At 46.1% G+C, this 60,948-nt stretch overlaps 3 protein-coding genes across 6 annotated transcripts; 1 reads left to right on the top strand and 2 right to left on the bottom strand.

Moving 5' to 3' along the window:
* Positions 1-1,496: 1,496 nt before the first annotated feature.
* TUBGCP2 (tubulin gamma complex component 2) lies at positions 1,497-35,616 on the bottom strand. Of its 3 annotated transcripts, XM_025186282.3 has the most exons (19): positions 35,415-35,616; positions 34,485-34,642; positions 33,056-33,184; positions 30,806-30,982; positions 28,596-28,755; positions 26,009-26,216; positions 24,005-24,204; positions 23,123-23,312; positions 20,034-20,179; positions 18,311-18,491; positions 17,435-17,615; positions 16,601-16,773; positions 14,640-14,768; positions 12,411-12,531; positions 11,037-11,180; positions 7,623-7,751; positions 4,745-4,908; positions 2,930-2,993; positions 1,497-1,635 (listed from the first exon to the last, which is right to left on the bottom strand). In XM_025186282.3, the coding sequence occupies exons 2-19, from the start codon at positions 34,632-34,634 to the stop codon at positions 1,633-1,635; spliced, it is 2,649 nt and encodes an 882-aa protein (XP_025042067.1). In that variant the 5' UTR covers positions 34,635-34,642; positions 35,415-35,616; the 3' UTR covers positions 1,497-1,632. The 3 variants fall into 3 exon arrangements, with proteins under 3 accessions (XP_025042067.1, XP_006126422.1, XP_025042065.1); XM_006126360.5 differs by lacking the exon at positions 1,497-1,635 and having other exon boundaries at positions 2,626-2,993; XM_025186280.3 differs by lacking the exons at positions 1,497-1,635; positions 35,415-35,616 and adding an exon at positions 34,955-35,087 and having other exon boundaries at positions 2,626-2,993.
* Positions 35,617-35,720: 104 nt separating this feature from the next.
* ZNF511 (zinc finger protein 511) lies at positions 35,721-44,195 on the top strand. Of its 2 annotated transcripts, none has more exons than XM_025186284.3 (6): positions 35,721-36,006; positions 36,873-36,946; positions 38,454-38,655; positions 40,582-40,706; positions 42,015-42,200; positions 44,022-44,195. In XM_025186284.3, exons 1-6 carry the CDS (start codon positions 35,866-35,868, stop codon positions 44,089-44,091), a joined length of 798 nt encoding a protein of 265 aa, XP_025042069.3. In that variant the 5' UTR covers positions 35,721-35,865; the 3' UTR covers positions 44,092-44,195. The 2 variants fall into 2 exon arrangements, with proteins under 2 accessions (XP_025042069.3, XP_025042068.3); XM_025186283.3 differs by having other exon boundaries at positions 35,726-36,006; positions 42,012-42,200.
* Positions 44,196-50,219: 6,024 nt separating this feature from the next.
* On the bottom strand, positions 50,220-53,956 carry LOC102457131 (homeobox protein MSX-3). The gene is made up of 2 exons (XM_025186273.3): positions 53,539-53,956; positions 50,220-52,447 (listed from the first exon to the last, which is right to left on the bottom strand). Exons 1-2 carry the CDS (start codon positions 53,954-53,956, stop codon positions 52,026-52,028), a joined length of 840 nt encoding a protein of 279 aa, XP_025042058.3. The 3' UTR covers positions 50,220-52,025.
* Positions 53,957-60,948: the final 6,992 nt, after the last annotated feature.

Below are 60,948 nucleotides of genomic sequence, written 5' to 3'. Positions count from 1 at the left end.
AGCTCAGAGAACAGTCGCCATAGTGAGCTGAGGGACGGACCCCAGGCAGCTGCAGCAGGTCAGATGAGAGGAAGTGGCAGGTGCTGGTACCTCCCACTCTGCTCCTGCTTCTGGGCCAGTCACTCCGTTGTTGTGGGCACCCCTGGGATCTGATCTCAGGCCACTAGGTCAGGGGTGGGCAAAAAGGCCTCCACAGGCTGGATGCGGCCCGCCAAGTGGATGGATCCGGTCTGCAGAGGCCCTGCTGCTCCCCCATCCCCAAGCCAATTAGGGCCTAGACGCAGGGGAGCACCCACAGCCTTCTCCGCTCTGCCCCCGCCCTGCCAGCAGTATGTGGCACTTCCAAGGGTGGGGGCAGAGCGGAGGCGGCTCATGCACTCCCCCGCACCCAGGCCTTAGTTGGCTGGGGGCTGGGGAGCACGCGAAACCTCCTCCTGCCCTGCCAGGAGCATGTGGCGCTTTTAAGCACCACGCACGCTCGCAGGGCGGGAGGGAGAGTGGAAGAGGCTTGGCATGCTCCCCCTGCCCCCAGGCTAATCACAGCCTGGGGGCAGGGTGCTGCATGAAGCTTCCTTTGTCCTGCCCCAGCCCTGCACTTCCAAGTGCCATGTGTTCCTTGCAGGGCAAGAGAAGGCTTCCTGTGCTCCTGTGGGCGTGGGGGTGGGAGAGCATGTCAAGCCTCTTCCAGGGCATGGGTGCCTAGTGGGAAGGGGGGGCAAAGGGGCTCCCTCGCCCACCCCGGGCCAGGTGCTACCGTAATACATCTACTAGGAGTGGTGTTGGAGCGGCAGCAAGACATCTCTGGGTTGAGCGAAATCCTGTAACTCTGGTGTTGATCACCGCACAATAGAGTCCAGATCTGTGTCCAGTCATCCCTTATCGCTGTGGAGAAAACCGTGAGTGGACCATGGTGCATCTGCGAACCAACAGTATAATCCTGAGTGGAATATAGCAGGGGCCACCACTTGAAGACTGGTACTTAACAGCGCTCCAGTGCTGGACATGGACTCACTAGAGGGAGCAGCCCCAATCCTGGTACCGGCCAAGACTCCTGAATTGCGTGAGAAGCCAGCACCAACTGGATAAGCAACTCCCTGGCTGCCTAATGGCGTGTAGATGGCACTGGGAAGGCCCTTGAGCTTGTGGTACCAAAAGGTGCATGACCCTTCAGGGGTTGGTCTCAATGGTCCCTTTCTGGACTCTGAAGTCAGTGATTTCTCTTGGCTTACAGACTGCATCTGAGGGCCACATCAATTGTGGCACTTACGAGTCCTTGCCTCTGCTCGGTGCCCTCACAGCAGATGTCCAAGGCCTTGGCACCGAGTCTTTGGGAGATTTGCACTCTTAGGCACTGGCGCGTGAATATCACTATGAGAGAGGCCAGATATGTCTGACTGTACTGCACTCTTAACTCTCCATCGGCTTGGATTTTATTATTCTCCCCTTCCCACTAGCATGCTCCAAAGAACATCCGTGCCAGAAACGATACGATCAAAGGTGGTTAAAAGTTTAATGAATATGGTGAGAGGGGAAGGGGAAAGAAATGACACTCCTTTCCTGAGCTGGTGATGGAAGTGATGGTTCCTGTAAGCCTCAGGCTTCAGTCTGTCATCAATCATCTAACGAATTAACCTACTGTGAGGAAAAACAGTCTCCACTTGTTAGGCCATTCCAGAAAAACAGAATGCTCTGAAGGTTCTGCAGAAACAGGCATATATGTAGCCAGAACTGAAACCACATAGGGTTCTACAGGTCAAATCCAACACCATGAACTACCCCTGGAAAGCAACTAGAGTACAGCCCCAGAGCACAGGACCCTACACAAAGCACCACCGTTTGCCATGTGTAGTAGCTGCCTGTACATGGCATACACAAGGCAGTCCCGAGGACAGCCCTCTGTGGAGTGCAGGCCCACAGTCTCTTGCAGAGCTTACAAAGACTTAGCTAACTGGAGGCCCTCCACGTGCAAGCCTGAATTGAAAGGAATGGAGATAATGGCCTTTGCCAAGTCTCTGGGTCACTTCTTCCAACCTAGCAACATTATTTTCTTGAATGAACTGATTGATCCTCATATAGATGTTCTGTATCCATTAGACCTTGGGAAAAATATTTCAGATGACCCTCCCCTGCCAATGAGAAATGTGGATTCATGTCAGCCAAAACATTTGCAGACTTCTATGGAATTCACTGAACTCTTTTGTCCAAACATTCAAGATAACCTTTTGTTTTTGATATTACTTCAATTTCATTTAAAAAGTTTCAACTAAAAATGGAACAAAAAAAGTTTAGTTTAATCAAAAACTGTTTTTTTTCAGATTGCTAAAACCCAAACATTTGTTTCAGATCATCTGAAATTGAATTTCTCTTTCAATTTTTTAGTTTGGCCAATGAACTGAAACATCTGCCACTATCAGAGTCAGAGAGAGACACTGAAAAAGGGCCTGGATCCAAACTTAAGTCAATAAAAGGACTTCACTGGGCTTAAGTGAGCTTCAAGCCTTAAATTGCAAAATGGAACCACCTGATATCTATATCTGTGAATTAGCTGAACTTCATAAGCTGACACAGCTTTAGACACCCAGAATGAATAAAGTGAGTTGTAAGTTCAGGGCAACAGAAACCAAATAATTCTGACAATTTATTTCTTTATATATTATACAACACACAGGTTTAATATTTGTTAAAAAAAGTTAACAGAAGTATCTCAAAATCCTTTCCATGTTTAGATCTCAGAAGCTCAAACACTATCATCCTAGATGACTACTGCTTTATAGCTTTCATGGAGTTTAAAGTGCAAACTACTCACAGATACAACTGGGCAAGAGTAATGTATTCAGATGCAAAAGGTGCAGCATCTAAAACATATATCACAAATGTTTCATTGGGTGGGTACAACCACCCTGGGAAGAAGAGGAGCTTGGGAAACTACCTTCTGACTCCTCTGTGCAGAAATATGCTCCAGCCGCTCTGTGTAGAATCCATTGAAGTCCAGCCTAGGGGAAAGCAAACACATGTTCAATAGTGTTCCCACAAATGGCTCACAAGTGTGAAAACGGAAAGAAGTGGTAACAGGCAGTGATTTCAAAATTCCAAGGTAAAAATGAGAGTTTCCTGGGCATACCCCTAAAATTTACCAGTTGCCACAATTAATGTTATTTATAATTTATGGTGTATTTACGGGAGATCTCACACAGCTAAATTCCAGTTCCTACATGGCTCAGGGTGGGAGCATATTGAAATTTCAGAAAAATCAAAGTTTGCCAAAATTGGAATTTTTGTAAATAAAAATGTCCATTTTGGAAGACTTTTCTGACAATCAAGCTTCTCCAGGGCTGGTGCTGTGGCCAGGGTGGGAGCAGCCAGACATCTACCACACAGCCCGCTCTGGCCATGTGCCAGAGCTGGGGCTGTGTTGTGGCTGCTCCCTTGGCAGCATGGACAACAAGGCCCCAGTCAGGTAGCATTCTGTCTCCAGCCCCAGTCCTGGGCAGGCCCCACGGTCCAGCTTCCATCTGGCCGCAGATAGAGCTGGCAGAGGCCTCCCCCTCCTGTTGCATCATTCAAAGTAGAATGATCATAAATATGCTGTAAAAGTAAGTTGTAAGGGTTCTCATCTGGAGCTCTTCATTGTGCTTTACAAAGGAAGGTAGGCAGCATTAGCCCCATTTTACAGAGGGAAAACTGAGGCACAGAAGGCTGGCATGACTTGCACTAGGTCAAATAGTAAGACTGTTGCAGAACTGGGAATAGATCCCAGAATTCCCAACCTCCAGACCAGACTATGCTGTAAAACTGAATGTTACTAATCCAAGAATCAGCTATTTTTTAAAGGAAACAGGATTCTAAAACATCAAGCAAAATAATGTGGAAGAGTCTTGAGGTAACAAACAGGTATTATAGATACTTTACTACTAGCTATTTAAAATTACTTCTATGAACATTAAACACCCTGTCCCCTCAAGGGAAAAAACAAGACTATACTTTGTGAACCAAAGCTACAGCCTATGGTCCACTGGGCTGTGCATCTCACATCTGCCCATTAGTTCTGTAACTACAGTTATGTCCACTTAGAAAGGTTAATACAAGACACATTTCTAGGTCCAAGATGGTAAGTATCCCAGGCTGTAACCCCACTGGTTTTTCTTCTGTGGCACACCGGATTTGGAATGCCAGTCTCTTCACCCTCCTCCATCCTCAAGCATCTCCTACAATTATTTGGTGCCTTAGCGAGGCGTTTCCAAATATTATATTTGGATTTCATTTAATTTTAACTCTCTCATAAAAATAATCCCAGTCCAGGACTGTAAATGGCTTGTCACCAGTGGACAGCAACAGCAAACAGTTTCAGTTCTTCTGGGGCAGGGGAAAAAACCACCGGCAGGGGGTGCATAAAGTGAGAGGCACTACTGTTTGATGCACATCAGTCAAGCTCAACTGAGAAGGATCTTCCCAGTGCATAGCATGTAGGAATGAGAAGCCAGCAGCACCTCAGCAGGCCCTACACATTTTGCCCCATGTTGCAAGGTAGCTGCAGAGAGCTCTTAAAGACCCAGTGTTACTAATAATCCCTTTATGCCTACCAGGTAACTGGTTACCCCTTTACTTCTCTATTGCATGTTACACTGAGAGCAGCTGGCTGGCACAACACGACAAAAAAAATAGGAATAAGGAACAATCTTCAGCCTGATCTGGAGTTGTACTCTTTCCTGCATGTATTACTCGGAGATAGTCCCACCCTACTCACCTATAAATGATGTTGATCATGCTGTGTTCACAGTCATTGGTGCTGTAAACGCTCAGTTTGTCCAAGAGATCCAGGAGATGAGTTGAGAAATTGCTGTCAAACTTGTTGATAGTTGCCTCAAAACCAGATGTTAGTTGGAAGGCATCTGCATGCTCTGCTAAAAGCTATCAAGAGGAGGCCACAGTGAGAGTGTCTGTGAGTCAATCATATGCATACTGTACTTGGCATAAAAGAATGCCTTTTCTTTTTTCAAACTATTGTTTCTATGCAACAATACTGCCATATTTCAAAACTGTTCCATCCCAGACACACCTTTCCTCATGTAGCACACAAGAGGATGAACAGTTATGAAATTAATTCTATATGCTTCCCTCAGGTAAGCTGCATGACCCAAGCCTAGAGCATGTCCCCGAGCAAGGTACTGGCACTTAGCAGACACGCCTTTGTGGAGTTTAAAAATATTGTCCTGCTGGTCTGGGGGACAATCCAAGGCCCTGAAATGAACCCTGATGACGTTGTACTATTTTGCCTCAAGAACATGCCTGATCAAAACCTGCCACTGATGACTTATCTCCCTTCTCAATAATAAATGTTAAGAGCATTTCTTATCTTTAACAGCAGTGTGGCTTTAACTGATCTCTACAGTATTTCAACACAGGTACTATGCTCAGAAGCATCCTGTGGGTGGCTTGTTTTCAAAAGCTACTCCCTGCTGTACAAAAGACAGGTTCAGCAGGCAAACAGCAAAGACCACCAACAGACCACCTTCACGCATTTACACTGCACTAGTCTATGCTGGCCCCCTAGTGGCTGTTTTCAAGAATCAGCAGAAGACAGACTGAGCTGCAGGGTGAGAAAAGTTACTTATACATTATATATATGAAAATAAAGGAAGAAAACAAAACCAGGTGTCCTAGCTCTAAAAGGGATGGGCTGGAAAGAGTCTCACCATCTATATTCTAACTGGCTCACTCACCATGAGACACTACTTTCACATCTCCAAAGGAGCCAAGCCACACAGAGGCCATGTATTGTTGCATGCTGCCCTTGCTAAAAACTGTTCAGAACTATGTAATTAGACTAATGTTTGCTGTGAGCAATACTATTCGGCTGAAGTTAGGTAATGTACATTTTTAGCAGGATCAGCATTCTCGTTAAATCACAAAGGAAAAAGAAAATGCTATGAAAAAAGTTACTAACTTTTTGCAACAGATCTTGGACAACAACAGTTACATTTGTTCATTGCACTCTTAGGCTATGTCTACACTGGCGCAATCTTGCGCCAGAGATATGCAAATGAGGCTAAGCGTGGAATATTGCCGAGCTTCATTTGCATATCTAATGAGACGCCTTTTGCAGAAGAGGCTCTTGTGCTAGAAGGAGCTGTCTACACTGCCCCTTCTTGCACAAGAAAAACCCACTTGCGCAACGTGGCTACACTGATTATTTTCAGGAATAACGGCATTGCGCAAGAGGGTTTTTCTTGCGCAAGAAGGGGCAGTGTAGACAGCTCCTTCTGGCGCAAGAGCCTCTTCTGCAAAAATGGCGGCTCATTAGATATGCAAATGAGGCTCAGCGATGTTCCACGCTTAGCCTCATTTGCATATCTCTGGCACAAGATGGCGCCAGTGTAGACATAGCCTTAGTGCATGTACCCCATAGCCTGTTGCTGGAATCTTTTCTCATTGGTACCTTCTGGGACATCACCTTCTGCTGCCACACACTGCTATAAAACACCTAGCTTACCTGTGCTCCCCTCAGTTCCTTCTTTTCAGAAACTGACCCAAAGGGTAGGATGATAGATCTCTGGGAGCTGCCAGGCTGCTAAATGTAGGGAACACAGATTCAGGTGAAGCAGCTGACTGCAGTCTTGAGAGATCAAATCCAGGTGCAATGGAAATAAGATTGGAGTCACCACTAAAAGATCCAGAAAATGGAGAACCAATATTGGTGCAGCCATGCTGGGACTATTAGTATAACCCACATGTTGTTCTGCTGGATCTTTAGAAGCATTCTGTGAAGGTGTAGAATTGGGGGAAAGCATAATAAAGCTTGACCACACAGGGTAGCAGGAAGGCATCAGTGATGGAACCCAGACTGCAACCTTGAAAGGAGCAGAACTGGTGACATCTTCTGCTGTATTTGCGACAAGGAGTCCTGTGGCACCTTATAGACTAACAAGATGTATTGGAGCACAAGCTTTCGTGGGCAAAGACCAACTTGATCAAATGCATGTAGTGAATATTTCCAGAGGCAGGTATAAATATGCAGGCCAGAATAAGGCTAGAGATAACGAGGTTCATTCAGTCAGGGAAGGTGAGGCCCGCTTCTAGCAGCTGATATGGAGGTGTGAACACCAAAGGTGTATCTAGACTACATGGCTCTGTTGATGGAGCCATATAAATTAGTTTATTCGGCATAGTCAAAGAAGTGGGGATTTAAATAATCCCCGCTTCATTAAAATAAACATGGCCGCCGCGCTGTGCCGACACAGCACGGAAGTCTAGATGCAGATCTGTCAGCTGGGGAAGCCTCTGCCGACCGATTCCTTATGCCTCGTGAAACGAGGTTTACAGGATCGGTCGGCAGAGGCTTCCCCAGCCAACAGATCCGCGTCTAGACTGCCGCGCTGTGTCGGATCAGCTGATTGTCGGCACAGCGCGGCGGCCATGTTTATTTTAATGAAGCGGGGATTATTTAAATCCCCACTTCTTTGACTATGCCGAATAAACTAATACTGTGAAGTATCTCTATGGCTTTTTCAGTGCAATGGAAGAGAGAGAAATCAGAGAAACCAGGCTTCCAAGGCGCAGTCTGGAAGGAAGAATTAGCCAGTTAAGAACAAGTACATTAATATTCTGAAAAGCGAGTGCCTTACTTTATTAGTTAGCTGCTTCTTCAAAGCTTCCTCGGCACGCTCCTGCTCTGTTGGTGGGCCCAGCATTGTGCCGTGCTCTAACGTCAGCCGGCCCATCTCATTATTCAGCTTCATGCTCTGGGTAAATCTCTGTGGGAAGAGTAGATGATAAAACATTATAAAGATTAAAGCACATTTCTATAGTTAAAATGAAGCATAAGAACTTGTTTAGATTCAGGCAGGACTTTAGAACTTCAGTAGTTCACAACAACATTTATCCACAGTGGTGGGGTACAGGGATTCAAATCCTGGGTAAGGTAGCAATGAAGCTGGCGTTTCCTGTCACTGCCCATTCAGTTCATCACTAGCACAGAGCATCATTTTGCATAACACACCCATGCTGGCTCATGACACACCAACACAGCTGTGTTACAGGTTAGGATTGAGGTGCATGGGCAGACCTGTGTAGGGTGCCTATGACTGGAACAGATAAGGACAGAGATGCACTGGCAGAGTTTGGGGAAGAGGGCAGAAAGGAAGAGCCTAGGGTACTGAGGGTTAGAGCTAAAATACAATGACAGAGATACACAGGGAACCTGCACAATATACAGCTGAATACTGACTTATGTTCTAACCATGAGGTTAGAAGGCTGGGTATAAGGAGGACCAGGCTAGAACTAGGCTAGGAACAAGCATGTGCAAGAATCACCACAGTTGTGGGCGAATGCTTGGAGAAGTCAATGAATGCTGCTGCTGCTGGGCTTAACAGCCAGTCTGCTGACTCTTCTAATCAATCAAGCATTTATGACAAATCTGAGGAATTGTCCCTGATTGTGGCGCCAATAGAGGAAATTGTGGAACGAATAGATAAATTAAACAGTAATAAGCCACAAGGACCAGATGGTATTCACCCAAGAGTTTTAAAGGAATTCAATTATGAAATGACAGAAGTACTAACTGTTGTATGTAACCTATCATTTAAATCAGCTTCTATACCAGATGACTGGAGAATATCTAATGTAATGCCTATTTAAAAAAAGGCTCCAGATGTGATCCGGGCAATTAAGCTGAACAATTAAGCTGAAGGTCAGTAAGCTGAACTGCAGTACCAGGCAAATTGGTTGAAACTATAGAAAGGAATGCCATCATCAAGCAAACACATCAACTCAGTGTGCTGGGGAAAAGCCAACACAACCTTTGTTAAGGCAAAATATACCTCACCAGTATATTAGAATTCTATTAGGACACTAACAAATGTAGACATGGATGGTCCAGTGGATATAGCATACTTGGATTTTCAAAAAAATCTTTGACAAGGTCTCTCAGAGGATCTTACACAAAGTAAGCAATCATAGGATAAGAGGGAAGGTCTCATTGATCAATAACTGGTTAAAAGACAGGAAACAAAGGATGGGTATAAATGGTCAGTTTTTAGAAGGGAAAGAGGTAAACAGCAAGTTCCCCAATGCTATTCAATATATTCATAAAATGACCTGAGAAAAAGGGTAAACACTGAGGTGGCAAATTTTATATAGAATCATAGAATACTAGAACTGAAAGGGACCTTCAGAGGTCAAGTCCAGTACCCTGTCCTCACAGTAGGACCAAGCACTGTCTAGACCATCCCTAATAGATATCTATATAACCTGTTCTTATATATCTCCAGAGATGGAGATTCCATGACCTCTCTAGGCATTTTATTCAAGTGCTTCACCACCTTGACAGTTAGCAAATTTTTCCTAATGTCCAACCTAAACCTCCCTTGCTGCAGTTTAGGCCCATTGCTTCTTGTCCTATCAGCAGAGTCCAAGGACTACCATTTTTCCTCCCTCCTCGTGACACCCTTTTAGATTCTTGAAAACTGCTTTATCATGTCCCCACTCAGTCTTCTCCTTTCCAAACTAAACAAGCCCAATTCTTTCAATCGTCCCTCATAGCTCATGTTCTCTAGACCTTTAATCATTCTTGTTGCTCTTCTCTGGATCCTCTTCAATTTCTCCACATCTAAATTAGTCAACAGTTAAGTCCAAAGCAGACTGTGAGGAGTTACAAAGGGATCTCACACAACAGGGTGACTAGACAACAAAATGGCAGATGGAATTCAATGTTGGATAAATGCACACTGGAAACTATAACCCCAACTATACATACCAATCAATGAGGTCTAAATCACCTATTACCACTCCGGAGAGAGATTCTGGAGTCACTGCAGTTAGTTCTCTGAAAAGAACCGCTCAACACCCAGTGGTAGTCAAAAAAAGCTAATCTTATGCACCATTCGGAAAGGAGCAGAAACAAAACATGTATGCAGTTCTGGTCACCCCATCTCAAAAACAGTTGCCGTTATCTGCACAAAAATGGTTGGACTAGCTTCCTTATTAAAAGACTGTTCAACTTTAAAAAGAAAACTGAGGCGGGTGAGACACAGTTGATAAAATCATGAATGATGCGAAGAAAGTGAATAAGGAAGTGTTACCTACCTCTTCTCATAACACGCAAACAAGGGGGTCAAACAAAGAAATTAATAGGCAGCAGGTTTCAAACACACAGAAAGAAGTACTTCTTCACACAATGTATAGTCAACCAGTGGAACTCATTGCCCAGGGATGATGTGAAGCTCAAAAGTAGAAGTGGGTTAAAAAAAGAATTAGGCAAGTTCATAGAGGGTAGGTCTATCAGTGGCTAGTAGCCAAGATGGTCAGTGATGCAACTTCATACTCTGGATATCCATAAGGATTGACTACCAGATGGTAGGACTAGATGACGGGGTGGTTCACTCAGTAATTGTAATTTTGTTCACTCCCTTTAAAGGATCTGGCAGTAGCCAATGTTGGAAGATAAGTATTGGGCTAAATAGAGCATTGATCAGAGTCAGAACGACCATTTTTATATTCTTAAACACCACAAGTCAGCTCTCATCGGTGCTAAACTCTGAGCATGCTTGGGGAAAAAATCTAACTTTCCCTGAAGTAGGATATTTTCTCTTCTTGCCAAAGGAGCTGTCAGAATAGTAAAAAGAAAGCTAAAGAGGCTGTTCAGAAGAACAGGGGAGGCCAGTGTTAAACCTAAGCCTGTGCAGCTCACAAAAGGGATGGGTAAAGTTGGACTCCATTCAAGTGACTCTGTGCCCCCAAAGTGGCAGTGTTGGCTGGCTCTGCAGCAAAATCCCAGCCTGGTGTGTGCTGTGGAATGGTTCATGTAGTTGCTCCCAACAATGGTTCCCAGTTCCACAGGCTGTAGGAATGATGACTGTTACCCAAGACCTCAATGTGTGGAAGGGACTGTTGGATAACAATGAGGATCCCCCCTTTCTGCAGCGAAAGAGGTGAAATATTCCAAAGGAAGGGCAAGTCAAAAGAAATGGCACTGTGAGAAGAGGGAATTGACACTTTAAACAGCAGTGAACACCCTGGTGAGCATGGGGAGGCCCCATACCTGCATACAGTTTGTGAACATTACACAAACGGACATCAGCTTGGAAAAAATCTTCAGCAGCTCGGGATTTGTTAGCATGCAGTCCTTTAGACAGTTATCCAGAAAGCTTGTATGGTGGCTCAGGACATCATCAATATTGGAAGCCTGTTGGAGGATAACACAACAATAACCACCACATCAATCAATTCTTTACACTATTTGCTATCAGATATTGAGACAATTATAGTGCTTGAAATGTAAGGTTAGACTCAGTCAGGAAGTATGTTATGGGAACAAAATGAGATTGGAAAATGCTAACCTTCTGTAGGCTTTTACAAGTTTTTAGCCATCTCAATGGATATGGTTTAAGTTTTAACAAGTTTACATTCAGATAAAACTCTACTGACTCAAAATGTGCCGAGATTAAGAACACAAATCAAATCTCGAGAAGGTTATTACAGCAAACACAATGAAGACATCTGCTCAGATTTTTCAGGGCCAACGGGGTCACAAAAGCACAATCTTTCCCAGGACTAGAATGGAATAGAGCTAAACCCCATTTCCTGACTAGTCAGAGATGTTGCTTCTTTCTTAATGCCAAGGGGATCCTTTTCAACAAGTGCATTCTGACAAGAAAGAGCTAGCTCTGATTTGGAAAACGGGGAGAGGGGGGAAGACTGGCACAAAGCTGAGAGGGACTGCCCTTTCCTTTCCTTATCTCAGTGATCCTAATTCATGGAATACCAAGTAGGGAAAAAGTGGCGAGGAGTCCTGTGGCACCTTATAGACTAACCGAAGTGTTGGAGCATAAGCTTTTGTGGGCAAAGACCCACTTTGTCAGATGCATGTGACATGCATCTGACGAAGTGGGTCTTTGCCCATGAAAGCTTAAGCTCCAACACTCCTCGCCAATTTTGCAGATTCAGACTAACACAGCTACCCCTCTGATACAAGTAGGGAAACTGGCCCAGACAATCCCAAAGTGTAATTAAAAGCTAGTTTTGTGCTCCAAATCTGTACTGCAAAGCATGCCTTATTAAAATAAAAGGAAGTTTTGCCCAGCTGCTTGGGAAAGTCTAAATTCTTGCTGACAATTCCCTTACAAGAATGCATACTTTCCTTTAATTAGCAAATTGATGATTAGGATGATTCTATTTCATAACCAATGGTAATAATGAACAAAAGCAATGCATGTGTCACCCAACTTTCCTAACAGTCCAGTCCTCTAGACTGTTGGAGAGATTGAAGTGAATATTCAAAACAAATATTTACAGTTAAATATAGGGTGTAAGTAATTAAAATCTGACTTTTTTCTTAAACAAAAGAGATAGAAATGACAGTACAGAGACTTGTAACTCTCATCCAGATGGCCACAGGTCCAACCACTAAACTCACCGATTTCAGGTTTTTCTCAAGGACATGCCATGTTGGTTCCATCACTTCAAACATCATGTAATACTGGATATTCTGTACAAAATTCAGCATTCGCTGTCGTAGCGTGAAAGCACCAGCAAACCTGAAAGAGGCAACAAACAGCAAGCTCAGAAAAGTGGCTGTTGACTTTGAAGAAGCACAAATGAAGACAACCACCCCGAATGCAGAAAAGTGTGTCTTTCTGAAATCATGGGAAAGGGAGGACAGACACGAATTGAACAGTATATTCCAATTCCACTGTGCTTCAGACCCACTGGTCTATGGTAATGCAAGAAGAAGCACTCAGGTAGTGTGATGGTTGGTTGATAAACAGGAGAAGAGGCTGGCACAATGGAAGCTGGCTGGCTTTTACAGACACAAAGTGTTTGCTTTGTACTCCCTGATTGCCTACAAGAACTAACAGCTGCTGAAGAAAGGGGAGCTCCACTTCCTTTCCCTACATCCTCTGCTCTCTTTCTAGCTAGGTCCTAGTGACAAGGTGAGAAAGCAAGATAGCAGTGTGGCTGCAGAAACAAAACTGCTTTTTCTTTTGAACAGGTATACACGTGCCAAAAACCCGATTGTTGACCTGAAGTACTTCAGGCTATGGGGCTTGTCATATAATTTGCTTAGAGAAAAGGGGCAACCCTTCAAGGGGTAAGTCTGTTGGAGCCCTTGAAGGAGACCTGACGACTGGAGCCACAACCATGCACAATGAAATGGCCGATGCCATGCCCTAGGGTGTGTCTAGACTACATGCCTCCTTCGACGGAGGCATGTAGATTAGCCAGATCGGAAGAGGGAAATGAAGCCGCGATTAAAATAATCGCGGCTTCATTTAAATTTAAATAGCTGCCCCGATCTGCCGATCAGCTGTTTGTCGGCAGATCGGGGGAGTCTGGACGCGATGCCCCGACAAAGAAGCCTTTCTTCATCGACACAGGTAAGCCTCGTGAAACCAGGCTTACCTGTGTCGATGAAGAAAGGCTTCTTTGTCGGGGCATCGCGTCCAGACTCCCCCGATCTGCCGACAAACAGCTGATCGGCAGATCGGGGCAGCCATTTAAATTTAAATGAAGCCGCGATTATTTTAATCGCGGCTTCATTTCCCTCTTCCGATCTGGCTAATCTACATGCCTCCGTCGAAGGAGGCATGTAGTCTAGACACATCCCTAGTAGCAGAGTCAGCAGCATCCAACCCCATCTGAACTGAAATTCTATATACTAGTTTTTCCTCCTCCAGCAACTGAGAAAGTATTGCCATGCCTCCTCTGGCAACCTGTCCACACTCGGTCTATACATTTTAATCTATTGTCCCAGAAGTTAAAGTTATAGGCTGTGTCTAGACTTCATGCCTCTGTCGTCAGAGGCATGTAGATTAGACACATAGGCAAAGTCAAATGAAGCCGCGATTTAAATGATCACAGCTTCATTTACATTTACATGGCTGCCGCGCTGAGCCGACAAACAGCTGATCAGCTGTTTGTCCGCTCAGCGCGCTAGTCTGGACGCTCCCCTGCCGACATCAAAGCCCTTTGTTGGCAGCCCCGTTATTCCTCTTGGGACGAGGTTTACCGGGGCTGCCGACAAAGGGCTTTGATGTCGGCAGGGGAACGTCCAGACTAGCGCGCTGAGCGGACAAACAGCCGATCAGCTGTTTGTCGGCTCAGCGCGGCAGCCATGTAAATTTAAATGAAGCCGCGATCATTTAAATCGCGGCTTCATTTGACTTTGCCAAAACAACAAATCTACATGGCTCCGTTGACGGAGCCATGTAGTTTAGACATACCCATAGTTCCCCCTCAACGCCAGCTAATTAATGATCCTGAACTGCAGGCCAGGTTGAGTGTTTTAACATACTTTGATTTCAGGGTAGATGCCTGTTGCTCTGTCCTCTTTCTTATTGGCGATTAAAACCACAAGAGATCTCAGCGGGGGAGGGTGTGTGCGCGCGCACACTTTACTAATATTTTTCTAGTACTAAATTCTCCTTAAAGAAGAACCATAAAGTTCAAGGTTTGACTTAATCAGCAAGTTTTCTATTAGATGCTGAAATGGTGCTTCAAACAATTGTAGTTTGCTCTCCGCCTGACAGAAACATGTATAACGATTCAGTGAAGGGACCAAAATGAGGAATGTTTAAAAATGTAACCACTAACATGGAGGAAAAAAAGCCTTCACAATGCTTTAGTAGGAAAAAACAAGCCATACCACTTAGCTGAATGTAGTGAATACTCCTTAGCAGCTTTATTGCTGATCCAAACATTGCACAACTGTCTCTCCACATGCTTGCAATAGAACATGTGTCTGAAAAGCATCTGGTATCTGGTTAAAGCTTTCCTGGAAACAGAAGACAGGAAAAAAGCAAAAATAAAGATTAAACACCATTCCAATCAGCAAGCAAGATAAGGTTGCTCAGTATACCCTACACAAAACCAAACCACAAAGCAACTTAATAAAAACGAAGGCATCTCACATAACATACCTTTTACTTCTTCATCCAGAGATGCACAACTCATTATTATTGCGGTTGTTTTAGTATCTTCCCCATTAAGAAGGCCAGCTTTCTAGTATTCCCTCCTCAAATTCCCAACACCATGAATTGCTAACCCGCCCCTACCACGCCCTATCTGACTGTTCTGCACAGTTCTGGAAAAAAAATCCCTCATGCCTGTTTGGAGAAAGAGTACCAAAACACTGACAGATACCAAAACATGCAACAGTTCACCAACTACACTAAAAAACAGTATTAATTCTTCAACTTTTTATTAAGATTTTTAAGAGAAAGAAACAGACATTCGGCCAAGGACCCAGCTCTGGACACACTGACAGCTGTTTTATGTGTTTTCAATGCACTAACAGGGGAACAGAGGTGAGTGGGGACTGGCACTTCTGTTAATATCTTTGGGTACCAAATGTTCAGAGAAGCTTATGCTCCACTCAATAGATACAGCTTTTTGCAGAGTTCCAAAGCTCTGCAGCAGAGACCTGCATCTCAAAAACAGAAACATGAACAGACCACCCCCCAGAAGGTTTGCTTTTTAAGCACAGCCCTCTGTACAGAGCAGACTCTAGTCCAGAAAATCTGCTATCATGGAAGAAAAGGGCCTGACATCTAGAGGCTATGATAGGAGAAATACTGTCAGGGAGACTAAGTACTCGGCTCAATGAATTTTTTAGACAGCACAGAGCAATCTCTAACTTAAGCCTAAACCACAGAGTATGGATCAAGTTTACACTACTCACCTGTAGAGAGCAAAAATATTTTCTTATAAGCATGATTAAAAAATAAAGTCCCACAAGCCTGTTGATTTTTAAAAAGTGAGGCCCAGATTAAGGGATATCCAATTTTGGTCATTTATCAATGGTGAGTTCACTGGAACTCATTTTGTTCCTCGCTGTTGCAAGAGCAACCTCTAAACTATTAGGATATCATGGGCAGGACTGTTGATACTTGCTGATGAAGGCAGAAGACTATCACAGCTTAAGGGAAATTTTCAAACCCTCATAACTTGGTCAAATAAAAATCAGTTTTTACCGGAACACTCAAGGCATTTCTCAATGACAATGGTTAACCCGTACTACCCCTTGTTTGATGCTATAACTACTACAGACGTGCTGTTTAAAAAATAATGGGGGAAATGTATTTTCCCAACTCTTCTATCATTCAAAGAATGACTGATCCAGTTGCTCAAACTTTAAAACAAGAATTCACTCTAAAGCAGAGACCTGATCTGGAATATTTCTGCCTGAAAGGTTAATCATTTCAGAAAATCATGAGTATCTGACAACAGAGGGCCATGAGAGTTAGATTGGAAATACTTAGCAACATCTTTTATAACTTACGATTGCCTATCTTATTTAATCAATTTTATGTTTTTATACATTGCAAAACAGAAGGCTGAAGTTTTAAAGATTCCTCAGATATTTTGGGCATTTAGCCAACAATTTAGAGGTTTTAATGCAGAAAAGGTCATGGTCTAAGGTTCTAACAGGCAGAGCAAATGGAAGTAAATGACCACAGTGCTACCCGTTTACCCATCACTAATGTAGGTAGTTTGCATCTTTGAAGAAAAAGAGGCACTCTCTTATTTTGTCTTGCTTTTTTAAAATACAGTACGAGTGCTCTGCAGAAACAGGTTTGTCTTTTTCCTTCATGGACTAATACTTACCTATTTATAATGAGTGACAGAGGCCATTTGACAATGTAATCAAAAGAAAATGCTTCCAGGCCACTGAGAGTGAGCTCTGTGGGATCAGCATTGATAATGGCCTTTTCCTGTTTAGTTTCAATGGCCAGAACTCTCAAAAGCTGTGTAATGAGATCATGGGGCATCAGGTCAATCTGTAAAGAAACAAAGAGCAGAAAAAAGATGCTGCTGGATATTTTCTATTGATGCTTGGCTGTAGACATGTGCGGCAATAGGACTGGCCAGAATGCATTCTATGGAGTGTTGTTAAACTCATTCTCTAATCTTCAAATCAACACCCAAGTAAATAGGGCTGTTAATCAATTGCAGTTAACTCATGTGATTAACTAAAAAGTAAATAAATAAAAAATAAAATTGCAATTCAATGCACTGTTAAACAATAGAACATCTACACAGCTCCTTTTTGCGCAAAAGTGGCTGCTAATTAACTATGCAAATGAAGTGCAGTGATATTCCATGCTGCGCTTCATTTGCTTAAGCTTTTCCGGAAGAAGGCTACAGTGTAGCTCTAGCCTAGGAATAAAATGCTAGAAACAAAAGCTGAAGTACTCACTCAACAATACTGCTTCCACCTCTTTCTACCACCACCGGTCAGAAGAGAGGTAAAAAACGAAGCAGAAATGGAAGTGGAAAGATTATCTTGAGACAGCTGAAAGGGTTCTTTCTTCCATCTATATTTTCTAGTACTATTTGCTTTGCTTTTGCTTTTCTCTTTAAAGCATATGGATTTTTCTAGGACATGGACAGGCCTCGCTTCTCTATTTCAGATTATTTTCTGTTTAAATAGACTCTTACCTTTAAATCATCTTTAAATGGGTCTGTGTTGGCAGTGCTCATTCTCAAGGCTAATTCAAGCAAAGCTTCTAATCTAGTAGGTATAATATCATCTACAGGCTTTTTCAGTTCCTCTTCTGTTAGATCCATGAAGTGAACAAAGAAATCCCCTTGGTCCATTAGGAAGTAGTGCTTTATAGACCTGCTCAACGAAATAAATACAAAAAAGAAGTTGCACCATAGGTGCTCTAGCCTTCTGCTTTCATGCTTTATTTCATGTGATCTTTTGGAGAACTAAAGTGATCTGTGTGGGCAATATAGGGGAAGCTATTTTAAGGCTTGCTTGTTGAGGTTTCTAATTCTAATTGCTAATCGCAATTTTCTACTAGGTTGTTTTCACACTGGTTCTTTGGCTGGGTGCTTTCTCCCATTTAGTGTCTTCTGAAGGTTTTGAGGGACCAAAAGCTTGGTGACATGGAGATCTACAAATATGTTTGGCAACTGAAAACTTCAAATAGAATACACTTGCTGTTGGCTGAATGGATTACATACAACACAAAAAATATACAATCATTAAAACCAGAATGGACGAATCACTACAAAGCATACTATTAAGAATGACTCTGCACTGGCCCTGAAGAACGCACTGGATGATTTAAAACGTCTCTGATTCTGTGAACTCCAAGTGATATAAACTTTTGACCTAATCCTTGACAGAACCATTAGTTTTTCACATTAAACTCATAAAATTAGTTTGCTTTATTTTTGCAGATCAGAATTTTTATTGGAACTGCAATGATGCAATGGTAACATGGCACAGCAAAAACCCAAAGGTGAAAAGATCATTACTTCACTATTGAAACAAGCACTAACATACATTTAGGAAATAAATCAAACCTCAAATGAGCCACAAGTTCTTTTTCCTCCATTAAGAAATCCAACAGAACCCTGCTAGCATAGTTATAAGCTTTTTCTATTTGCTCTACATATGCTCGCTCCTTCAGTGTGTAGATGATCTCTTTAGCTTCAGGGCAGGTAACATCACAACCGCATTCTCGGACAACATTTAAATATTTCCCTAAAAGCAAAAAGTGGCAGGAGTTGCTTAGTCTGACTAATATTAATGTAATTAATTTACACTTTCTCAAACAGGGAGACATTTAGATCAAAACTTTCAAATAGATATTTTGGAAAACTGTACCCAATATGGCTTAAACACTTTTAAAAAAATGTATCCTAGATATCTAAACTTAGACTCCTAAATCCACATTTAGGCACTCAGAACTGACCTGATACCCAAAAATGGTAAGCAATCTTAACTCTTAATGAAGTCATTGGGAGCTGCAGATACTTAAAACCTTTGAAAAGTCAGGGATTGTATCTCAGAAGTGCCCAGCACCTAGCACTGCTCACTGAGAACTTGTGAAAAACTTGATTACTTCATTTATACACCTAAATCAGAACAAAGTCCATTTTGAAACTCAGATTTACTGTGGGTGCTGAGCCCTGCTGAGAGTCAGGCCCCAGGCTACATGTGAGTATTTCAAAGCAGTCTACATCATCTCACAACTCACTTGTGTGACGTAAGTACAAATTATCACAGTTTTACAGGTAAGGAAACTGAGGCACGGTGAAGGGAAATGACATACCCAAGTTCATATACAATGCTATTGTCAGAGCCAGGAATAGAACTCAGCACTCCGAGGTTCCAATCCTGTGGCTTAACCATTAGTTGATCCTTCTTCTCTGGAAGGAGTATGCCAAGGCATACTGTAGTCTTCACATAATAAAAAACGCTGATTAATTTTCACAGAGCCTTAAACCCACAAACTATAGCCCCCAAATCGTACACCAACAATGTGAAAACAGAAAAGTTGACATGATTACTGACTTTCATTAGGCGTGTCTGCAATCTCCATTGCAATTTAAATGGTTAACGTAGTTTAGTTCAACTATGAGATGAATAGTAGAAGAATTTATAGTAACCACTTTCTTCCTGTGTTTTCACTAAGGATGTTAAATAACGATTAATTTACCAGTCGAGTAGTGGATGGCATTTCCATCCACTACTCGACTAGTCAATAGGCACTTCTGCATTCCTCCTTTGAAATGTACAAGAGCCCCCAGACTCCGGGCTCCGCGGGGGGCTCTTGTGCATTTCAAAGCAGAAGCGCCCGCATGGAGCCTGAGGTCAGCGGGGGATTCAGAGTCCCCTGTTGACCCCGGGCTCCATGCAGCACTGCTGCTTTGAAATGCCAAGCAGAGCTGGGATCAGCTGGAGACTCCCCAGCTGATCCCAGGCTCCATGCAGCATTTCTGTGGAACCTGGGATCAGCTGCAGACTCCCCAGCTGACCCCAGGCTCTGTGTGCTTTGAAATGCCACGCTGGAGCCTGGGATCAGCTGGAAATGCGTGGCGTTCCATGGAAATGTGTGGCGCTGCCCCCTTTGAAATGGCGGCGCCAGGGTACGGGCTCTGTGCAGCGCTGCCGCTTTGAAGTGCCCCTTCTTTGCCGCCTCTATCTCATAGAGGCAGCAAGTGGGGGGATTGACTAGTCTTTAACATCCTTAGTTATCACTATAAATTTTAGATGCTTTCATTCAGTCAGTCACTTACTTACCTGTGCTAAGTATCTTGTCAGCCATTTTCTGTAGGAAAGATGGAATTTGTTGCTGAACAACAGTGTATCTTTGATCCCAATATTTGTCATTATAATCTTCTTGTATTTTCTCCTTCTGCAACTCATGTTCTTCCACCATGAACTCGCTGTGCAATTAAAGCAGGTTTTTTAGATACAAGTACAAATAAGATTATCATTTAGCTTGACCTCAAACTGATAATGTGTATTTTTGCGGATATCTGCTTTATATCCATAGGTATCCGCATGCACATCTGCGGATATCAGTGGCTCATTTTTGCAGATATGGATGCAGATACGAATTTTGTATTCGCACAGGACACTAATAATGTGATACATCAGAAATGGGAATCCAATGGGGAATGTGAATAAGTGTCAGAAAGCACTATTTGTAATTACAGAATTTTAGAAGTCCTCTACCAGGGCTAAGCACAATTAAACTACAATGGAATAGGTTAATAAATTAGCATTAATTTTAGTGAAACATGTACATTACCACTGCAAGAAAACATGCGTCTTTTGAAAACATCTAAATATGCTGGAAAACTGTAGTTCATTCTAAAAATGTCATCCAACCATTAAACATACATAATAAAAATATTGCATAATCATTTACATTACAAAAAATACTTTTACAAAAACATACTTCCACAAAAGCCAGGATATTTCAGATTTCAGTTCCCAGAGGGTCTGTAACCCAAACTGTTTATAACATCTTAAAGACTAACAAAATATGTAGGTGATGATATGAACTTTTGTGGGCACAACCCATTTCTTCAAATGAATTCATGGGAATGTGAATGAATGAATTTTTAGATATAACAAGTACAAACAAGATTACCATTTAGCTTGAGTTCAAACAGATAATCTACATGTTTTGTTAGTCTTTAAGGTGCTGCAAGACTATTTGTTGTTTTTTTAAGTTTTTTCCAGTTAGGGTATGTCTACACTACCCTCCTATTTCGAAATAGGAGGGTAATGTAGGCATACCGCAATTGCAAATGAAGCCCGGGATTTGAATTTCCCGGGCTTCATTTGCATAAGCCGGGCGCCGCCATTTTTAAATCCCGGCTGGTTCGAACCCCGTGCCGCGCGGCTACACGCGGCACGAACTAGGTAGTTCGAACTAGGCTTCCTAGTTCGAACTACCGTTACTCCTCGTGGAAGGAGTAACGGTAGTTCGAACTAGGAAGCCTAGTTCGAACTACCTAGTTCGTGCCGCGTGTAGCCGCGCGGCACGGGGTTCGAATCAGCCGGGATTTAAAAATGGCGGCGCCCGGCTTATGCAAATGAAGCCCGGGAAATTCAAATCCCGGGCTTCATTTGCAATTGCGGTATGCCTACTTTACCCCGCTAGTTCGAACTAGCGGGGTAGTGTAGACATACCCTTACAGACTAAGCTACCCCTCTGAAGTATTTAACATGTCCTGTTAAATAATCCTATTAATGGATGTAGTGAGGTGGAGTGGCCTCCCTTCAAATTGGAGAGCAAGGGACCACTACACTCCCCCTGGTGGGCAGAGCCAAACCTGCCCTCCCCCCTCCCCGACAGAAGTACCCAGAGAGGGTAGGACATAAAAAGGGAGGGCTCTACAGCTCAGCTGAGCAGGAGATATGGAAGGAGGGAGATGTCTCCAGCTCACTTCAGAACTTTGAAGCTGAAACTGCACTGTGTAGTGCCCTGGTCCTAGAGGAGACTGACCCTGGACTGGATTTGGCATGACCCCTAGACTGGGGTAGGAAGTAACCCAGTGAAACCAGACTTTAAGAGGCTTAGGCAAAAACCTATTCCACATTCTGCTCTACCCAGAAGGCCAGAGACCCAGACTCTATGTTTGCTGGCTGCCCTAACCAGGAGGGTTAGGCTAAAATCTAACCCTTTCTCTGCCCCAACAGTTCTAGATCTCTGAGTGCTGTTTACCTTCACCTGGAGGCTTAGGCCTTGTCTATACTACCTTGGGCCATCAACCTAAGTTACACAACTTCAGCTTATGAATAACATAGTTGAAGTCAATGTATTTAGGTCTTCTTACCACAGTGTAGGCAGCTAATGTTTTCCTGTCGATTCTGCTTACACTTCTTGTTTTGGTGGAGTACCAGAATCGACAGGAGAGTGCTTGGCGGTTGATTTATCATGTCACATAAAGATGCGATAAATCCATTGCCATTGGATCAACTGCTGCCTGTTGAGCCAGCCTGTAGTGAAGACATGCCCTTAGACTAAAGATTGCTCCCTGCTCTGACCTGCCCAGAGGGCAAGAGTTTCCCTTAGAGACTGTTAATGTTGTCTGCCTCAGGCGAGGTGGGGGCAAGAAGAAGGAGGCATAAGATTGCTTGTGCTCTGCACACCTAGCGGCCCAGAGCTCTAGACTCATGATTGGTGTCAGCCCTAACTTTAACACTCTGGACTTAAGACTACAGGCAGTCCCCGGGTTACGTACAAGATAGGGACTGTAGGTTTGTTCTTAAGTTGAATTTGTATGTAAGTCGGAACTGGTACATATTGTAGGGGAAACTCTACCAAACATTTCTCCAGAACTCAGTTTTATTCTCCCACACCTCACTTCCCTCAGTCCTTTATTCTCAAGCTGAGGTGTCTGCTGAGAAAAGCCGCTCCGCGTCTCCCTGGTCTGCTGGGGGGGGAGGGGGGGCGCTAGCTTCGCGTCTCCCTGGTCTGCTGGGGGGAAGCAGCTAGTGCGGGGTTGCCTCACCCCATTTGTAAGTAGGGATCCGATGCAAGTTGGATCCATGTAACCCGGGGACTGCCTGTACTTACTGCTCTGCTCCACCAACAGGGCTAGAAATCCAGACAGTTAACAGCGGTCTCCCCTGTTAGGAGGCTATGTGCTATGCAGAAGAAGCAAGTATTTTATGCAATGGATTTTGGGATGTTTTCTGTACAGACACTTGGGATGCAGGACGACTGGCTAGCTGGTACAAACGTGTTTTTAATATAATGTAAAAAAAGTACTTTATTTTGTTGATACTATCATTTATTCAAAAGCAAATCAATATGCACTAGAAAATGAAAAATTAAGAAGCAGGATTTAACTTTGTTTCAATGTTGTTACCTGTATGGATCATTGATGATTCCTCTATAGATCCACTTCTCCAGAATTTCAAAATAAGGCACACTGGCTGCCTTGGTTAAGTACAGACATAGCTCTTGTGCTTGGCTGTCTCCTGTATAATTGAAGGTCCTGTCGTGAAGTAAGCTAAGGGTTGACCCTCCCATACACTCACCTTTATCCACTGAAGTGGCTGTAAGATTAAAACAAGAAAAACCCCTTAGCGAAAGGTATTTTATTTAAGTCTACACATTTACAGAATGAGTCATTTTGTTAAAGGCTTTAAAAGCTCAAAAGAAAAGACTTAAGATTCTGAAACACTGGCTCAATTATTGGCAGTTCACACAAACATCTTGTTATGAAAAGAGTTATCAGTTAATTAGTTGGCTAGATTTCACCATAAGAATTGTGGCTTATTAACTCAGCTGCTACATGGAATGCAACACACTTCTCATTTTTAAAGTGCACACATGCTATTATTTACCTGGTTCTTAGCAGTCATTCCATTTAAAAGTGACCTGAAAACATTTTTAATTAAATTACGGGGCTGTGCCCGCTGCTCGCTACGCTTGCCAACCCCCCTCTCTCTGGCCACACTTTCACAGATATATGCTGATAACATGATGACATCATTCTGTTGCGCTGCAGGAAAAACTTTATGTATATAAAGAGACAAGAAGTGATGTAAAAAATCCCTCAAATCCTCCAAGTCACTGGAGTTAAAATCAAGCACATGCAAAAGTGAATGATTATAGAGTTGTGAACACTGTATAGATGTAGATTGCTGTATGTAATGTGGGCACCATTTATAATTCTATGCAGCTTTTGGAACTTCGTCACAAAGGCATGAGAAATTTATCATCATTACAAAGTACAGACACTTACCAAGTGAAGCAAGAATCTCCATGGTCCTCATTGTGGGCTGGATATAAAACCACAGTTTCTGTAGAGACAAAAGCCCTTGTCTCTGAAGATGCTCCAGCTGGGTGATAAGAATCATATATTCTTTGATAAGAGTCCTCATAGCTGCTGCCAAAGCATGATTTACTTGTCCGTACTCAAATGAAGATTTTTCCTCAATGAATCTGCAAAAAGCCAAACAAAAATTGTTTGGGAAATGGCGGTGTTTATATTTTCAGAAGCTCTATTTGCACTACATTGTAGAAACATGAAGGGCAAAGTGCAACTTACAGTACTTAGAAGCTGCACTGTCATCTTCAAATATATGCAGTTTAAAAATATATATATAAGTAGTTTTAGTGACAACACCTGCCTTAACTCCCTCCAGTCAATTTCTGTGGTTCAACAATCACAGTTCTGCTTTTTAAAAAGCATTCCCTCACCCTAGCGCTGTGTGAAAGGTAGGGTAATAAGTAAGGCTCCATGTTTGTTACAGAACTCGCGGATTCAGTGACCTTTCATGACTTCTGCAGTGGCTGCTGCACGTGGCCCGGGAGCTGCCCGAGCATCTCCTGCACTGGGCGTCATTGTTTCAGGCCTCCCCACTGCCCAGTGGAGGGGAGCCTCAAGACTGGGTGCTTGTTGCACCACGTGCTGCCTCCACCTGCAGGCACAGCCTCTGCAGCTCCCATTCACTGTAGTTCACAGACAAAGCAAGTTGCAGAACTGAGGCTTTGGGGTGGAGTAGAGACAATAGATGGAGCTAGAAGCAGGAGGTTGCTGCTTCTCCACAGCTGGGTAACATCAAGCCTGCCCCAGTACACCAACCCTCCCCCTCCAGCACCCACGGTGCCCCCCCAAGAACCCACATCATCCTCTTGGGCCACAGTGCCCCTCAGGCCATGCACCACTAGTACTCACAATGCCTCATGACTCTCCCCTTGCCCAACACCCATGATGCATCACGGTTACCTCGCCTCTCCTTCTCCCAAGTTTTAGTCAGGGGTATAAGTCACGGACAGGTCACAGCCTATGAATTTTTGTTTACTGCCTGTGATCTGTTCATGACTTTTATTAAAAATACTTGCAACTAAAACGTAGCCTCGGGAATAAGGTATAGCTGACTTCACATTAGGGATGTTAAGAAGCTAATCGAGTAGTCAATGGAATTTTCATTGACTACTCAATTAGTCAATAAAGGGAGGTGCTCACTACCGCTGTTGTGGCACTGCATTTAAAATGTAGTAAGAGCCACTAGACTCTTACTACATCTAAAGTGCAGAGCTGCAGTGAGTTTAGCTCATGAGGGTGGCGCGAGTTGGGAATGAGCAGTCCTGGCTTACGCTGGCTCCGGGACCACCACAGCTCTGCCTCCCCTGCCCCTTGCCCCACACACCATGGATATGGTGCTGGGTGGAACCAGCTTTTAAGACAGCTCCCCATCGCCACCAGCACTGGCTCCTGCTTCCCCCCACACCCACTGCCTCTGAGGAGCAAATAGTTAAATAGTCACTTGACTAGTCGCTTACATCCCTACTTCACATATGCTTGATTCCTCTGCTTTTGAAATGCGATATGAAGACTACATTTAGAGGAAGTGTAGTAATTAATCTACATCAGCAGTATGTGCAAAGTGCTCCCAACAACCCCACTAGCCAAGGTTCAGAGGAACATTCAGCATGCAACACACCACAAACTGCAGTTTCTGCTCCCACTTAAGACTTCAAAATCCCTGAACCACATTAAAAGTGGTGATGGTGATGCTAGGACATCACAGCTCCTCTCCACTCTGTTACTAAGATGATTCAGTAGAGACTCAGGTAAGGGCTGCACAACTTTGAGGAACTCCAATTTTTATTGTCCCAAACTAAACTAAAGCATACTTGCAAATAAAACATCTGCATAAAACATCACAAACTGAGATTCTGTATTTCAGCTGTGGGAGTCAGACCCAAGCAGACATGGGAAAAACAAGGTCACATTGGCTACCTGGTCACAGTGGAGTAACTCGCAGCTACAGGAAGAATCCTGGTCACTAGCTCTTTGACTGACATGTCCAAATTGGGATCCACTAAGAAAGCTCGATTCTGTCTGCCTATGAGAGGTTGTGCTGTGATGTATCTTCCATCCACGCCAATCAAGACATACAATAAGTCTTCCACAACTGTGGACTCTTGAGACGCTAAGGGTAAGGTACCTATTTGAAAATAGAGGACAAAAAGTACAAAATCTGAACACACAACAGAAGTATCTCAGCACCTTTTCATTCCTCTGTGGCATATTCAAGATGGATTAAAAAACAGTGAAACATGGCAATGAGATACTTTTAAAGGGACAGTATGCACCATTTTCCTTAATGGCAGTGCTGTTTTCCCACCTTTTAGTATAAGTGGAATGAAATTAGGCTTTGAAGGATGGGCAAACCAAAGCAATCTTCAGTTAAGATTGACCCCAGTGTACTGAGTTGGATACTTTTAAAACTAAAATCACATAGTTCTGATCTAGTACAGTTTGAAATTTTCTAGTCTGGCACCGTTGGGACCTGACCTGTACCGAACTAGAGAATTTGCCATACCACTGGAGGTCAATATTATTTAGCAGCATTACCAATTTTTTCACTGCTTACTGGGTTCCTAGAAGACATTTAGGGGCAAGCTGAAATCAGGGATTTATTCAAAAAAGTATTATCCAGGGTATGTCATAGGGGCATCACAGAGTCAGGCCAACCTCCTACACCTATAACAATAATTAATGTTGGTAATGATTATCCTGTGACACTGAAAGATCCCAAAGTGCCTTCCAAATCAAAGAAAGATTAAATCATGTTCAGTATAGTTTTAGTGTTAAGCGTATTTTTAGAGATCTGGGTGTACACAATGTGCGGCCAATAGGGATATTAGTGTCATAAGATAACTATGACAAACTTTACCTGTATTAAGGATGTAAAAATTCATTTAAAAATGTAATAGTGTAGCTGCTTCAGCTCGAACAGAATGAGAGTGCAATACAGGCAGCTCAGGAATTTCTGTAACTCATCACACTGAACAATGCATTGTTTATCCTATCTGGAAGTAGTTTGAGCAGACATACCATGACTCATGATACTTAGCACAATAAACTGTCTAGATGACTTCCTAAAACTATGATTTCAGTCTGAGTAGTATGCAAGAACCTGCCTAGCACCAAGTTAAAGTTAATGGATATTGCTTATCTCCTAGAACTGGAAGGGACCTTGAAAGATCATCAAGTCCCATCCCCTGCCTTCACAGCAGGACCAAGTACCAAACACTCCTTTATTAGCATGAGATTGTGGAAAGAAAACTGCTAAATTAACTATCTTTTTTAAATGAAACTCGGACTCTATTTTTTATAAAAAACTGGGATCAGGTGGAAGAACCACCTCATCTTTATCAAAATTCGTAAGCGGCAGAATAGCCAACTGGGCATGCAAAGCGCTCACTCTTCTGACTGACATAAAGTAGTCTTTGTTACTGATATTAACAGATGAATAAAATAACGAACAATACGCAAAGTATTCAAGTAATGGCCAAAATACAATAAGCTGAAATAACAACCAGATGCACTTTTAAAGATGAATGAAACAACCTTTCAGATGTTAAGTATGTTAAATATTGTGGAAAAACAGGGTATGGAAGCTGTCACTGGAAAGTCAAATTTATTCCTCAACTAACCAACAAATCCGGTCCATTTTTAACATGTAACACTTACTTATAGATAGCGTTTTAAAACTAACAGAACATATTGTACCAACGAAGAACATGATGGCTCAAAACTAGTCAAAAACCTGTAGCCTAACCTGTCAGAGATGAAAAAACTGTAGACCCAAATGAAAAAACCTGTCTTATTGCTCTGACAAGAGATTTGGAGACAGAGGAAGATGCATGTATCATCTGACAGCTGATACCATGTATCCAGGTATCACTGCTGTCTTGGCCAGGATGGGGCAGTATCTTATTTGCTGTCCTGACAAATCTTCTTTGCCACTTTGTGAATTAATGGAAAGGAATGAAAGAATACAGAAGGCCTGTGGATCCAGGAGGCCTGGGTGCCAGCTGGCATAGGGAATAAGAAGTGCATAGGGGTTTACATAGAACCCCTAGAGATCTGATGATTACAGAACAGCATGTCAAAGGGTGGCATGTGAGGTCTCTACCAATAGGTAGTAGTGCACTGGTGATCCTAATCACTGAAAGACATATGTACAGATGGTATTTAGGGAGTTGTTTTCAGAATAGATACATTATGCTCTTAAGGTCTGTGTGTTAAGACAGGTCACTTGAAGATAAGTTCTGTTCAGACGGGGTAGCGAATACTTCTCTCTCTGTTCTCAGATCATATGCAATGACCAGCCAATCTGAGAATGAAACCAATGGCCGAGTCTATGATTAATATGCAAAGCTCTTTCCCTGAAAAGCCCAGTGACTTTGGATTGTAAATAGAGCTAAACAGGATGCCCCATCTAGTGTTGGAAGTATCTGACAATATCTAGTGAAATCTGAATAAGACCAGGGAGCAAATATGTAACTGTTGTCATTTTTGTCAGTGTGATACATACCGATAGGCACTGTTGTGTCAGTGCTTAAACTGGAGCCAGTTAAGAAATCCCCATTAAGTGCAGATCTCTCATACACCCAGGCTGGAAATACTGGAATAGGTTGGCCAGAATTCTTCTTGTTTTGCTTGTCTCGGAGCATCTTTCGTATAAGCTCAAGAGGCTGTCAAGAAAGGACAGAGGAGCTTTTTTAAAAACATCAACCTGAAAAAGCATAATTTCAAACCAGACATCCAATTACAAACTGCTGAACTAGTCAATCCAAGGACAACGGTGGAGAGAAAAGTATGCAGAACCAGGCAATTGGTTACAGCATTGCAGGACTTTTTTCTCTGTATGCTCCTAAGCATTTTTAGAACATCTGTTTACTTGACTAACTAAAGAAAAACAGCTGACTTTTCCATTGCCAATTTTAGGACACAGTCACTATAATAAAACTGAAAAGCAGACGAGTTAACTTGCTGACAAGGGAGTGGCCAGGTACCATGGACGACATCGTTGTTGCATTTTGCCACTCACAGGTAAGGTCTACCAGTGTCCTCAGAATAAGCTAGTTTTGAGAGTTTTATTTCTCAGCAGTGACAGTTTGGATTTCTCCTGTGCATATACACTGCAGACTAATATTAATGATCAGTATGTGATCAATAGGAAACTAATTACTTACATGACATTTTTATATATAGGTTATGATATTAAGGAGTAGAGGAACACTGAACTGGACAGGCAAGATGAAATTAACTACCAGGTTAGGGATGTAAAATCCTGTATAATTGGTTAACCGGTTAACTTCACGTTTAACTAGTTAAGTCTCCCCGCCTCCCCCTGCATCCAGGTTGGAGTGGCCTATGAAGCAGCCCCTGCCTGCAACATACCAGGGCTCACCACAGCCAGGGGCTGTTCCAGATGCCCGGAGCAGTCTCTGTCCACAGTGGACTCTGCCGGGCTGGAGCAGCCTCCTGCCCATGGCAGCCAGGGAGCTGCTCTATCTCCCACCATTAAGGGTGATGCTTACTGGTTAACTTTTCACATCACTACACTAGGTACCTGTCAGTTCCTTGCCCTTCTGCACTGGGATTCTGTTAGGATCCAGATCCACAGAATCTGTGCCGTGCCTCAGCTTTTAAACAGTCTCTTGGAGGATTCTAATCAGTATGCCAGAACATAGAAGTGTCTTTCTCTTCCTTCATGTTGCCTCATTGCCTCCCAGACTTAACCTCTGGGCTCCAGAATGTCTGTGTTATATTGTGAGCTCTGCACAATGAGTCCAACTGCAATAGATTGCTCGTTAGAGAAATAGACTGCTCTTCAGGAAAGGCCACATGACAGCAAGTAATTACAGTAACACCAAAAACATTTTCAAAACTGAGCATGATTCACAAGTTGGAATACAGCAGTCCTTGAGTTAGCATAGATAAACAAACGTTAAAATATAGTCCATATTGGCCTAGCTATAGCAATTCACCAGCCAAGCTGTAATGCATTCCCTTTCAGGCTCTCCTGATCTCTTTTTTGGTCCCAGGTAAGAGTAGCTTAGCTTCTTTTAGAAGCCCACTCTTTTCCCCTCCCAGTCCTTTGTCCCAGGCAAGGTGCAACAGGGCTGTGAAAGGTTAAGCAGTAATCACCACCCTGGGGCCTGGAACAGGTCCCCACTTGCCAAAGGGCAGGGGACTGCTCCAGATCCGTGCATAGCCTGCTGCAGACCAGGGCTGCTTTGGACAACCACAGGTAGGGGGATGGTCACTTCACCGCCCCAACAGTGCCCCCTTTAATCAGTTATCAAGTTAAACATAATGTTTAATTGGTTAACCAATTAAATGGCATTTTACATCCCTACTTTGCAACTCCAGTTGTCCAGTACACAAGTGTCAATTGTTCAGTCATTGGGATTTCCATTGTCCCTTTGAACCTTCTATTGATCTGGTTCAGTTTTGACTAGTTCCTTAACTATCCTATTTACTGCAGGCCAGATAGAAAGACGACACCCACATCATGTCCTGCATGTGGCCCCCTTCCCCAGAGAAGACTTATTTTTTTCTTCTAGTGAGAAGCAATGCAAAGTACATAGGGAAAGCATGGCACACATACGATTCATAAAAATATAACAGAAAATTCCCACTTTGCCACAATTACACCACAAGATAATAAAAGGTAATGATTAAAGCCATACATACTCAACGTAGGCTTGGATTTCCAGACTGTGGAAGAGACCGTACCTGCTGTACACTGGAGCTGGTCGTTACACTGCCAAGTTGCTTGCGTAACTCCTCAAGCTCCTGCATGGATATTTTGGAAGTGGTTGAGGGAATGGTAAAACTGGAACTACCACTTGTTGTGGCATTCGCTGCAAGTTCTGCTCTTTCTTTAGCATTTTGCTGTAAATACTGGAGTGTCTACAAATACACAACAACAAAAGAACTTACTCAAAGGATTTAGACAATATGTTTTAAAAAATATCAAAACATTCTAGACCAAAGACCATAATCCAAATTAAAATAGTTGCTGCACATCTCATTCCTCTTTCAACAACTCCTTTATTCAAAAGTATTTTATAATCCATCTTTGTGCAAGATTCTCTTTTTAATGTTGCCAGAGCAAGCAAAAATATATAGTTGTGTGACATTAAAGTAATTAAGTTAAACATTCAAAAAAGTTTCTTCTCTTTTAAATATATGCAATAAAAATAACAAGCAGTCATATATTAAGCAATATATTTTAGAAATTGGGACTATAACAAACTGTACATACAACAACTTCAGAGGGGTAGCTGAGTTAGTTTGGAAAAACTTAAAAAAAAAAAAAAAGAGTAGTCTAGCAGCACCTTGAAGATTAACAAAACATATTGATGGTATCATGAGCTTTCGTGGATACAACCCACTTTTTCAAACGAAGAAGATGTACATACAATGTGATTGAGTTAAATTTAGTGAGACATTTGTTCTTTTCTTGACTTTCAGGCATTAAATGTGCAACATGAATGCTACATTAACTAAAGTTTTTCTATTTAAAATATTTCCCCCACCCGCTTTCAAAGAAGAAATCACAAAGGAAAAAGGGAGAAAAAAGTTCCAAAGAACTGCACTTTACAAGCTCTGTTGATGTGGCTTACAAGGCCACACCAATTTAAAAATCACAATTCTGTTTGCATTTTTTCATCTTCTACTCTATTCCCTTGGCTTGAAACAGCAAACCAGAGCCAATGGGAGCCACAAGGCTCTGTGGCTACAGACCCTTTTAGGAAAACAAAGAGATGCGGGCCTATTAGCAGCTTTCCCAAAGGTGGCGTGCAGCCCTTTTTGAGAAACCCTGCCCTATTCCTTTGTGTGAAATCCAGTTTCATGCACTATTTTTAACAGGCTACATCAGGGAAAGAGTAAAGATGAACATAGAAAGAGCTGTCAAATGCACAGAGTAGACATACAGAAAGACTTTCCCCCCCTCTCTGTTCTTCATTACATTGTCTGGGAACTTATTTCTAACATGAGAAGGTGACTTCGGACTGAAACAATGGTACTTGCAGATGCAGTCATGGATGCTTAAAGCTTCTGTAAATCAGGGCCAACATGGGTCAAACTAGCTATCTAAAAACGGAGACATCCAAAATAAGAAATCACCTTTAAAAATTTTCACCCATCAAGTTTACTTTGTTGAAGGCTTCCAAATAAGATCTAAGAAGAAAATCTGAACGGAAAAGTTATAGATCAAGTTTGTACACTGAGTACTTTTCCCACAGAGATTAGCTCAGACTAACTAAGACCCCCATATCCTGCACTATGACCTATATTCTTACATCCATATGGAACTGAAATCAATGGGGCTCTGCAAGGACACAGGAGTGAACAGGTGCAGAACAGATTGCAGGATCAGGGCCTTAGCAAGTATAGTGATGAGCACCAGAAAAGACCCGTTCTGGTGAAATGTCCAATTTTTAAATGTTTAGAACTGATATTTTTCCAATTGTATACTTAGTATGCAAAAAAAAAAAACCCTTAATACGAATGGTTAAAAAAATGCGCTTACCATTACATAATTCAAAATGGCTTGATTTTTCTCTAAGTCAAAATTAAAATTCCTGTTTAGGTACAAAACTTGCTGGAAAAATTCATGAGTAACTGAAAACAGAGGGCTAGAATGAATGCTCTCACATACTCGGGATGTTAGCTTGCTTATTGGTTATTCCTAATGGTTACATACATCCCCCCTTTGCTGCCTCTGTATCTTTTAAGCTGGCTCCCTGCGAGCACCAGTCCCTCATGTGTGTAAACATGTCATCGCTAAAAATTTCAGTGGTTACACATTTACACAAATAAACGTTTGTTAATATCCCTATCACATACTCCACTGTAATCATAACTAGTTGGTTCAGATAGGTTTGTCTGAACAGCTTCTTAAAAGGATGCACTATAATCATTGTTGTTACTCCCCAATATGCATCAGACTGACAAATGCAGAAACAAACATGCTACCTCTTTGTCTTCTGTGAGTTTTGACAGCAAATATACTAACGGATCCAGATTCCTTGTATTTTTAGATTTCAGCTCATCATACTTCTTTAAAAAATCTTCTGGAGTTCGAGAAAATTCTGCTATTTTAACCTGTAAAACATCATAAATAATACAAGTATTTAAACATAAATGTTAGCATTTTAGGAGAAAGTTTCAAATGCACTACTTAGAAGAACAAAGAAAACATCAGATCTGTTATGGTGTTTGTAAAATGGGGCTACTTTTGCATATGCAAAGAGCCATAAAGATGCTGTGCAAAAACCAGTCTATGATCATATAACTAAAGAAACAACGAGTAATCCTGTAGCACCTTAGAGAATAACAAAAATACACTGTATCATGAGCTTTTGAGGGTAAGACCCACTTCATCAGATGAGTTGGAGTGGAAATAAGAGAATCCAAGATGTACACAATAACAAAAAAAAAAATCTGTCAATTGTAGGACCTGTGTTAATGAAGCTAATTAAGTGAGCTGGATGTGTCCCATTCATAGTGTTTGATGTGAAAATGTGAATGTTAAAGGCAGAGGAAATTGGCTTTGTAATGTGTTGACCACATTAAGTCTTTATTCAAAGCCAGGTTATGTCAAATTTGTAGGTGAATTCCAACCACCTAGCCCCATCCACAGTGTGATGAGCCCACGAAAGCGGGGATCCAGCAGCCCTCCCCTCCACTGCCCTATCCACTCCCCTTTGTGCAAGGCTGCCCACTCACAGCCCGCCTCTGTTTAATCAGTTAATCGGTTAAATTTAACATTTAATTGGTCAACTAATTAAATAGGATTTTATATTACTAGTTCAATGTCTGCATTTCTTTTCAGGACCTCAACTCTGTGCCTTGGGAGACCAGAAGACCCGGTATGACAAAGCCCTGGCTGGGTTGATTTAGTTGGGATTGGTCTTGCCTAGAGCAGGGGGCTGGACTTGATGACTTTCTGAGGTCCCTTCCAGCTCTATGGGTCTATGATTCTAGTCATGCTGCCAGTCTCTTGGTCTCTCAAGCAAGTATCAAGCTGTCAGTCCTGATGCGTCCTCTCCACTCTACCCCTTCAGAAATGTAGATGAGTGGCTCTGAGTTACTTAGACAGCAAACCTAACATCTCAGCACTTATTAGGGACATAAGGAAGGATAACTCAGAGTCCTGTTCGGGAACTCCTGAGGAGTAGGCATGGTGAGTTTAGGTGTAGGGCAGAAGTAAGGATGTTCTTTGTCCTTCCAAAAACTCAAGTGGTCCCTTTTCTCTTAGTTTCTCTCTTTAACCTTGATGTTGGTATCACTAGAGTCAAAGAATTTGTAAATAATTCCAGAAGATTATCACATACTAATTACGAAAAAAGTGAATTTCAACCATCACGGCAGCTTGGCAGCGAGTAAACTGAAACTAGCTCACCTTAGCACTGTGTGCAGAGACAGTCGTGGTAACATAAGGAGTTCGGTTCTTTTGCAGGAGATCTATGTACACTTCAGCTCCTTCCCCTCCATGAACACGCAGCAGGCTTAACAGCTCGTTGACATCGTGGTGAATGCGGAATTCACTCATGCTTCCACCTAGGGTTACAGATTTCACAGTACATTGAATGCAAAGCGCAACCGAGGAAACTCAAAGCTAATCAACAAGGGTAAAAAAATTCAAAGTTGCCGAAGTGGCCTCAGAGTCCAAGTCTCGTTTTCAAAAGTGACTTTGGCACGTCACAGCGTAAACCTCACTAAAAGTCAATGTCATTTAGACTCATCAGTACCGAAATCGTTTTTTGTAATCGGGACTCGGGGCTTGTTTAGACTAAGGATGCAAAACCCTCCAGTGAGGCGAGTGCTCCGGCCCCGCGGCTAGTGAACGGTAACCGGTAAGGTGTTGCTTACCGTTTGGCCACGCCGATCCCTAGTTTACACATGGGTACCGCTCCATGGCAGCGCTTAAGCAGCCCGAGGTTGGCAGGAGAAGCTCTCCCACCAACACAGCGCTGCCCGCACCGGTCACTCCGGGGGGGGGGGGGCTTATTGACACGCCGCGGGGGCATCGCTCGAGGGGCAAGGTGGCGATGGAGCCGCGCAGGAGACCCTGCATTCATCAACCAAAGGCCACCCCAGAGCCGGCTCCCCCACTCCCCGCCCCCCTAGGCGCAGGCAGACACAGCCCCATGGGGCACCGCTGTGTGTGCCTGGCGCTGGCCCCCGCCCCATCGATCCCGGGGGCCCTGCTCCGCCTCCCTGACCTGTTCCAGCCCCTCGCCCCGCAGTTCGTGAGGACGGGCCTACGGGGCGATAGCGGGTCCGCAGCCCCGGCGAGGGAGAGGGCCCCGCCCGGTCGGGAAGCGGGTACCTTGTGCCGGGGCAGCTCCCGCCGGGTCTGGGGGGACGGGGCGGCGCGCGCGGAGCGGGCCCCCTCAGTGGCAGCGCGCGCCCAGCGCGGGAGGATCGGGGGGGCGGGGCTACTGAGGGAATCACGCCGCAGCCGTTAGCCGTTAACCGTTAGCCGGGGCCTCGCAAGCGGCGCGCGGGAGTGGGGGGGGGGGGGGTGGAAGAAGCGCGCAGACTCCGATTGGCTGCCGCAGAGACGGCGGCCTCCCTGGAACCAATCAGAAACCCGCGTGGGGACCTGCCCTGCTAAGGCACCGCCCCCTTGTCGCTGCCCGTCTCACAGGAGAGCCCCCGCGTCGCCGCTACTAGACCCGAAGCGCTCCGAGGGGACCCGGAAGTGCCAGCTGACCCGGAAGTGATCTGATCCCCCGGAAAGATGGCGTCCCGCTGAGCGCGCCCGGCGCTTGGGCAGGATGCTGCTGCCGCCCGGGCTCAGCCTCTCGCTGCAGGCGGAGCGGCCCCTGCTGCCCGTCCGGCCCCGCTCGCCGCCGCGGGCCCCCTTCTGCTTCTCGGCCCGCCGCCTCCGCTTCCATCGCCAGCACGAGTTCTTCGAGGTGAGGGACCCGGCTGCCCTCGCGCGGCCTCCCGGGCAGCCGGAGCGGGCTTGTGCCCCGTGGCCGCAGCCCCTCGGGGGGGCCCTGCCCCAAAGCTACAGCCCCCTTCCGCTGGCGCCGAGTCTCCTGGGGCGCCGTGGTCTCGCCGGCCCCCAGCGAGGCTGAGAGTCCCTGGAGCAGGGCTACTCAACTTTGCAAGCCCGGGGGCCACAGTGATACTCACAGCACGTGCCTCGGGCCGCAGCTAAAGTGTGGTTGCTTATCATGCAAATCTATGCAAATAGCTGCTTTCACACTGGCGGGCATGAGTACAGAGATTAAGGCAAGACAACACAACACGCAGGCCCCATTTAAGTCAGTTTCGTTGCTATGAATAAAATGCAATATTTGCCTGGTTTCCACCCATATAGCAGCACTTTTAATGAGCAATGACAGTCCAGGAATTGAACTACTAAAACTCAGATCAACAGAAGACCATTATATTGAGCACTTTTTTGTTTTGGCTCGTGCCTGCAGGCCACATGTTGAGCCCCATGTAAATCCAAACTGCACCATGGCTCATGGGCCATGTGTTGAGTAGCCCTGCTCTAGAATTATGTCCCTAGGAGTTAGCAACAAAGGGCTTATGATAAGCAATGGATAGCAATAGTCAAGGACACCCAGTTGCGCTTTTATTCATGCTCTATAAACTGGGCTCAGCAAAGTTAGATCAACATGCCATTCTTGATACAAAGTTGAGTTGGTAGTAACATGTATTCTGTATCTTAACTCTGTTTTAACAGTTTGTTGGACAATAAAGATAATTTCCCATTTACTTTTTGAACATGCGGTGCTGTAACATGCCTACAATCACTACTCTTTTTCAGGATGGAGACATTCATAGACACTTGTATCTCCAGGATATCCTAACAAATGTTACAGAAGTGACCGAAAGATCCAAGTAAGTGGTGCTGTTCTTCTAAATTCTATTGTGGGTCCGGTTAACAAAAATGCATGTGATTTTTTTTTTTATATTATAAAATATATACACACACACACACACTACCCATAGCTACCAGTTTGTGGTCCATGCTGTTGGTGGTGTATACATCTGGCTCAAATTGTATTAAGACTGAGCAAATATTGAATAACAACTGTGGAGTGCTTTGAATTATTTCTGCTACCAGATCAAATTCAGCTGTTTTCCTTTTGTTGTTTCTTGACAAAAAGAGGTGTTTTGATGGATGGTACAGTTTTGTTGGTTGGTTGCATCTCCATGTGAGCTTTCACTCGTGTTTCCTTCAGAGGACTATTGCTCTTTACACCTGTCCAAAAGCATCAGTATAAGTCATTGGAGCTGAGTCTGATCTGTCTGAGATCAAGTCTATGCTACGGGGTTAAATCAAACTAAGTTACACAATTCCAGCTACAAGAATAATGGAGACAAAGGTTAGGCTAACTTGTTGCAGTACTGGAATTTTCAAAGTAGCATCATGCTGAGTTGATGGGGGCAACTCTCGCATCGACTTTCCTTATGCTTCTCATTCCTATGGAGTACTGGAGTCAATAGGTGAGAGATCTATGGCTGATTTACTGGGTCATCCCTAAATCTGCTAAATAGACCCCCAGTGGATCAGTTGCTGCAGTGGTGAGCTCCTGAAAGTTGAGATAAGACCTAAATTATAGAGAAACTGGACAGAGATATCTGCAATCTCCTTTATTTTATTTTTTGCTTTAATCATGGAGATGGAGAAGAAATAGAATAATTAGGAAGACATCATAAAGTGCCTTATAAGTGGATAATGTGATAGTTATTGAAAGAGATTCAGGTTTTGAGGGACCGTCTGGTTTAAAATGAAATGTTGGTTATCTCTTTGCCAGATCTGGAGAAATCATCCCTTCAGAAAATATGGGTATAAATGGGATTTGCATTCCTGAAGGTACCTGAGCATTTAAGTTTGTCAGAAGATCTGAGCAAATTATATGATGGCTTTTTACTTCAGTCTGTTAAAAAAGAATTTGAGTTTAGGGGAAAATATGCAGTTGTTCAGTTAGGGAGAATAACCTGGTCAAAATGAACACATTGGCCAAGATCTCCACCTAGTTTCAAAATGTTCAGTAATCATCCCAGAAAAAACTTGACGGTAGCTAGAGAACTAATTGAAAATGAAGATAGCTCTTTCATAGGGATCTGCTGGAATTTTGAAATATAGCAGCTCATCACCTTTTATTGCTGCTTAGTTTTGATTCCACTGATTCTAGAGGCTGAGAGTTATGTAAAAGGAGTTTGAGCCACAAATACGAGTTCCTAATTACCTCACAAGTTAATGCTATTGTCTCCAGTTTAATAATGAAAACTACCAGAATGTAAAGATTTTATTTCGATTTGTGCAGAGGCATTGATCCATATGCTCTGTGTGGTGTTGACATAACCTAAACATACACATATTTTCATCACTTCTTTCTAGGGTGTCTGAATTCAGTTGTCATATTGTTGGGTGCTGTCAAGTGTTTGATACCTTAGAGGGTTATGAACATCACTACAACACACTACACAGAAACATGTGTTCTTTCTGCAAACGTTCTTTCCCCTCTGGGCATCTGTTGGATACTCACATCCTGGAGTGGCATGACTCTCTTTTCCAGATAATGGCAGAGAAACAAAATATGGTGAGTTGCAAAGATTACATTGTGTATCCAGCATGTAAAAACTTTGTATAAAAAATCCTCCAAAACTGTGTTTGGCTTTCCAAAATGTCTTTTTTTTCTAAGTAGTGTCATTTTGGTAACAGCAGCATATTTGTATTCAGAAGCTTATATCTTTCTAGGAGAACTATTCTTCTGTGCCTTGACATCTCTGTTTTGTTTCAGAAGTTCTAACTTGGCATGTGTGGCACACCTTTGGCAATGGGGAATGACTGCTTTTGCAACAAATCTTAATAAAAAGTAAAGTGATTTTGCACTCAGAGATACCCTTTTCAGCGTCTGTTTATCCAGATGCAATCATGGATGTGATCAAATTCTTCCCTTAAAAGAAATAACTTCAAATACCTCCTAATGGAACATTAGGGCTGACAGTTTCTCTGCACATATTCAGAGGTGTGTCACTGCATATACTCAGAGGCATGATTTCTTACAGACATAAATCATCCCAGCTGATAGGTGGGGTAAAAAGAGATGTTCTAGATGGTAGTCAGTCTTCTGCCAATCCTGTGCCTGTTAAAGTCAGTAGGCATTTTGACGGTGATTTCACTGAGACAGGAGCAGGCCCATACAGTTCAACAGAATATACCATCTAATGTCCTGATTTTTGCAAAGACTCGAGCACATGTTTAACTTTTCTTCACACAGTGAATTCTGTGGGACAACTCAGTGCATAAAGTTAAGGACGTGCACAAGTGTTACAGGATTGGGGCCTCTCTTCCTTCTCGGCTCTTGAGATGAAACATTTCTCACTTAACTGAATAATCTTAACTGAGTCATCATCATGTACCCAAGCTTAACTAAATCATTGTGTCCTTTCTATCATGACCATCATTCTGTCTTGGAGCATCTCGTGCAGAATTAGACAGTCAGTTCTATGGGGCAGTGATCGTGCTCTTCTATTTATTCTCTAAAATACTTTGAAAGCTTTAGGATGCTATAAAAACAAGAATCACTAGGACATGGCCTACTTTTGGATGATGGAGGTGCTGAAGTAACTTTATGGCATTTCTACGTTGGCAAATAGAGCCTTTATTTATAGACTGAGTACAGGACACATGTTGATTCATGACAAAAGGAAATCAGTATCATTTTTTGCAGTCTCTAATGCCTTCTATCCAACTATCTCTAAGTACTTCATGTGCTTTATGGCTCATAATGTCCAGTGATGTAACAATGTATTATTCTTGTTTTGCTAATAGGGCAACTGTGGCTCAGGGAGAAGAAGAGACTTTCCCATAGTCACACACAAAGCCAGGAGTAGAACCCCAATTTCCTGCCCATAGGACTAGCCCTCCTTTCTGCTTTGCTTATTGTAAAAACAAGAATAAGTGGATAGACAACAGTGTGTAAGTCTGACTTGAGCTAACATCTCCCTAGGATGATAGTAGAGACAGGGAAAAAACCTGGGAAATGGGTAAGGAGATGACTTTTCCATCCCGCAGAAACAAAATCTGTAGAACTCAATAGCTTGTGATTGGACCAAATCACCTTTCAGAAGGACTCAGATGATGATGATGATGATGATACATCTTTAGACCTGTGTATCAATATGGAAATGCCAGGTAAACACCTTGCCTTGTGTGGGAGAAATTCTGTGAGGATAGTGGATGTAAAGGGGTAACTGGTTACCCGGTAATCATTGCCTTACTAGCATGCTTTCCAGGGTAACTGGAGCAGCCCTGCTGGAGCAGTCCCCTGCCTGTGGCGTGGCACAGTGGGGGACCGCTGTAGCTCAGCTGAGATTACCATGCTGTGGTGGGCTGGTTAACCAGTTAAGCATATAGTTTAACCGGTTAACATTTTAAATGGGCTTTTACATCTCTAGTAACTCCCATTTTACTTTTACTGCATGACTTCTAGAACTAACTTCTCCCTCTTCTCACTTTTTAGTATCAGTGTTTGGTAGAAGGCTGTGCAGAGAAGTTCAAGAGCAGCAAAGACAGAAAAGATCATTTAGTCAAAGTTCATCTTTATCCTTCTGATTTTCGATTTGATAGACCAAAGAAAGCTAAAGGGTAAGTGCCGAATACTCTGAAAACGTAACCATTATCCTTCTGTGTGCTGGGGACTGGTCCTTCGAAGCAGAGAACACAGTCTCCATCGTGGCAGCAGAGGCCTGGCGAATTGTCAGGTCTAGGAATCCATCCTTAGAGTGGGTGTGGAAAGCCCAATGCATACTCAGGAATTTCATCCCTGCTGGAGAGGCTGGTGAGTCTACCAGAGGGGATCGGCAACACTGCACAAGCAAGAGCCAGAGCCATTCTTCCCAGTTCCTGATATCCGTGAGTTAGGGTGCTGCCCACAGCCAGCTGACTCCAGGCCTTCGCCTCTGCTGCTGCACACACTATTCTGGTTGAAAACCATGGCCAGAGCAGAGGCAAGTTCCTTTGCTTGTTGCTTGGCCTTCTGACCTGGCCATGGAACAGTGGAAGCATGGAGCCAGCTGTGAGTGTGCTGCTGCGTCTGGAAGAAAAGGAGAGAGAAACTAGTGTAAGCACTTAACATAAGGTCCCTGTTGGTGCTGCCTGAACAGCTGAGGAGGCAGTGCCCTGATTGCCCTCGTGTGTGGGCATGCCTATTTCTCGGGTGGCTATAAGAGGTTACGTAATAGCACTCTGGATACAGACACCCTTAAGCGAAGCAGTGATGTCACTAATCAACTTCTCCATCGCTCCGCTAATGTTGCTGTTCCCATTCCAAGGTAGGGGAGCCAGGGAGGCTTATTTAGCACTGAAGGGTGATTTCTATGCTTAACCGTTTAGTAAGCAGGCAGTGGGGCTGAACCATTGGCTCTTACAGACTGACTGAGCAATGACATGGGCAATCAGACCCACTCTGTTGTCATTAGTTTTCAGCTTAGCACCTAGAAAGGAAATGAACAGCTGACTTAGAAAGTGTCATTCTTAGCCAGGGGTCAGGCACCAACATTCATCTCTCTGAAGCAGGATGCCCTGAGCTAGGGAAGGAAGGAATCATTGGCCCTGCTCTACCAGAGGAACCCAGTTGTGCTTTATGGGCATAAGACAGAATCTGGTGGTGTAATAGTCGTTCTGACTCCTCCACTCTGCAGACCCCCTGTAATAGCACTCGACCCACAAGCCTGTCTTCCCTTCAGCAGTGCCATGCTCTCCTTTGAACATTTTACAGGCTACCCAGAGCAACCAAGGAGACTCATTACTTTCCACTATACGCTCCCCTCTCCTCAGCCTGTTGTACTTAACTTGTGTTGTAGCCTCCTAATCCAGCGACTTGGGGCCTTTGAATTTGGGCTGAGTAGTAGACACTTGGCAGCTCCTAACAGGCGGGTTTTGTTTCTGCAGCAGCATCAAGCACAGTAAACCTCACTCTAAGCGGGATGTGAGCATGCCAATGGATGTGAATGTGGAGACTTGTGAGCAGTCGCAAGCGGATTCCATGGAAATCTGTCCCAGTGAGAGCACAGAGAATCCTACCCAGCTTGCGAGTGGCCCAATCCCATCAGTACAGGAGAAACAGCTCTATAAATCCAGGTCTGTTTTCCTTTATGTAATCTCCTTGGGGCAGAGACTGTTTGTCTTCATTTGCTGGTGCAGCACCTAGAGCAATAGGGTCTTGATCTTAACTGTGGCCCCGGATGCTCCTGTGATATAAATATTGTGAAATAATACTTTTAAGTACTCACCTCAAAGGAGGGAGGGGAGGAACGCCTTATAAATACATATTTATACACATAGCTGAGCACTTGTGAAGAGTTACCAGGACTTTGAATTGAAGTTTGCAAAGAGTGTTGAAGAAGAAAAGCAAATGCTAAACATTTATTTGCAGTTTTCTAGGCTTAAACTGCTGTTTCTGTACCTAACAGGTGGCAGCAGCCCATGGATGCGTTGTCCATGGATAGTGATTCATTTCTTTGCTTCTTGCTGTTATAACTGAGAATCTGTGCGGTAATTCACCTTTTTTAAATAATTGGCCAACCTAGAGGACCTGAAAGGGGTGCAGTCTTCTCTTGACTTGTACTTACACTCAAACCCAGGTGGATCCTATGCTGCACCTCCCACAAGTGACGTGAGGTTGTATAAGGGTGTCTCAAATTCTGGGTTGCTCTGTAGATTGAAATTGCCATCAGTATTGTTAGAGCAACCACTGGGACTTACTAGGGGCAGTGTAGAGCCGGCTGTGGTTCCTGTACAGCTTTGTATGCTGCAGTAGCAGTGGATAGGGGCCCACATGTGGGTCAGGATCTGTTCCTATATATGTGGGGTTTTTGGTTACACATCTGAAATTCATTATGTGTGTATTTAGTATCACCTGAGGCTTTTCATTCCAAAGTCATTCTTGGGATTAGGGTTGTAAAATCCCATTTAATTAGTGAGGGTGGGGCTGGGCTGGGGTGCCCCCCGCACCACTCCCTGGCTGCAGGCAGGGGCTGCTGCAGCCTGATCAGAGCAGCTCCTGACTGTGGCTGGAGCGGCCACTCCAGCTGGTAAAGTGGGGAGGGCGGGGGTGAGGGGCAGCTCTCGTTACCAGTTCACAGCCCTACTAGGGATCTGTTTCACTCCTCAGCATTCCTGCTGATTTATTATTAATTTAGGTCTGAGAGAAAATGCAAGTCACTCTCACTTAAAAATTTCCCGCCAGTTCTATTGAGCTGGCATTCGCACTGGTGGGAGCCCATCTACTGATACAATGAGCTGTTACTCACAGTAGCTTGTGTAGATCTTCATCTTGTAACTTTTTTTCCCCCCTCCCTTCTCCTTTGGGCAGTGAAATAGTTGAATGTTGACATGTCAGTTCTGACTTTCCAACTTGATGATCTGAACAGGGCAATTAAAACCTTAGAGACTGCTGGGCCCAGACTCCCGGTCCTGTGTTTGGCCGCCAGCCCTGCACCTACCACCAGCTGTGGGCCAGGCTCCTTACCCTGTTCCATGTATCCCTCCTGGAGCCCTAGCCCCTGCTCCAGTGGGTGCGGGAGCAGACGGAGGTAAGGGGAACGTGAGGTAAAATGTTTAGAGACCACTGGACTAGAAGGATTTTGAAGAGCTGAGGGTGTGGAGACCAAAAGGCTGCCGAGGAGAGGTGGAATTCTGCTGTATCTTCACAGACTCATCCTTCCCACTTCAGACCCTGCCTTTATATTGCTGACTGCATCCCTGTGAAGCAGAACTTGTGCTAATGCCCTCTCTGCTAAACAGCATTGTCACTCCGTCAGACTACATTGGTTTTTTGTGATGCATTTCAGCAAAGTGACTGTTCCAGTTGTGTGACACCTCAGTGACACACACAAGTCCAAAGAAACACAACCTCGAGATTTTTTTTTTTAATTAAAAACTGGTATGTTTTTGTTGCAGAATCCCATCAACTGTTTGCTTCGGGCAAGGCGCCAGCCGAGGATTTAAAAGCTTGAAGAAGAAAGCATGAAAAGTGTGAAAGTCACTACAGAAGATTCCCAGAGAATGACAAGTAAAGACAAGCAGAAAAGGCCTTGCTCTGTGAGGTTAATAAAAGATACAACTGTTCATTGATTGTTTGCTCGCTCCTCCTGCTTGAGCGCAACAATGGATATATTGAATCTGCTTTCTACGGAGAACAGGGCAGGCTTGGGACTGTCCATTGTACCCATAGATCACCCAATACCAGCAATCTCTGCAGCAAAGGAAGAGAGAAGGAAGGAAAGAGGGACTCTGGTGTTTGTAGGCGTTTGGGTTCCATAAATGCACGGAGGAGGCACACTTAACTAAAGGGCTGTATTTGTGTTTTTCCCTTACCCACTCCAGGGGCTGCCTTACCCCCTCCACTCCTTCTGCCAGGGACAAGGTGGACAATGTGGTACAGGTGGTGCTTTGCCGGTGCTCTATCATCGTCAGAGTAGAGGCAAGCACTCCCCTGCCCAACAGGCTGTGTGGACGTTGATGGAGGATAACTGGGAGTCCATGGGTTTGATCCATCAGGGAGCCTCTCAGCCCCTGCCATGTTGCAGGACAAGCTGCACTGATTTCTGGAATACTTGCGAGTCCCTAAGAGGAAGGTGCTCTCCAGATGTTGGGGGGTTGTAAGTACCATGGGAGGGGAGGGTCAAAGGATCAAGAGGTGGCACGCCACAGTTTGCCAGTGGCTCGCAGAGGCAGTTCCCACAAGCACAGGTTGCATGTGATGCCACTGCCAGCAACCTCAACATCCTCAATTAACCAACTACTATTGCATCACGGAATACAGTGGGCTGTAGGATGAGTCTCTGCAGATGCTAAGGACTCTCCTCTCCTGATCTTCCTGCAGGAGACCCGCATGGATCCAGCCACCAAAGGAACTGATGGCTGGAGTGGGGCTGACGGGTGCACTTCAGCCACCCCAGCTTGCTCTTGAGTAGAGTGGCCACACTGTTCTCCCCAGACCTATGGCCCAAGGTGCTGGGGTTACTACAGTCATGCCAGGGTGCCAGCTGCACCTGTGGGTCTGCATGGAGGGGCTGATCCTCAGTCTGGTCAATATCTGTGCCCCGATACCAAGCCCATAGTGGATGCAGGGTTATCAGTGGGCATCTGTCACCCTTGGCATTTTGGAGTCTCATAAGTACCTAGTCCAGAGCAGGAATTTTAACAGCATCCTAGATATGTGTAGGGGAAGTGCCAGGCCATGATGGATGTCCTCAAGAAATTATCACCCGCTGGTGGATGTCTGGAGCAAGCAGCACCTGGACTAGTCTGCCACCTTTTCCGTGTGTGCGTGTGCGTGGAGGATACTCAGTCATCCTGGACTGCATTTACATTTCATGTTTTTTAACTTCTGGTGGGTCCACTTTTTCAGCATCAGTTTGGGCCCCTTCTTGGACCATCATGATGGTTTACTTGTTGCTTGAGCAGCTGGGACTGGCCAACTAGCATTTTAACAACAGTTTCCTGGAAGATGTGGATTCTGTGGCATCCTTTTCCCAGGGTTCTGGCTGCCCTAGTGGGGGGAGAGGCAGGGGGATGTGGGGAAAGTACATGGATAGTTCTTCTGCCACGACTATCCGGGGCCAGTCAGAGGAGGGGTGTGGCAATTGAGCAGTTGAAGTGGAAGGTTTTGGAGTTGGAGAGGTTCCTGGACACTCACCATGGGGATCCATCCTGCGGCAGGTAGTGTGGGATGAAGAGGGGATCCTGGCTGACCATTGGACTCAGGATGCTTTTGTCTGGTCTTATATCCAGCTTCTTCAGTAGGTAGACTGCGACACCTGTTTCTATGCCATGGCAAAGAAGAATACCAAAAAGCAGGTCTCCTGCCACTTGGAGGAAGACTGCACCCCTTTTAGAGATACAGTGGAGAAGCAGAAAAGGGTGGGAACTTACCACTCCAACCTCTTTTCCATGGTCCAGCTAATACCCAGGCTGATGGGGTCCTGTGAGATGTACTTCCTACAGACACAGTGAGTGACCAGGACTGGCTAGAGCTGCTTCTTTCTCTGGCTGAGTTCTTGGAAACCCTCCATCTGATGCCCACCAACAAATTTCTGGGCCTCAGTGGACTGAACGTGGAGTTCAGCTGTGCATACTGCAATGTTCTTGCTCCAGACCTTGCCATTGTGTGGACCAAGTCCCTGTGGAGTGGGGAGTGCCTCATGCCGTACCATGCTTGCCTGCTGTCTTAAAAAAATGGGACCTCCATGACATGAAGCATTGTTGCCCAGTATGACTACTTAGCTTAAAAAAATGGGACCTCCATGACATGAAGCATTGTTGCCCAGTATGACTACTTAGCTTAAAAAAATGGGACCTCCATGACATGAAGCATTGTTGCCCAGTATGACTACTTAGCTTAAAAAAATGGGACCTCCATGACATGAAGCATTGTTGCCCAGTATGACTACTTAGCTTAAAAAAATGGGACCTCCATGACATGAAGCATTGTTGCCCAGTATGACTACTTAGCTTACACTGTAAGGTCATAGCTGTGAAGAATTAGGAGGTTTTTGTTGTATTATTTAATGAACCCTCTGTGCCTCAGTTTCCCCTATACCTTCTCTTGCTGCCAAATGGGGGCTAAGGGACATAGGGGTGTGTGTTCCCTAGCTGAGCCTGCTGGATATGCTGTTACAAAGGACCGAACAAGATTGGCCCGTATCAATGGAAAATCCAAGACCCTAAAAAGCCCAGTCACCATGACTTTGACACCCAACCACCAATGAGCCCCCGAGGGAGGAGGATTTCTCTGCCTCTCAGCCAATAAGAATGGACTGGGCTTTAACTTTCATGTCTCTTTGTCAACCTAAGAATTTCTGCTGCTATGTTCTTGGTGACATAAACTTCCCCCTTTTGAAGACACTGTTGGCATGTCACTGTACAACCTGTGAGATGCATTAATCCCTGAAGCGTGTGTAAGTGTCAAATCCGGACTCCCTTTGTCTGGTCTGAGATGTTTCCAGTCACTCTGCCCTGCCGTCCCTTGCCCGGGAGAATACCGTTGCTAGGGTGGGTCCTAGGTATCTCCGTAGGAACTGGGCTTTGGTCTCCCATTCGAGGAGTTTCTCCATGTGCTGTACACCTCTGCAGGAAGCCCCACGGCACCCTGACCAAGCCCATCACCATTGGTCCCAGGAGGCACTAAAGCTGCCTGCTCTGTGGGCCATTGTGTGCTATTGCCGTTGTGTCTCCTGCGAGAGACTGACGGGCATCAAAAAGTATTGGCCACCCATGATGTAATGGGCCTGCCTCTTCTTCCCACGTGGGCCTGTGAACACGAGGCCCAGGACTGTCCTAGCTTGTGATAGAGTCCAGAGCTGTGAGGGGTAACCCAGACGAGCGGCCCTCCTCCATCTCTGCAAGCTTGTCCTAGCCAAGAGGCTCTCCTGGGATTGGATAGCTTTGCTCACCTTTAAACAGAAGCATGGAAAAGGGCGCGCAGCTCCCTGCGCCTCCAGCACGTTGCCAGGGAGCCAGAGACGGGAGCCCTTTCAACTGTTTCTGTTTAAAGGGCTCGCGCCCCTCTCCCGCTCTGAGGCAACGTGCTAGGGGGTGGGGCCGAGACCTGCCTCGTGGGCTGGATCGGGCCCACTGAGAGGCTTTTGCCTACCCCTGGGTTACACACAGCCCCAGCATGGCGTGGCATCTGGCTCCCTCCTGCAACTCCGCTCCCAGGGAGCTGGTTGCCACTCCCGTGCTGCTGACTCCGATAGAAGCAGCAGGGCAGGGCGGCAGTCGGCTCCCCAGGAGCAGGGTAGGAGCCTGCATGTAACCGTTCATGGTAACCACTAAGCCTAGGTTAATCGTTTTTAGGCTTATACTTTTACATCCTTAGTGTGCATCCACTTCACGTGGCCTTGCTTTGGGGGGGGTGTCACCTTAGTTGGAAAAAACCGACATGGACAGAAACCAGAATCTGGCAGCCCTGCACGTGGGCGATGGTGAACAAACTGTCTCGCAGGCTACACATAAAAGCCCTATGAGCTGCATGTGGCCCATGGGTTACAATTCGCTCACCGCTGGTCTAGGCACTAAAAGGCTGTGCAAGGAGATGGGGAGAAGTTCACATGAAAATGTGCATAACCTTTTATGGTTGGGATGGTTTCCTTGTTGAATACAAGCTTAATAAAAGTGCTACCAGGATTTGAAAGGTGGTTCTTCACAAGGGGAGTACCCCAAGGTCCCGTATCAGTGTTTAACGTTGTAACAATGCACAAGGGCTTTAAACGACAGCCCTAGAGTCCCACTCTTATCTATGCAACAGGCTGCACCTATGGACATGCGCGCAGTCTCCTCCTGGCTCCTATAGCAGACACCTCACTTGGGCAGGGATGAATTGGGCCACCTAGCCAACCACACATTTAGCACAGATGTTCCAGTATGGCAGGTCTGCCACCTCAGAGACCCGGGTGCTCTTCCTAGCTCTGCTAGGACCTTGTGCTACTTTACTGATCCTATTATCTGTGAAGAAGAGGATACTTACATCTGTCTTAAAGCAGGTATTGTAGGCCCGACTTGATATCAAGTGTTAACGATTTGAGATCACAGGTTCAGGTCTCCCAGCTTAGCTACTTTTCCGCAGCTAAAGAACAGCTGTAGGGCTGTCAGTGCTACTGCCAACACCACCTTGCTGGGGCTGTTAGTCTAGTCCATTGTTTGGAAACAATGAAGAAGGCTCAGTGGCGTTTGGAAGCAAATTCAGTGCAGTAAGCCTGTTCAACAAATAAGCGTGTGCAAAGAGAAATGGCCGATGGCTTCCAACTCTGAAGAGATTTTTATGGAGACAGTGAAAGGCGTTGCTCTGACTCCATGGCTATGTCTACACTGTCCCTGTTTTGTGCAAAAAATACACCAATGAGGCAAAGCGTGGCATATTGCCACACCTCATTTGCATCATTAATGAGGCTCTGTTCTGAAAAAAATGCAGAAGAATGGCTCTTGTGCAAGAGGGGGGTTTTGCACAAAAACCTCTTGCTCAAAAATGGAGCCTCATTAATTATGCAAACGAGGCACAGTGATATTCCCTCCCCTTGGCTAAGTGGCCTAAAAGCCTGCCCCACGGCCATTCAAACCAGCACTGGAAATGGGTTTAGCATTGGTGAAAATACCTATTTTTTATTGATTTGCATCTAAAAATGTCTCACCTGGTTTGCTGAAGCTTTCACAAGAAAAGTTTGTCCACGTTAGAAGCAGGGAATTAATTCTCCAAGGGAATTACAATGGAAAGGATCAGGCAACTTGAAATAGGCACCTCCCTACCACTGCACAGCATTGTAATGGGAAGACTTCATCAAAGGAGTGAGTCTCATGTTTTGTCCTGAATAAATCTGAAAGCTTACACTCCAATAAGTCAAGGGTTCCTCTTGTTTTGTCCTGAAGACAGTGAGAGCTGGTTGTCTCAGACCTTTCCTTTGCACGGTAGAAAATGTCATTGTTCCTGAGGTTACAGATCTGCTGCTGGAGGTTATGGCTCCAGAGCCTCAAAGGCAACCCATGCAGATGTGCCTCCACAACTCCCAGAGAGGCAGCAGTAAAGTGGGGGTAGTTTGGAGCCGACCTTCGCTCCCTGATGGACATGAACGTGTCTGCAAGAAAAACTTGGTCAGGCAGTGTGTGGGCAGAGCAGGCAGCCAGGCTATGAGAGGGCAGGTATGAGAAGAAGCGGTAGAAGGACTGGGCATTGGATGGCTGTTGCTAGAGTCATTCCCGCAGAGACTTGAACTAACTTCGACGGCTGGAGTCTGATAGAATAACTGGTGTCGGTGCACAGCGTCTGGCACCCAGCAGGTGGCGATAGTGCCTAATGGAAGAGCATAGGCGGGGCTCAGCACAGCCAGGCAGAGTTTGAAATTTGACAGGTCTCCAAGAAATACCAGTCACTTCCTGTGCCGAGGGCTGACGCTGCCCAGTGCAGACACATTTCAAATCACCAGTCACTTCCAGTTCCGAATGGCTGCTAGGCACCAAGCCTTCCCTGAATGGGAGCAGGGCAAGTGCCTGGGGGCTTAGGGCAGTGAGCTGTAGGATCCGCCTCCTCACAGGGAACAGTGAGGGACCCTCGGCTTTCCAAAGCCCCTGCTAAGGGGAGAGGCAGTGTGAGTGGGCAGCAGGAGAGGAGCATTCCCCTAACAGGGCTGGGGCCTTCTCTGGCTGCACTTGGGGAGCTTAAGAGACCCTTTAAAGCCCTAACCAGTACCTGGGTTTGCCCCACTTCCAGCCAATGGCAAGCAGCACCAGGCTGCCCCCGGCCTGGCTTGAACCAGGGCATAAGAGCAGTAACCCCGCTACTGTGGTGCAGGGGGACCAGGGCTGCAGAGAGCTCGGGAACAGACTGGAGTCACTGCCTGAGCACAAGTCTTGGAGCCAGACCGTTGGCAGAGAGAGACCTGGAACAGGTCCTGAGGGTGCCCCAATACCTGGAGAAGTGGCCCTGTTCTCCAGCAGCACCCCCACCTCAATCCCATTTGCTCCTCTGAGATTGGGGGGGGGTCACCTCTAACAGTAGCCGGCAGAGGTGGCTAACCTGTGTGGTGTTTTACTGGAACCCCTACTGGCTATCCCCAGCAGCCAGGCCTCGGGGTACAGGCGGATCACACTGGCTCTGCTGAGATGTTTTGTTACCTTTCAGGGAAAGCGACCGTTCTTTACAAAGGACAAAGCTGCGAGCAGCACCACCGCCTTGATTAACTTAGAGGCTTTATTGACTGCTTTGTACAAAACAGGGAGCTTTGTGCTCCAGCCCATTCCGGGCTCTGTACAAAACCCAAAGTATGTACATGGAACTAGCCCGGGGGCTTCCACCTGGGCTGAGACGCACACAGCACAGACACACCTGGAAGGACCGCTGAGAGGCCTATGAACAGATTAGCACCCTCCAATACAGCCCCTTAGGGATCCATACGGATCAGACTGTCTCCTATCTACAGCAAGAGTGCACCTGGCCTAGAGTCACTGCCAGCCCCAGGGAAGGTGGCATGGGCCTGGTAGAGCCCCATTCCTCCGTGAGGTGACTGCGAAGGACCAGCTGCTTGGGAATAATACCCAGAGTCAGGCCCACAGGTCCCCTACCTTGAAGTCAGGCCTCATTCATGGGGTCATTAAGGCATGCTGGGGATGGCGGATTAACCACACCCAGTCTGGTCCTGGAAGAACATGTGCGTTGGGGGGAAGAGGTGAGCGGTCTCTGCTTTGTGCTGTTTTACTCTCACTGCCCTTCAACGCTTTGTGCTTTTCATGCAGCATCCGGAGCAGGGGAAGCGCTTCTCCGTGTTGCACTGTCAAACAGATTCACAGCTGCAGGTGTTCAGGCCAGACGGTACCATCATTCTGAGGGCACCAGGCCAGCACCAGCCAGGGACCTGCTCCCTGCAACACCAGCAGCGAGCCCAGTGACTTGTGGTTGTAAACACTCACGGACACGCTCCCCTGACCTAGCATACGCTTCGGGGAAGGAGATACTCACAGGAAAGGCTATTGAATTAGAGACGGATACCATGGGACCTACCGTGATCAGGTCTCCTCTGTTCACAGGCTGGGAGACAAGATCAAGTTCATACCAGGAGACCCCAGACGCAGTTCAGAGCTAAAGGCTGCCCTGGGCCCGCTGGGCTGGGCAGCAAGTGCACCGCACGAGGTGCGGCCGTGAGGGAGCCCATGGGGGAGGAACTCTTCCTTGCCTCGAATCTGGGAGGCAGCGATCCTTCCGCGTCGCAGCCCAAACGCCGTTCCCCGGGGACTGTCGGCTGCTGGTCCGCGCGGCAGCTGTGAGCTGCTCATCCGTGCGTGCTGGTCAGAAGGGGGCTAGTCCACGACCGGCAGGCCCACATACAGTGCTGCTGGCCCCCTGTGCAGCAGAGCAGGCCAGGGGGCACTGGGGTCCAGGCACTGCACACTGCCCTGGCGCAGGGGCCATGCTCTTTAGGACAGGTAGTACATGCCGTAGGTGACTGGTGCTGTGAAGAGACCTGGGACGGGCTGCAGGGCTGTGCGGCTGGGGAAAGTGCTGGTGGCTCCGTAGAGGGTGGGGGAGCCAAGGTGGGCCCCCAGCGGGAAGGGCAGGGCAAAAGAGGGCAGCAAGGGCTTGGTGGCCAGTTTGAGCTTCTCCAGCTCTGCTTCCTGCAACCTCTTGGCCTTAGCCCTGCGGTTCTGGAACCAGATCTTGACCTGGGTCTCTGTGAGGTTGAGGGAGCTGGAGAACTCGGCCCGTTCGGCGATGGACAGATACTGCTTCTGCCGGAACTTCCTCTCCAGCGCCAGCAGCTGCGAGGTGGTGAAGGGCGTGCGGGGCTTGCGATTGTTCTTGTGCTTCCTCAGCGTGCAGGGTGGGGGGCTGGACTGCCCTGCAAGAAGACACACACACAGCCCAGCTGCTTAGCGCGGTGTCGGCCTGACCCTGCTGCCAAGCCTCAGCCGTGGTCCTCGGGACCCTCCAGCCCTGTATCCCTCCCTTCCCACCTCGGACACAGACTCCCCCCTGGGCTCCAGCCCTGCTATGCTCATTTTCCCAGCGGGGTTAGCTTTGGTGCTGGGCCTGTCTCTTGGGGCTGTGAAGCCAGCACGGCAGGGAGCCGGCTTTCCCCTCGGTGACTGCAAAACATCAACTCACAAAGTCTCTATTTGGGCCTGGAGACTCCCTCTGGTGTGGGGCCGGGCCTGCTGCACAGGGGCGCCGGTGGGACACTGGCGGTCAGGGAGCAGGGCACCGTGGCACGGAGGCTCCATACATCAAGCCCAAGGAGCAACTCTTTCTCAGTGCCCAGCTGCGCAGCGTCCAGGGTGCCACTCGGCTCCAAGGGCAGAGCTGCCTCAGGTTAGAGCCATGGGGTTCCCTGTGTGCCCGGCCGAGCTCACAGGCACGCAGTAGTGTGAGCCGTGGCCTGGTGCGACCCAGGGAGCAGCGCTGGAGGCCTGCGTGCGTTAGCAACGTACCACACTATCTGCGGGGAGAGTAGCGGGCCTTTGGCTCAGAGGCAAGTGGCTGGCGAGGGCTGCTGGGAGCACGGAGGGCTGGCCAGGCCAGTGGCCGGCCGCACTTGACCGAGAGGCTGTCCGTCCCAGCAGGAGCCAGGGGCGGGATGCACTGCTTACACGGGGCTCGCAGGCAGAGAGCGTGGGACGCTGCGTCGGCTCGAGGGTGAGGCTGGAGCGTCTCGGCACTAGCGAGGGGCTGGGGTGAGTTGGGGCCCCCTGAACGACTGCTGTCCCCCCGGGCAACGTGCCTTTCCCAGTGGTGAGGCTGGCGCTGACCTTTCTGCTGCTCAGAGGGAGCGACCGGTCGGCCTGACCCAGGCTGTGCTGGGGAGATGGTTGCACACCAGTGAGGGAAGGTGCTGGGCAGGGGAGGAATCCCTATGCCCCTCTAACTGGACGGCCAGCTCCCAGGCTGGCCCCGTGCTCAGACACGCGGCGGTGCGGGGTCACTTGTACTTACTTGGTGGGGAACTGGCAGACTTTGCAAACCAGGCATCGGGCTCCTTGTCCCCCGGACTCTCCTCCACCGGAGGCTGCTTCGCCTGTTGCTCCCGGGCGTCTTGGCCTGAATCCACCGCATACAAGCTGGCCGGGGCCTGGCCGGGTGGCACGTCAGCCGTGGCAGCAGGGAGTGGCGGGTGCGGGCGGCCGCTCCAGGGGCCCAGCTTGCGCTCCGTGATCAGCAGGGACTCCACGCTGAAGGGCAGCAGCAGGCTGGAGGTGGCTGGGCCCCTGCATCCTGGTGCCTTGGAGCCCATGCTGGGCGGCTGCTCCTCACGGAGGGGGCTCTCCTTGGCGAGGGTGGGCGCTCCCTGGCTGGCCTCTCCCGGGCTCAGCGACCTCTGGCCAGGATTCATCCTCAGAGAGGAGGGAGCCATAAAACAGCTGCAGGGAGCCAGGGGGAGTCAGCCCCACGTACGCGCCCCCGGAGGCTCTACCACCACTCTGGACCTCCGGCCCAAGCCACGGCCTCAGGGGTGGGGTCCAGGCTCCAGTCTCAAGGCTGGGGTCCAGACTCTAGGGACCCGATCCCGGCTCAGGGTCCAGCCTCCAGGGTCCCAGCTCCCGGCTCAGGGTCCAGCCTCCAGGGTCCCAGCTCCCGGCTCAGGGTCCAGCCTCCAGGGTCCCAGCTCCCGGCTCAAGGTCCGGACTCCAGGGTCCCAGCTCCCGGCTCAAGGTCCGGACTCCAGGGTCCCAGCTCCCAGCTCAGGATCCAGCCTCCAGGGTCCCAGCTCCCGGCTCAGGGTCCGGACTCCAGGGTCCCAGGCTCAGGGGCGGGGTCGTGGCTCCCGGGTGCCAGGCCGGGCCGGGCGAGGCGCAGCGGGGCCGCGGGGCTCCATGCTCGGGGCAGGCGACGGGCCGGGACTCGGGCCGCGCTATAAAACTTCGGCCGCTCCCCTTTCATGTGGCCGCCCTCCAATCCCCCCCCTGCAGCCCGTGACGCGCCGGCCCGGGGGCTGCCATTGGCCGCCTGCGCTCCCGGGCCGGAGCCGCCTGGCCGGGGACCGGCAGCGCCCCGGGGCTGCAGCTGGCGAGCAGGGCGGGAGCGCAGCGCCCCCCCCCCCCCCTGGCCCCCCCCCCCCCCTGCTTTGCTTTGCTGGGCTGGAGCCCGGAGCCCCCCCCCCCCCCCAGTTTTCTGAACTTTGCTGCGACTTCCCGTCTCCTCTGACTCTCCGGGGCCGTGGCTAATGCAGGACACCGGCCCCTCGCCCCTTGCTCGGAGCCCGGCAGCCAGGACCCGACGCGGGGCGCTACCTCGGGGGGCCCAGGCAGCAGCAAACCCGGCTTCATTGCCCCCCAGATGGAACGCCTCGGGCGCGGCTGACAGGGCGAGATTCGCACGGGCGGACGTTTTGGATGGGCTGTTAACTGTTGAGCTGCCGGGGTGCTTGGAAAAGCCGGGATAGGGGCTTGGTTAATCCCTCGTCCTGTTTCCGCGGCTCAATACAGCTGCAAGGAGAGTCTAGTGCACAGGCTGGCCAGGGTTCCTTTTTCTTTTTTCTTTCTTGCCAGAGCTGTTGGATTGAACGTGGGTTGTGTTTATTCCCTTTGGGATTGGAAATGGTACCGCTGTAAAAAAATTAAAACCTCCACACCGCTGCACTAGGTTGCAATCCATTGATAGGAAGGCGGATCCCCCCCCCCCCCCCGCCTCCTTTTTCAAATTTAGTCTCTGTCCAAATGTATTCACTAACGCGACATAACTCACCCAAAGTAACGGGGAATCGGTTGGAGCAAAAAATCCCCATTTACTGCACTGGCCTGCAATGTTTTCTAAGTAAGAAAATAGTCTTCCACTTCTACTTTAAGCTCTTTTGGTGGCTGCACTATTCAAAGAGGGCTGCGTTCACTTCCAACATTTGCACACACAGCGCGGCCTGCTGTACTCGGTAAAAAGCTCCGTTTGGTCAGCTAGAGTAGCAAGAGTTAATGGGAATCTGCATCCAAGGTGGAGAGGATTTGTGACTCTGAAGAGCCCTGCAGTCCACCGGCTCCAGGACAACACAGGTACCTCTTCCCAGAGTTAAATAAACATGTATTTGTGCTCACCCAAGAGCCGGCAATGTACAGGAAAATCGACTTGGTATGTATAAAAATCAATACAAAGAAGAGTCACAATTTTATTATGGCATAACCCACACTTGTTAGTCTTTAAGGTGCCTCTGGGCTCCTTGTTGTTTTTGCTGAAACAGACTAACGCAGCTACCTCTGAAACCTGTCATAAAAATAAATGAATGTCAGGCTCTCCAGCTATTCTGATTTGGATCAAATAAGGTCCCAGGAATTGTAGTAAAACTTCATTCTGCATAATGTCCATATGTAGACAAATGTCTACAAAAGATTAAAGGCTAATTTCCCTTTGCTGTGACGTAGGCACCCTCATTTCTGCAGAAACAGCCTGGGCATTATCTGATTGCTGGTTACTCTACTACTGTACTAAGTGAGATTAGACTAATGACATCATTGTCGGTGGTTGACCCGGCTGTCACTCCGCGGTCAGCGCAGTGAGTGCGCATTGCAATCCCATGTGCTGCTGATCAGAATGGACCCAGGGTCCAGAAAACATTCCGGATGGTGACATGGGACCCGAGGGCTGTCAGGACTCCTGGGATGGACATTACACAGAAAGCAAAATGTTGGCTTTCAAACCCAGAGTTGACAGTGGGGGGGGGGGGGGGGGAATCCCTGTCTAGAATTTGGGAGCTGAAGCGTTGGCTGTGCAGCTCAGACTGCGCGCTGTATAGCCAGTGCCAGTGTCCGGAGGAGTCTATTTTTGAAGCTGCTCAGAAAAACCAAGAAAGTACATCAGCCCCTATTCTGGGCCAGTCCTGCAACTTCCATGGGAGTCTGGCCTTGCTAAGGATTGCAGGATCAGGCCTCTTGCCACAGTGTGTGTTCTTATATCCCTGCCTTGCCCCCATCGAGACAGAGCAGCCTTCAACTCTAAGACACTGAGAACTTCCCAAAGAGACTCCCAGACTCCCTGCACATTCGGAATTGTCCCCTATGCGCTCAGTCCCTCTAAACTCGCAACACTACACAATACGGCTTAGCAGGACTGCTGTCGGACAGGTAAGAACTGCAGCGATATGTCGCTGAGCAAGCAGCCACTGGGACAAGGTTTTATTCTTCGACAAAAAGTTCACCAGCTTGACACATTTAGCATGTGTATCATTAATTACTCTGCTGCTAGACTTCACTAACAGCATGTACTGTGTCTGTCCACAGCTCACACACAATATTGCAAATTACTCAGTGGGGAGGGAGTTTTCCAAAGTGCTGTATTTTGGTTTTGCTTATAAGCAGTTGATTCTAATGATCAGGGACAATCCAGTTAGTATGTAAAATATGTGTAGATAAACAAATGTAACAGTAACATCATTCTGAGTAATTTTGACCATTTAAGGGCAGCTCTGTAAAATATTGTTTTGATAGCAATAGATGGCTCATGGTGAGAAGGAAGGAAGTTTGGGAACATGAATATCTGTTGAGCCATGCTATATTGTTAGACAAAATTAGGTTAAGGTGTAGCTTTATGTTCAGGAAACTTACAAAATATTTCTATTATTTTGAAGAAAACCTTGTCCGTTTAATTAAATCCAGATTTGTTTTCAATGTATTGCAATTATTCAGCAATGGCAAGGAAATTCAATAACACAAAGTCATCCCCAGTGCAAATACAGAAGTGTTGGCTGAAAAACCTACGACGTATGTAAATTTCCTGCTTGTGAGTGGCTCTCATGCCATGTTGTAAGAACTCCTGTAAAGTTATAAAGAGGGTCTAAATTAATTGTAGATAATTGTGTTGTTAACACTGTTATGTTAAAGCTCGCGATTATGGTAATCTGTTTTAGCAGTAGTAAATTTCAGTGTGCTTTAGGGTGATGACATTTTTAATGAATATAGTTTCATTGCAGGGATAGATTCTTTTTTGACACATGAATTTAAATATGTGCAGATATACAGAGAGTGAGAGAGAAACAAAGAGGACACACATATAAACTTGAATACCCTGGAATTGGTTAATTATTTTTCTCTAAAAAAGTGCAGTGGATAAATAAATAAACAGACAGAAAAATCATTGTGAAATTACTCCCCAGAAATGCTGGATCGTCATCCATATGCATGTCCTCAAAGGATACATCTATTTTACCATGCACAAGGCCTGGATTCATGGGGAAAATAGTGCAGAATAATTTGCTGGCCACTGTACTTAACATTGAACTGCCTGTTTCCTGACAAAGCATTAAAATCAAATACAGCAGGGGGTTTGTCTTCTCAGTAAATTTTATCATCATCGTCGTCGTCACCACCATTATCATCATCCGTTTGTGGTTGTGTTCACGTCACAACAGATTCACAGTGTTTTGCATGTATGCACGGGAAGGACTTCTCCTTTTCCATTCCCGACAGCATGACACACCCGGTTGGTTCTGGTCTCTCTGCGTCTGGGCTTTATTATTTTTTTTCCTGTTTGCCCGCATTGTTGTTTCTAGTGGTTATGTCACACAGCAACACAAACACACTTGTATATTCCGGTGCAGTCTCTTTAGCAGCCTCAGACTCTTTGCCTGCCAATTTAAAATTGGTAGCATCTTTCATTCTGTTTCACCCCGTTGTTGTCAGTTCATTTTCAAGGACCCAGATGCAATGATATTTTCAAGAGGAAGGACGATGAATGAAGGCTTTATAATCATAAAATGTGTGGTCGACACACCTTAGGACAGTGTTTCTCAACCTTTTTATATAAAGTAACCCTTTTTCCCCAAAGTTATAAGCACCCTCAGTACCTACAGTTTTCAGACACGCTACATTTTTTCTACCATTGCAACATATTTGTTTAAACAACTTAATCATAGCCAGCCGGGAGCTGAAATTTTTGGGTGTAAAAAGTACAAAAATAATAAAGCGCTGTAAAATGTAAAACAAAAATTCAGTTTTCTCCAAATTTCAGTTGTGTGGACGTACCCCTCCCCCGACTTCTCTCAAGTACCCCTAAGGGTACTCGTACTACTGGTTGAGAAACACTGCCTTAGGATAGCTTCTTTCTCTGCTGAGTTGAATGAAATAGTTAGATTTGACAGTGTGAAACAAAGGCATGTTTGACGGAGTAACCCAGAAGGAAAGCTGAAAGCTGGACTGGCGTCTCACCAAAGTGTAGAATACTTGCATTTTCCAGGCATGCTTAATATTCAGAGGCATTGCACTACGAAATGCTCCAGGGCGTGTGTGTGTTTGGTTATTTGTTAGTTACGTATATTGGGCCCAGATAAAATGCCTGATCGTTAACCTGTGCGTGCAGCTTTCCATTTCATTTTCAAAAGGCTGTTTGCAGACGAAGAGAAATGGAGCCTATTTGCTCTGGATGCCCAACTGCTGCAACAAGCGGGGGCAGGGAGGCAAAAAACCATTACAAAAAAAGGAGGCCTGTAAACAGGGGAGCGTGAGACTGTGATGAAATTACAGCTCTCGGCTCCTTTCCCCTCTATGTCGAAGGGTCCTGGAGAACCCTGCACTCACCAGGCTGGCTGGAATGTAATCTCCCTCTCATGGCAGTCATAGTACAGCCATAGGTATAGCTTGACTTTTGTATTTGTGGGGGCAGGGAATGCAAACAGGGCTGTGGGCAGTGGTGGGCCTTGTGCAGTAGGCGGCTGATACTGGGTGCAACTTTCCACTCCCGTCCCGACTCTGGCCCGTCAGTGCTGTGGCCAGAGGCCAGGTGCCACCCACCGGGCTATACAGTCGAAAACCGGACACTTGTCAACCCTACCTGTGGCTCCATGACAACTGCCACAGGCAGCCTGTCGGCAGAGCTCTCTGCGAATATTATTATTAGGTACAATCTCATAGCCTAGGAGCGCCAGTCCTGGTTCAGGGTTCCTTAGTATCAAATCCTGCACAAACCCAGGGCTAAGGGCTTAGGACCAGGGAACCTTCTAGATCTGGAGTTAAATAGCTTTGGGCCAAAAACTGAGGGACCCCCCCAGAAACACATCTGCATGATGACTGCCTGTTTCGAGTTACAGTTTGAGACCCACCAGTTATTTTGAATCCATTGAACGTGTTCCATGTTAATGTTCTGGTCTCTCTTTTGAATGAATACACCACAACGTACCAAACTTGTGCATTTTACATCAACACAATTCTCTTTATCAACTGAACTTGAAACCTCACTTAAAAATCAACTTACTTGGACTAAGGGAGGGTAGGAGAGAGTTCTGTAAATCCATGAGTTGTGTGGAGAAAGTAAATGAAGATGAATTATTTACTCCTTCCCATAACACAAGAATTAAGGGTCACCAAATGAAATTAATAAGTAGCAGGTTTCAAACAAACAAAGGGAAGTTTTTCTTCATGCAGCATGCAGTCAACCTGTGGAACTCCTTGCCAGAGGATGTTGTGAAGGCTAGGACTTTAACAGGGTTCAATAAAGAGCTAGATAAATTCATGAAGCATAGGTCCATCAATGGCTATCAGCCAGGATAGGCAGGGATGGTGCTGCTAGCCTTTCTGTCACAAGCTGGGAATGGGCGACAGGGAAGGATCACTTAATGATTTCCTGTTCTGTTCACTCCCTCTGGGGCACTGGCATTAACCACTGTCGGCAGACAGGACGCTGGGCTAAAGGGACCTTTGTCTTGACCCCATAAGGCTGTTCTTATTATAGGTCGGGACTTCATTCTGGTTACGCATTAGAAATGTGATCAAGTCATAATCACTTGTACCTCCTGTGACAAACCCAGGGCAGCTGGCTACAATAGTTTGGTGAAGGATAGACATCCTGGGAGCTGGGTGAATGGTTTTCAGTTTCCTGAGTTAACTGCCAGAGGCTGCTGAAGTAGTTAATGCAGGCAGGCACCTGAGGCTAATTAAGAGCTTGCCTGAAGCAGCAGGCTAAACAGGCACCTGCAGCCAATTAAGCTGTGCAACTTTAAAAGGTTTCCCCTCAGGTATGGTAGGGGGAAGGAGAAGAGTGAAGGACTGAGGAGAGAAAGTGTGTTATGGGGGTGGCTGTAAAAAGGGAATTGTGTTTGGGTTAGGTAGAAAAGATTTGCTCAGGTATCAGGGAGATGATACTGGGGGAGTGTTTGGCGGAAGTGGCCTGAGGAAAAGGCTGCTGTATTGGGGTAATGGGAAAAACCCTTAGACTATGCCTTCCCTGGTGGGTTGTTGTGCCAGAAATATACAAATGAGGCTAAGTGTGGAATATTGCTGAGCCTCATTTGCATACCTAATGAGCTGCCATTTTGTGGAAGAGGCTCTTGTGCCCCTTCCTGTGCAAGAAAAGCCCTCTTATGCAATGTAGACAGCTCCTTCTGGCGCAAGAGCCTCTTCTGCAAAAATGGTGTCTCATGAGGCTTGGCAA

The sequence above is a fragment of the Pelodiscus sinensis genome, chromosome 8, assembly GCF_052426305.1.
Source record: "Pelodiscus sinensis isolate ZL-2025 chromosome 8, ASM5242630v1, whole genome shotgun sequence".
Classification (NCBI taxonomy): Eukaryota; Metazoa; Chordata; order Testudines; family Trionychidae; genus Pelodiscus; species Pelodiscus sinensis.
Note: the sequence above shows the minus strand (reverse complement) of the source record. Positions and strands in the feature narration are given on the sequence as shown.

What these genes read in the sequence shown, in the direction of transcription:
- TUBGCP2 (XM_006126360.5), bottom strand. Translation starts at nt 34,634, where the DNA reads ATGAGTGAATTCCGCATTCACCACGATGTCAACGAGCTGTTAAGCCTG. An exon ending in AGTTACTCCACTGTGACCAG is followed by an intron (nt 24,205 to 26,008) that starts GTAGCCAATGTG and finishes GGCTTTTTGCAG; the next exon opens with ATTCATTGAGGAAAAATCTT. An exon ending in TTGAGAAAAACCTGAAATCG is followed by an intron (nt 11,181 to 12,410) that starts GTGAGTTTAGTG and finishes ATCCTCCAACAG; the next exon opens with GCTTCCAATATTGATGATGT.
- ZNF511 (XM_025186283.3), top strand. Translation starts at nt 35,866, where the DNA reads ATGCTGCTGCCGCCCGGGCTCAGCCTCTCGCTGCAGGCGGAGCGGCCC. An exon ending in AGACCAAAGAAAGCTAAAGG is followed by an intron (nt 40,707 to 42,011) that starts GTAAGTGCCGAA and finishes TTGTTTCTGCAG; the next exon opens with CAGCATCAAGCACAGTAAAC. An exon ending in AAACAGCTCTATAAATCCAG is followed by an intron (nt 42,201 to 44,021) that starts GTCTGTTTTCCT and finishes TTTTTGTTGCAG; the next exon opens with AATCCCATCAACTGTTTGCT.
- LOC102457131 (XM_025186273.3), bottom strand. Translation starts at nt 53,956, where the DNA reads ATGGCTCCCTCCTCTCTGAGGATGAATCCTGGCCAGAGGTCGCTGAGC. An exon ending in GTCTGCCAGTTCCCCACCAA is followed by an intron (nt 52,448 to 53,538) that starts GTAAGTACAAGT and finishes GTCTTCTTGCAG; the next exon opens with GGCAGTCCAGCCCCCCACCC.